Source organism: Macaca nemestrina, chromosome 9 (genome assembly GCF_043159975.1).
Source record: "Macaca nemestrina isolate mMacNem1 chromosome 9, mMacNem.hap1, whole genome shotgun sequence".
NCBI lineage: Eukaryota > Metazoa > Chordata > Mammalia > Primates > Cercopithecidae > Macaca > Macaca nemestrina.
The window spans coordinates 126,557,343-126,608,544 of record NC_092133.1 but is presented as its reverse complement, the minus strand read 5'-3'; the positions used below and the strand labels follow the sequence as shown (position 1 = coordinate 126,608,544).

The 51,202-nt window shown below is 43.0% G+C and overlaps 2 protein-coding genes across 2 annotated transcripts; both read left to right on the top strand.

Moving 5' to 3' along the window:
- Positions 1 to 1,240: 1,240 nt before the first annotated feature.
- On the top strand, positions 1,241 to 9,475 carry LOC105488219 (vimentin). Its single transcript, XM_011752092.3, has 9 exons — positions 1,241 to 1,951; positions 2,616 to 2,676; positions 5,584 to 5,679; positions 5,767 to 5,928; positions 6,681 to 6,806; positions 7,158 to 7,378; positions 7,836 to 7,879; positions 8,282 to 8,367; positions 9,116 to 9,475. The coding sequence occupies exons 1-9, from the start codon at positions 1,389 to 1,391 to the stop codon at positions 9,155 to 9,157; spliced, it is 1,401 nt and encodes a 466-aa protein (XP_011750394.1). The 5' UTR covers positions 1,241 to 1,388; the 3' UTR covers positions 9,158 to 9,475.
- Positions 9,476 to 15,448: 5,973 nt separating this feature from the next.
- On the top strand, positions 15,449 to 17,183 carry LOC105488220 (butyrophilin subfamily 2 member A2-like). The gene is given in 4 exon segments (XM_071068873.1): positions 15,449 to 15,660; positions 15,662 to 16,432; positions 16,488 to 16,574; positions 16,576 to 17,183. Coding segments are annotated over 4 exon segments (1,548 nt in total). The 5' UTR covers positions 15,449 to 15,475; the 3' UTR covers positions 17,081 to 17,183.
- Positions 17,184 to 51,202: the final 34,019 nt, after the last annotated feature.

Genomic DNA, 51,202 nt, shown 5'->3' with positions numbered 1-51,202 from the left:
TTTAATAACTTCCACCAGGGTGAAAACCACTGATCACTGAGTTCGATTTTGAAACTACGGACGTTGAGTTTCCTCTTTCACCCAGAATTTTCAGATCTTGTTTAAAAAGTTGGGTGTGGTTTCACGCGGGGAGGGGGAAGAGCGAGAGGAGACCGGAGGGACGGGGGCGGGGACTCTGCAAGAAAAACCTTCCCGGTGCAATCGTGATCCAGGAGGCCCACGTATGGCGCCTCTTCAAAGGCTGAAGAAGTTTCTTACTAACAAAAAGTCCACACATCGAGCAAAGTCAGGCTTTAGCGAGTTATAAGAACTTAGAGGCGCTCTTGTCCCCCAAAGGGCCCCACCGCACACATCAAAGCGATGGCCCAGCTCTAAGTTGGTAGGACTGGGAACCAGCAGCACGCGCGGAGCCGCGGAGACTCGAGTCAATCTGGTCTAACGGTTTCCCCTAAACCGCTTAGCAGCCCTCAATCGGCGGGACAGCAGGGCGCGGTGAGTCACCACCGGTGACTCAGCGACCCCACCCCTCTCCCTCGGGCTTTCCTCTGCCACCGCCGCCTGGCAACTCCCGCCGTCCGAAGCTGGACTGAGTCCGTTAGGTCCCTCGATAGAGCCTCCCCTCCCCCCAACATCTCCCAGCCAAGGCAAGTCGACTGACAGAGGCGCGGGCCGGAGCAGCCCCCCTTTCCAAGCGGGCGGTGAGCGAGGCTGCGCGGGGCCCTGAGCCCTGCGTTCCTGAGCTGTGCGCGCCCCCATCCCGCGTTCCAATCTCAGGCGCTCTTTGTTTCTTTCTCAGCGACTTCAGATCTGCCGGATCCCTTACTCTTCCCTCTTCCCGCTCCTTTGCTCGCGGGTCTCCCCACCTGACCGCAGCCCCGAGGCAGCCGCGCGCTTTCTCCCACGTCCCTCTGGCGCAGTGCCACCGGACCCCTCTGGTTCAGTCCCTGGCAGATCCCCCCTCACCGCGCGACCCCGCCTTTTTCAGCACCCCAGGGTGAGCCCAGCTCAGACTATCATCCGGAAAGCCCCAAAAGTCCCAGCCCAGCGCTGAAGTAACGGGACCATGCCCAGTCCCAGGCCCTGGAGGAGAAAGGCTCGAGGGCGCCCCCACCCCACCCGCCCACCCTCCCCGCTTCTCGCCAGGTCCCTATTGGCTGGCGCGCTCCGCGGCTGGGATGGCAGTGGGAGGGGACCCTCCTTCCTAATGCGGTTATAAAAACAGCGCCTTCGGCGGGGTCCAGTCCTCTGCCACTCTCGCTCCGAGGTCCCCGCGCCAGAGACTCAGCCGCGCTCCCACCACCCACACCCACCGCGCCCTCGTCCGCCTCTTCTCTAGGAGCCAGTCCGCGCCACCGCCGCAGCCCAGCCCATCGCCACCCTCCGCAGCCATGACCACCAGGTCCGTGTCCTCGTCCTCCTACCGCAGGATGTTCGGCGGCCCGGGCACCGCGAGCCGGCCGAGCTCCAGCCGGAGCTACGTGACTACGTCCACCCGCACCTACAGCCTGGGCAGCGCGCTGCGCCCCAGCACCAGCCGCAGCCTCTACGCCTCGTCCCCGGGCGGCGTGTATGCCACGCGCTCCTCTGCCGTGCGCCTGCGGAGCAGCGTGCCCGGGGTGCGGCTCCTCCAGGACTCGGTGGATTTCTCGCTGGCCGACGCCATCAACACCGAGTTCAAGAATACCCGCACCAATGAGAAGGTGGAGCTGCAGGAGCTGAATGACCGCTTCGCCAACTACATCGACAAGGTGCGCTTCCTGGAGCAGCAGAATAAGATCCTGCTGGCCGAGCTCGAGCAGCTCAAGGGCCAGGGCAAGTCGCGCCTGGGGGACCTCTACGAGGAGGAGATGCGGGAGCTGCGCCGGCAGGTGGACCAGCTAACCAACGACAAAGCCCGCGTCGAGGTGGAGCGCGACAACCTGACCGAGGACATCATGCGCCTCCGGGAGAAGTAAGGCTGCGCCCATTGCAAGTCGCTGGGCCTCGGGAGGGGGCTGGAGGGAGAGGGGAACGCCCCCCGCCCCCGCCAGGGCTGCCACGCCCTTGGGGATGAGGCCCGGGGGAGGCCTGCCGGGGGGACTGCGGAGAGCAGCGGCTGTGGCTGTGGCGGCGCAGCCCCGCCCAGAACGCAGACCTTGCAGTTCGCATTTCCCCCTCTGTCCCCACACATTGCCCAAGGACGCTCCGTTTCAAGTTACAGATTTCTTAAAACTACCACTTTGTGTGCAGTTGAAGGCCCTTGGGCACAATGAGAGCGAGTCCTCCAAACTTTTATAAAGTTTCCTGCCCCTTCTGGCGGGCGGCCAATCGCCGGGCTGGCGAAGGAAGGAGGGGAAGGCGGTGGAGGGAGCGAGACAAAGGGATGGTCTCTCGGGGGTGGGTATGGCGGCGCTGTCCTGCAGGTCTGTGCGGCGACCGTGATTGCCCCTCTGCGCGGTGCCCAAGGTCCCACTGAAACCTGCCGAGGGCCACAGGCCTGAAAGCTGCAAGCGCTAGCTGCGCCGAGGTGGCGCAGCGGCTCTGGAGGCGCAGCGCGGCTACGTGGTGGTTGGGTGTGGCCGCCCCGCCCCTGGCGGTTTCCCAGTTCCCCTTTGGTTAATGCGCAACTGTTTCAGATTGCAGGAGGAGATGCTTCAGAGAGAGGAAGCCGAGAACACCCTGCAATCTTTCAGACAGGTTTGTAGGCTCTCTTCCCACTCGCAGCTACCTGACCCCACCCAACACAACCCACGAGCAATTCTAAAAGTTGCTTAACCCACGTCTAAAAAGTGCAAAACTTCAGGGCTGCGCGTAAAGCCCTCTAGTGGCGGGAAGACCACAGATTGGAGCTTCTCATTATTAGAAAAAATATTAATAAAACCGCTTGGACGATTTTTTTGGGGGACGGAGTCTCACTCTGTCGCCCAGGCTGGAGTGCAGTGGCGAGATCTTGGCTCGCAGCAACCTCTGCCTCCCGGGTTCAAGCGATCCTTGAATGATTTCTAAGCCGTTCCTTGGGACATAAAGAAAAATCTTTTAACTTTTTACTTTGTTTCCAAAATGTTGCACAGTTTTGCAACACATTGACCTTCTGGTTTCGAACGGTCACAATTTTAGATTGTGGTTTGCCAAAGTCAAGTCGCTTAATTTTTACAAGGTCACAAAAAGCGCAGTTATGCCCTACAGTTTAAAATGGAAAACGTGTTGGAAGATAAGAAAACTTAGTTTCCAACTGGAATGGAGCCAGCAAGTTTCTTTTCTTCTTTGCAACTTCTATTGTGGCATTAAAGTTCGATGGAAGTATCACTATGCACAACTATTTTGTGATCTAATAAGGGTGAAAAGGAGCCATCTGTCCCCTCGGCTGAGGGGTATTAATGGTTTCTATGGGCTTCACTATGGAATGTAGATACAGACATTCTGGCAAATGTGGTGGCTGTGGACAGAAATAATAGGAGTCTTTGTGTTCCCGGGGAAGCTTTGCAGCAGGCTACATTCTTATTGAATATGTAGTGATGTAAGCACGGTTCTAATTGGACACAAGTATTTGCTAACATCCGTTATCTAATATCTGGCCCAGACTTGAGAAGTATATAATGTAAAAAGTTTTTAAAGCTACAAACATACCTCACATTTTGAAAGTCCTTTCTTGATTGGATTCTTGTATTCTTTAGCACTCTCGCCATAAAAAATAATAATAATAGTAATAAATCTAAGGCTGAAAAATTCAATTTTAACTAAAGGGTTTTTGTGCGTTTTTTTTTTTTTTTTTTTCCCACCAAAATTGGATGGACTTACAGAATTTTTGACTTAAAATTGGAATCCAGAAGCCAGAAGATCCCCATTATAGTCTATAGTTTTATTCCCTGGAATATTTACTGGGATTAACTACAAAGCACTCTCAGATGAATAGTGTAGTACAACATTTTGAAACTGAAATACATTTACCAAATTAATTTAACCACAGCAATGTGTGGTTCATTTTAGTCCTTGAGCATTTTTGATTATCATACCTGTAATGTTTTCTGCAGAGTAGTGAGTTAACGTAAAACAACATCAATACAAAAGATCCTCTGTTTCGAGATTAAGCAAAATTCCTCATTCTCTTTAAGCAAAATTCCTCATTCTCTTCAATGTAATAGTAATACCACATTGATCTTTCTTTGGAGATTAGTAAAATATCTTTTATGTATTTCTTAGGGCTTAGCAAGTAAAAATGAATGTTTTCATCAAGTCTGATCTTTTTATCACCCACTCTTCATTCATTTTTCCACTAAGGTGATAGAAAAGTCTCAACAGTTTAAGACCATAAGGCTATAAACTGAACTCCAAATATAATTGCTGACAAGATAAACAATCCTCACGCATCCTTTTGAGAGGAAATAAAATCTTAGTTGCAAGATTACATGTTCTGAATTGGAATGTTGAGCTGTACAAATGGAAACATAGAAGGACAGCTGAATCAGCAAAAATCCTTCATGTAGTTTCATTCTCTGCAAGTTTGACCAGTCATTCTGAAACAGGCCAACTGAACGGATACAGTGGCAAGCGAAAAAGACACGCCTTTGTAGGATGAGTCAAAGGAGTTTTAGAAGAAAAATCCATCAGAGAAAGCAGAGAAAATACAGTTCAGAGTTACATTTCTTTTCCAATTTTTCCTGAACTGAATCTTTGGCAGCATATCCTGAATTGGGTTATTATTGAATATAAATCTAGCCTTGTACAATGGATGCCACATGATTGCATATTTGCTTTGGAGCCTAAGGATAAGTTTCAAAAGATTTGAGTGGGGAAAAAAAGCTAAAACTCTTGAAGCACAAGTTTCTGTTCTCCATGTACTCAAGTGTACATGAAGTTATGAAAATTTGTCCACCTCTATCATCATGTTATTCCATGAAATTACAAAACAAATCTTAACAATGTTGTGGCATAGATTTTCTAGATTTAAAAAGTAATTAAATTAAAGGAATTACTTTCTTTTTTGAGACAGAGTGTCACTCTGTTGCCCAGGCTGGAGTGCAGTGGCGCTATGTCAGCTCACTACAACCTCTGCCTCCTAGGGTTGAAGAAATTATCCTGCCTCAACCTCTCAAGTAGCTGGGACTACAGATGTGTGCCACCCACCCAGCTAATTTTTGTATTTTCAGTAGAGATGGGGTTTCGCCATGTTGGCTAGGCTGGTCTCAAACTCCTGACCTCAAGTGATCCACCCGCCTCGGCCTCCCAAAGTGCTGGGATTACAAGCAAGAGCCACCATGACCAGCCTTAAAAAGTAATTTTAAAATGTCACCGGTAAAATGTGGATTCAGTCATGATTGAGTGCAGTTTACCATGTGTGTGGACGTTTATTTATTTTAAAATTGTCCGATCACCACCTTGAGTAAAACACAAGGGGTCACAATTAAAATATATTAGTGAGCAGGAGAAAGCACAGCATATTATAGCACTGAATGATTTATAAACCTATTCAAGGGTCATAAAATGTGTCAACACCTTTTCTATAGTAAGGAGACTAGGTTCAGATGGTTAATCTAAGACAAATAAATGAGATAAGCCATAGACTTTTACATCCTCCATGTCCTGTCTTTTCTCTGTTCAAAATAGGATGTTGACAATGCGTCTCTGGCACGTCTTGACCTTGAACGCAAAGTGGAATCTTTGCAAGAAGAGATTGCCTTTTTGAAGAAACTCCATGAAGAGGTTAGTGGAGTGACTTTTGGGGAATGAATGAGGGTAAGGCAGCCCCCACGGCTGGCACAGCTGACGGTCTGTCTGTTCTTTTTGCAGGAAATCCAGGAGCTGCAGGCTCAGATTCAGGAACAGCATGTCCAGATCGATGTGGATGTTTCCAAGCCTGACCTCACGGCTGCCCTGCGTGACGTACGTCAGCAATATGAAAGTGTGGCTGCCAAGAACCTGCAGGAGGCAGAAGAATGGTACAAGTCCAAGGTAGGAAACAAATCAGTGTGGCTTGAACAAAAGAAAAGCATTGTGTTCTCAATACCCCATACCTGTGTGCGATTCCTAAATATCCTCTAGCTCCAATGCAAAGCTGGCTTTGACTTCTTGCTCACATTGTGTTTGTCGCCACGGCCTTCCCACCACTCACATCACCTCCTTTATATATATATATGTATATTTATGAGACAGAGTCTTGCTCTACTGCCCAGGCTGAAGCGCAGTGGCATCATCTTGGCACACGGCAGCCTCCGCCTCCCAAGTTCAAGTGGTTCTCCTGTCTCAGCCTCCTAAGTAGCTGGGACCATAGGCAAGCACCACCATGTCTGGCTAATTTTTGTCTTTTTAGTAGAGATGGGGTTTCACCATGTTGATCAGGCTGCTCTCAAACTTCTGACCTCAGGTGATCCACCCGCCTTAGCCTCCCAAAATGTTGGGATTACAGGTGTGAGCCACCACACCTGGCCACATCACCTCGTTCAGAATAGCAGACTCCCTTTTCCCTAACCTTGCCTCCAAGTAAACCCCAATGCCATACCTTTGACGTCCACTGTGTTGAAATGAGCATAGTAGAGTGAACTTTGAAAATATTAATGTCAGTACTCCACTGCTCTTTCCCTGACTTTCAAAACAGAAATTTAAACCTATACTGGAAGACATTCAGTGAGAAATACGATTTTTTTTCTAAGAGAATCAAAAGACTTGAATGTGAGCAATCTACATTTCTGTTTTCTTCCTAACAGTTTGCTGACCTCTCCGAGGCTGCCAACCGGAACAATGACGCCCTACGCCAGGCAAAGCAGGAGTCCAATGAATACCGGAGACAGGTGCAATCCCTCACCTGTGAAGTGGATGCCCTTAAAGGAACCGTGAGTACCAACCCTGCAGTAAAAGAGGGAAAATAATGACTCATTCTGTTGACTAAGCTCATGGTGATAACCTGAACAAAATGCTGAGTGAGTAAAAATTTATACCTTAATGCAAAGAAAATGAATTATCAAGACAGACTCAAAATGGACTTGATGAAGCTCTTGAAGGTTTTAGCTTGCATATATCATTGCTTCTCATATGAAGGACTTGGTACTTGTATTCTCCACCAAAAATTATAGTGGTCGCCATTTGCCACTAATGGAAATTATTGCAGAAGGTCTGTAAATGTTTCTGGGAACAGCTGGGGTTTTCTGAGAAATAACACCAGAGATCTTTCTCACCTCCTACAGAATGAGTCCCTGGAACGCCAGATGCGTGAAATGGAAGAGAACTTTGCCGTTGAAGCTGCTAACTACCAAGACACTATTGGCCGTCTGCAAGATGAGATTCAGAATATGAAGGAGGAAATGGCTCGTCACCTTCGTGAATACCAAGACCTGCTCAATGTTAAGATGGCCCTTGACATTGAGATTGCCACCTACAGGAAGCTGCTGGAAGGCGAGGAGAGCAGGTAGGGAACTCAGACTTGGATGCGTGAACTAATGGTGACCATTTGTTAGGCCCTGTGCCACTGGCCTCTAAGCACAGTGTCACATTTAGTCTTTAGAAAGTTTCTTTGAGATAACTACTTTCCACTTTTTGTAGAGGAGGAATTTGAATTGAGAGAGAGTAAATAACTTGCTGAAGTAAGGGTTAACCAACAGCAGAGCTGGGATTTGAACCCACAAATCTGTCAAAACCTCCACTCTTCTAACTCCTGTTCATGCCTCTGTGGAGAAAATGTAGTAACATATTTTAAATGTACTAACAAGACCAGTCGTAGGAAAATGTTTCTGAGACAAATCCCTAGTTTATGACTTAAAACAGTACATTCTCTTACATGACGAAAACGAGAAGTGCATTAATTTGTTCCTAGTGGTTGAAGTTATGTGCCTACAATTTTACTGTTTCTCTTCATCTGTTTATAGGATTTCTCTGCCTCTTCCAAACTTTTCCTCCCTGAACCTGAGGGGTAAGCATTTTATTTCCCTTTAAGAAAAACATCAGCAGCTTGTAACCATGGTGTTTATGTCAAAGCATTCTTTTTTTTAGGATATCTGAAAAATGCCATATAAGAGAAAACTCTGTAAAACATCTACTTTTCAAACCCAAGTACACTCTTGCATTCTATGCTCTAAGTTAAATGCAAACTCCTTTTTCCTTCTTCCTGCTGCAAGTGCTGTCTCATCCTGATTCTCAAGTGTGTCAGGGCCTGGGCTTGCAAACAGAGACTACTCAAAAATTATTTGGAGAGTAGCACTTCACACAATTGTCTCTCCCCCACAAATCATAATTGTTTCACTAAAATGGTTACTTGGTTTTTCTAAGAAAAAAGTCATTTGTACTCATTTTTGGCCTCTTTTTGTTTATTTAGAAACTAATCTGGATTCACTCCCTCTGGTGGACACCCACTCAAAAAGGACACTTCTGATTAAGACGGTTGAAACTAGAGATGGACAGGTTGGTATCTTTTAAGTAAAATGTAGAGTAATCTCAGACAGGAGTTGATATGTTTTAAATCAATGGATCTGCATCTCAGATACAGCAGGCTAATTTGAGAGGTTCAGGTTTCATTCATGCCTACTAAAAAAAGAATAGGCTCCTTCTTCAGCAGTACACACAGCCAACTAATTATTTGGCTCCTGGATGTGAAGCTGAGATAGCAATCTTCCTACACTCCAAAATTAGTGATTTGCTTTGGTGCTTAATTTGAAGTGGGAGTAAGCTTCCTTAAACCACTTCCTAAAGCAGCTACAAGAAACAGCTTCACTAGACTACGTCAATATGGGGAATGCTTTGATCCTGGACATATGGCGTCTTCCTACCTCCATACTTTATAGATTCCTGAACCCATCTATATAATACAAGCATGTGCCATACGATCATTTAGTTTTAATATGTCTTCATTGCTTTTAAACTTGGCTGTGTTGTGTACAACTATTATACCATCCTTTATAAACACACTTTTTTTTTAAAAAAATTCTTTTTGTAAGTTACAACATTCCATTGGATTCTTATATTGCCTGTAGTGGAAGAGTCTTGTGTGTCTGCTGCTTCTAGCTTTCACTCGTGCAGAAGCAACATAACTGTCTGATTTGCACAATAAATTATATCTATTTAGCATGATTTTTATTTGCCATGATATATAGGATAATTTAATCTTTGGCATGTGGCATTACATTTATTTGGGTTTTTTTTTTTTAAACAGGTTATCAACGAAACTTCTCAGCATCACGATGACCTTGAATAAAAATTGCACACACTCGGTGCAGCAATATATTACCAGCAAGAATAAAAAAGAAATCCATATCTTAAAGAAACAGCTTTCAAGTGCCTTTCTGCAGTTTTTCAGGAGCGCAAGATAGATTTGGAATAGGAATAAGCTCTAGTTCTTAACAACCGACACTCCTAAAAGATTTAGAAAAAAGTTTACGACATAATCTAGTTTACAGAAAAATCTTGTGCTAGAATACTTTTTAAAAGGTATTTTGAATATCATTAAAACTGCTTTTTTTCCAGCAAGTATCTGACCAACTTTTTCTGCTTCAATAAATCTTTGGAAAAACTCTTTTGTTGTGTTATTTATTGGATAGTAGCTAAACAATTCTCTATTTGGTCCTATTAGTTAATTTGTCATTACAATCACGTAACTTGATAAATTCAGGTTATTTATGCTTGAGATGTAGTTCTTAATTTTGTCATTTTTGACAGACCTCACTTCTTTTTATTATTACTTAAAAACATTTACAAATAGGTGCTGTCGAATAAAATAACTTGTACCAAAATGAAGATAGGTCTCTATACAATGAGCTCAGCTCTGTGATTTTAATAATAACAAACAGACTTCCTAAAATTAAAAAATAAAAACTTTTTTAGTACATATAGCATATAGTAACACAAATTCCACTTTGAGAGTTAAAACATATAGGAAGTTGTCAAGATATAGGGACTTATCTTCCGCTAGCAAGATGCAGAGAAATGGAAAAAGTTCACCGAGGTTTTATTTAAGACAGGATCTCACTTTGTCACTCAAGCTGGAGTAAAGTGACTCAATCATAGCACTGCAGCCAACTCCTAGGCTCAGGCAATCCTCCCACCTCAACCTCCTCAGTAGCTAGGAGTATTCGAAACAAATGAACGTCTAACTTTAGCCTAAAATGTGAGTTGTCTTCCCACGACTAAACACACACCTGGCTAACTGCTTAAATTTTTTGTAGAGCTGGGGTCTTGATGTGTCGTCCAGCCTAGTCTGGAACTCCTGTGCTCAAGCAATCTTCCCTTGGCCTCCCAGGATGCTGGGATTACAGGCATGAGCGACCACACTCAGCCCAGTTCACCAAGTTTTAATACAGGAAACCACTCTGCTTTATTGCGTGTGTGTTTGTGATATCTATACCTATATCCATCTATCCATAGATACAGATTTTTCTTTCTTTTTCTTTTTTATTTATCAATTTTTTTATTATACTCTAAGTTCTAGGGTGCATGTGCACAACGTGCAGGTTTGTTACATATATATACTTGTGCCATGTTGGTGTGCTGCACCCATCAACTCGTCAGCACCCATCAACTCGTCACTTACATCAGGTATGACTCCCAATGCCATCCCTCCCCTCTACCCCCTCCCCATAATAGGCCCTGGTGTGTGATGTTCCCCTTCCCATGTCCAAATGATCTCATCATTCAATTCCCACCTATGACTGAGAACATGCAGTGTTTGGTTTTTCTGTTCTTGTGATAGTTTGCTGACAATGATGGTTTCCAGCTGCATCCATGTCCCTACAAAGGACATGAACTCATCCTTTTTCATGGCTGCATAGTATTCCATGGTGTATATGTGCCACATTTTCTTAATCCAGTCTGTCACTGATGGACATTTGGGTTGATTCCAAGTCTTTGCTATTGTGAATAGTGCCACAATAAACATGTGTGCATGTGTCTTTATAGCAGCATGATTTATAATCCTTTGGGTATATACCCAGTAATGCGATGGCTGGGTCATATGGTATTTCTAGTTCTAGATCCTTGAGGAATCGCCATACTGTCTTCCACAATGGTTGAACCAGTTTACAATCCCACCAACAGTGTAAAAGTGTTCCTATTTCTCCACATCCTCTCCAGCACCTGTTGTTTCCTGACTTTTTAATGATTGCCATTCTAACTGGTGTGAGATGGTATCTCATGGTGGTTTTGATTTGCATTTCTCTGATGGCCAGTGATGATGAGCATTTTTTCATGTGTCTGTTGGCTGTATGCATGTCTTCTTTTGAGAAATGTCTGTTCCTATCCTTTGCCCACTTTTTGTTTTTTTCTCATAAATTTGTTTGAGTTCTTTGTAGGTTCTGGATATTAGCCCTTTGACAGATGAGTAGATTGCAAACATTTTCTCCCATTCTGTAGGTTGCCTGTTCGCTCTGATGGTAGTTTCTTTTGCTGTGCAGAAGGTCTTTACTTTAATTAGATCCTGTTTGTCAATTATGGCTTTTGTTGCCATTGCTTTTGGTGTTTTAGACATGAAGTCCTTGCCCATGCCTATGTCCTGAATGGTATTACCTAGGTTTTCTTCTAGGGTTTTTATGGTATTAGGTCTAACATTTAAGTCTCTAATCCATCTTGAATTAATTTTCATATAAGGAGTAAGGAAAGGATCCAGTTTAGCTTTCTACTTATGGCTAGCCAATTTTCCCAGCACCATTTATTAAATAGGGAATCCTTTCCCCATTGCTTGTTTTTGTCAGGTTTGTCAAAGATCAGATGGCTGTAGATGTGTGGTATTATTTCTGAGGGCTCTGTTCTGTTCCATTGGTCTATATCTCTGTTTTGGTACCAGTACCATGCTGTTTTGGTTACTGTAGCCTTTTAGTATAGTTTGAAGTCAGGTAGCATGATGCCTCCAGCTTTGTTCTTTTGACCTAGGATTGTCTTGGCAATGCGGGGTCTTTTGTGGTTCCATATGAACTTTAAAGCAGTTTTTATTCCAATTCTGTGAAGAAAGTCATTGGTAGCTTGATGGGAATGGCATTGAATCTATAAATTACCTTGGGCAGTATGGCCATTTTCACAATATTGATTCTTCCTATCCATGAGCATGGTATGTTCTTCCATTTGTTTGTGTCCTCTTTTATTTCACTGAGCAGTGGTTTGTAGTTCTCCTTGAAGAAGTCCTTTACATCCCTTGTAAGTTGGATTCCTAGGTATTTTATTCTCTTTGAAGCAATTGTGAATGGGAGTTCATTCATGATTTGGCTCTCTGTTTGTCTGTTACTGGTGTATAAGAATGCTTGTGATTTTTGCACATTAATTTTGTATCCTGAGACTTTGCTGAAGTTGCTTATCAGCTTAAGGAGATTTTGGGCTGAGATGATGGGCTTTTCTAAACATACAATCATGTCATCTGCAAACAGGGACAATTTGACTTCTTCTTTTCCTAACTGAATACCCTTTATTTCTTTCTCTTGCCTGATTGCCCTAGCCAGAACTTCCAACACTATGTTGAATACGAGTGGTGAGAGAGGGCATCCCTGTCTTGTGCCAGTTTTCAAAGGGAATTTTTCCAGTTTTTGCCCATTCAGTATGATATTAGCTGTGGGTTTGTCATAAATAGCTCTTATTATTTTGAGATACATTCCATCAGTACCGAATTTATTGAGAGTTTTTAGCATGAAGGGCTGTTGAATTTTGTCAAAGGACTTTTCTGCATCCATTGAGAAAATCATGTGGGTTTTGTCTTTCGTTCTGTTTATATGCTGGATTACATTTATTGATTTGTGTACATTGAACCAGTCTTGCATCCTAGGGATGAAGCCTGATCATGGTGGATAAGCTTTTTGATGTGCTGCTGGATTCAGTTTGCCAGTATTTTATTGAGGATTTTTTCATCGATGTTCATCAGGGATATTGGTCTAAAATTCTCTTGTTTTGTTGTGTCTCTGCCTGGCTTTGGTATCAGGATGATGTTGGCCTCATAAAATGAGTTAGGGAGGATTCCCTCTTTTTCTGTTGATTGGAATACTTTCAGAAGTAATGGTACCAGCTCCTCCTTGTACCTCCAGTAGAATTCGGCTGTGAATCCATCTGGTCCTGGACTTTTTTTGGTTGGTAGGCTATTAATTATTGCCTCAATTTCAGAGCCTATTATTGGTCTATTCAGGGATTCAACTTCTTCCTGGTTTAGTCTTGGGAGAGTGTAAGTGTCCAGGAAATTATCCATTTCTTCTAGGTTTTCTAGTTTATTTGCATAGAGGTGTTTATAGTATTCTCTGATGGTAGTTTGTATTTCTTTGGGGTCGGTGGTGATATCCCCTTTATCATTTTTTATTGCGTCTATTTGATTCTTCTCTCTTTTCTTCTTTATTAGTCTTGCTAGCGGTCTATCAATTTTGTTGATCTTTTCAAAAAACCAGCTCCTGGATTCATTGATTTTTTGGAGGATTTTTTCTGTCTCTATCTCCTTCAGTTCTGCTCTGATCTTAGTTATTTCTTGCCTTCTGCTAGCTTTTGAATGTGTTTGCTCTTGCTTCTCTAGTTCTTTTAATTGTGATGTTAGGGTGTCAATTTTAGATCTTTCCAGTTTTCTCTTGTGGGCATTTAGTGCTATAAATTTCCCTCTACACACTGCTTTAAATGTGTCCCAGAGATTCTGGTATGTTGTATCTTTGTTCTCGGTTTCAAAGGACATCTTTATTTCTGCCTTCATTTCGTTATGTACCCAGTAGTTATTCAGGAGCAGGTTGTTCAGTTTCCATGTAGTTGAGCGGTTTTGATTGATTTTCTTAGTCCTAAGTTCTAGTTTGATTGCACTGTGGTCTGAGAGACAGTTTGTTATAATTTCTGTTCTTTTACATTTGCTGAGGAGTGCTTTACTTCCAACTATGTGGTCAATTTTGGAATAAGTGCGATGTGGTGCTGAGAAGAATGTATATCCTGTTGCTTTGGGGTGGAGAGTTCTGTAGATGTCTATTAGGTCCGCTTGGTGCAGAGTTGAGTTCAAGTCCTGGATATCCTTGTTAACTTTCTGTCTCATTGAGCCGTCTAATGTAGACATAGATACAGATATTTTTAAAGACCTTTGTGTTTGAAGAATGGCATTAGGCACTAAATAAAAACCCTTGCCTTTTCTTCCAGGGAGATGAGATTGTTACATGTGAATCACATGGTTTCAAAGTCCAGAGCAATAAAAATGAAGTGGCACAGTCATGGAAAACTCTCTAGAAACCACTCAGTGTGAGCATAGAACTTACATAAATAGATGAGAGAAGGTATTGCTGAGAGGCAATAGTGTAGTAATGGCCAATAATGTGTGTTCTGGAGTGAAAACTCCTTCGGGTACATTCTCAGACTTCTCTTAACTTTCAAATTCTGGAAATATTACTATCTTCTCTCCTCCAAGAATAATGTGGTAGACATTGCTGTAATTTTTCTGTGTTTGCATCTGCTTCTCTCTGGAGTTGCCTAGTGAGATGGTTCTCAGAAAGCCCTGCCTGTTTGCAGGAATATTCACTGTGACTTTCATCATTTCCATTACTGTGGGTACTGCATGATTAAAGAAAGGATTGGGGCTGGATGCAGTGGCTCATGCTCATAATCTCAGCACTTTCGGAAGCTGAGGCGGGTGGATCACTTGAAGTCAGGAGTTCCAGACTAGCCTGGCCAACATGGCGAAATCCTGTCTCCACAAAAAATACAAAACTTAGCCAGCCGTGGTGTGCATGCCTATAATCCCAGCTACTCAGAAGGCAGAGGCAGGAGAATTGCTTCAAACTGGAAGGTGGAGGTTGCAGTGAGCCGAGATTGTACCACTAAACTCCAACCTGGGTGACAGAGCAAGATCCTGTCTTACAAAAAAAGAAAAGGATTGGATTGGCTGCTGAAGTAAGTCCTAGCCAGAGTGACTTTACATTCTAGTTTACTTGGGACACTCTTGGTTTCTGACTGTTGTGTAAGCATAATTATTAATAATAACAGTTTGGACAATAGATTGTATGTGGTCAGGTCATGCTACTCTTAGCATAATCTTATAGGAAAGGGAATTCATCGTGGGGTTCCCTGAATGTGTCTGTCCCTTCAACCCCCATATTCAAACAACTGACATGGAAAATGGCATGATTAATTTTATCAGTGTATACGTCCAGGTCTTTGGGCGCTTACGAAACTTTCTATTTGATTTTTCATTCTGTTTTCCGTTCTTTAACCATTCTCGCCACTGTTCCCCACAGTCTCCTAACCCTATGATGCCTGTCTCCTCTTCCACTTCTATCCCACCTTTGGCTTATAAGGGTCATCCAGGGAAGACCCCAGACCCGTGTTGGTTTTCTTCACACACCAGACCCCTTATGATTAAAAAACAAAATTAAAAAGCAAGCCACAGTTTTCTTTTGCGGGAAAGGAACCAGGACAGCAAGTTCTGCTCATACCTGTTGAGATTAGTGGACTCCCACCCTTAAGAATCCCTTACAGAATCTTGGGACTTTTTGGACACCCAGGCAACAGGTCCCAGATCCCGGGTCCTGCAACCCCAAACATCGTGATTAAATGGGAGGCCTCTGGTCCCTGCCTGCCCTGGGTGCTCATGGACACGGCTGCTGCTCCGCACTTCTCCCTGCCAGGCTCCCTCCTCCTCCTCCTGCTCAGCCTGTGTGCACTGGTCTCAGCCCAGCTTACTGTCGTGGGACCAGCTAGTCCCATCCTGGCCATGGTGGGAGAAAACACTACATTACATTGCCATCTGTCACCCGAGAAAAATGCTGAGGACATGGAGGTGGTTCCGGTCTCAGTTCTCCGCTGCAGTGTTTGTGTATAAGGGTGGGAGAGAGAGAACAGAGGAGCAGATGGAGGAGTACCGAGGAAGAATCACCTTTGTGAACAAAGGCATCAGCAGGGGCAGCGTGGCCCTGGTCGGACACAATGTCACAGCCCAGGAGAATGACATCTACCGCTGTCACTTCCAAGAAGGCTGGTCCTATGACAAGGCCATCCTGCGCCTCGTGGTGGCAGGCCTTGGCTCTAAGCCCCTCATTGAAATCAAGGCCCAAGAGGATGGGAGCATTTGGCTGCAGTGCATATCTGGAGGGTGGTACCCAGAGCCCCTCACAGCGTGGAGGGACCTCTACAGTGAGATCGTGCCCACCCTGAAGGAGGTTTCCATTGCTGATGCAGACGGCTTCTTCGTGGTCACCACAGCTGTGATCATCAGAGACAAGTCTGTGAGGAATGTATTCTGCTCTATCGAAAACACCCTGCTCAGCCAGGAGAAGGAAACTGTCGTTTTTATTCCAGAATCCTTTATACCCAGCACATCTCCGTGGATGGTGGCCCTTGCTGTCATCCTGACCACAACTCCCTGGATGGTGTCCCTGGCTGTCATCCTGGCTGTTTTCCTCATCTTCATGGCTGTGAGCATCTGTTGCATCAAGAAACTTCAAAGGGAAAAAAAGATTCTGTCAGGGGAAAAGGAAGTTGAACAAGAGGAAAAAGAAATTGCACAGCAACTTCAGGAAGAATTGCGATGGAGAACATTCTTACATGCTGCACCAAAGAATCCAAGCTTTACCAGATACTCGGGTCCACGGACCTTTCCTCTTTGCTGATGTGGTCCTGGATCCAGACACCACCCATCCCGAGCTCTTCCTGTCAGAGGACCAGAGAAGTGTGAGACAGGGCCCCTACAGGCAGAGTGCCTGACAACCCAGAGAGGTTCGACAGTCAGCCTTGTGTCCTGGGATGGGAGAGCTTCGCCTCAGGGAAACATGACTGGGAGGTGGAGGTGGAAAACGTGATGGTGTGGACTGTGGGGGTCTGTGGAGACGGTATTGAGAGGAAAGGGGAGGTCCTGCTGATTCCTCAGAATGGCTTCTGGACCCTGGAGATGTTTGGAAACCAATACTGGGCCCTGTCCTCCCCTGATAGGATTCTCCCTTTGAAGGAGTCCCTTTGCTGGGTGCCCATCTTCCTGGACTACGAAGCTGGAGATGTCTCCTTCTACAACATGAGGGACAGATCGCACATCTACACATGTCCCCGTTCAGCATTTTCCGTGCCTGTGAGGCCCTTCTTCAGGATAGGGTCTGGTGACAGCCCCATCTTCATCTGCCCTGTACTCACAGGAGCCAGTGGGGTCACGGTGCCTGACGAGGGCCTGACACTTCACAGAGTGGGGACCCAGCAGAGCCTGTAGAATCAATTCCCTGGACTCACAGCCATGCAGATAAGTCCCGGCCATCTCAGCAGCCACCGCACAACACTCCTAATGGAAGACATGCCCTCCTCCCCTCTGCTCACATGAGAGAACATCTTCCCGCTGCCTTTTTCACACCCACTCCAGCCCTCAGCCCCAGTTTTCTCCTCCTCACTAGGCCGTGGCTTTAGTAGCTCCTTTGCTTGTAATTATGGGATGGAATCCAGGCATGGGAACTAGTTGTTTCATAGCTCCCAGCCAAGAGGAATGTGTGAGAAGCTGTTGGGCAGCGAACCTGCTGTTTACATCAGAATGACCACATTGAGCCCAATATGCCAGTTGGCACCAGATGCTACGGACTTGGAATGAGGCCAACAGGATTCGCCAGGATGAGAGAGGAGAGAGGAATCCACAGGACCACCAGAGGGTAGAGGGAACCAGATATGCAGGTCAGAGATAGAGGCAGTGGAACCAGAGAGCTGGGACGCACCAAGGTTGTAAGGATGGCTAAGTCCCACCATAGCAGCTAAAGGGTCCTGGGAGACGATGGCTCATTTCCACCCAGCCCCAGGATTTCCACAACACACACCCACAGGCCTGGACCTGGGACGAAGATGAATGAAGAACATGGACTCATGTGGATGTGGATGTGGATTGCCTCATGTGTCCCTGCAATAAGCAAGGAGTCAGTACTTAGTCCCTGAGTGTGGTTGAGGTTTGAGGTCCTGGTCGAGCAGGGCAGTACTGGACCTGGTCTACGTCAGCATTCAGGTTCAGTGGGGACACCAGTGGTTTCAAACTTCCTGATCTAATTATATCTTTAGACACTTAGAATTATTGAGGACCTTAAAGAGTTTTTGTTTATTTGGGTTAATATTTGTTAATATTTATGGCATTTGACATTGAAACAAAAATTTAAAATGCTATCTTTTAATTCATGTTAAAATAGCATGAATAAATCAATTATAGGTTAGTATAAATAGGGTGTTCTGTGAAAAAGCAATCTATTGTGTCCAAATAAAAGAACAAGAAGTGTGAGAAAAAAAAAATCCCTCACAGATGAAGGCCAGGCATGGTGACCAAGATGGGTGGATCACCTGAGGTCAGGAGTTCAAGACCAGCCTGGCCAATAAGGCAAAACCCTGTCTCTACTAAAAATACAAAAATTAGCCAGCTGTGGTAGTGCACACCTGTAATCTCAACTACTCAGGAGGCTGAGGCATGAGAATTGTTTGAATCCAGGAGACGGAGGTTGCAGTGAGCTGAGATTGTGCCACTGCACTCTCGCCTGGGCAACAGAGTGAGACTCTGTCTGGAAAAAAAAAAAAAATCCTTTACAGATGGAAACAACAGAAACTGGGGACTTCAAAAAGGAGGAGGTTGGGAGGAGGGCAAGTGTGGAAAACCACCTATTCAGTACTGTGTTCACTGTTTGGGTGACGGGTTCAATAGCAGCCCAAGCTCCAGCATTACACAATATATCTATGTAACAAACCTGCACATACACCCCTGAATCTCAATTTTAAAAAAACCTCTTACAGCTCTTTCTAAAGTCACACCCCAGAAATGGAAAAGAGGAGTGGGCCTCCCTTATCTGTGACTGTCAGAAATTAGACCGTAATGAAAAGCTTTGCAGGGGCCCCATCTCATAAGAATTCAAATCTATTTCAGTCTTCTTCTATTTTATCTTTAATTATACTGTTAGCATTTTTCCTTATCTTCCACTTTGAAAAATTTATAAAAAGCAACTATGTTCTCACCACCTATGGTGAAAGAGAGATTAATGCTCGGTTCTTTTATGTATAACGTTAATCCAAGATTAAAGGAGATGGAAAAAAGTAGGGGTGTGGGGAGAAGGAAATGGTGGCATAAAGTGTTTAAGTCTGAAAAAAAGTTACTAAGGGGATGGTGAAATCCATGGAACTCATGTGACTCTAAAGTCCCGCTAAGTTTTCTCACAGTGACAGATGGAACAGGCTGCTGGTGAATGAAACAAATGTCTACTTTTAGCCTAAAACGTAGTGAGTTGTCTTCCCATAACTAGCTGCTAACAAAGGCGCTAAGAAAACAAAACCTCTACCCAGGCTATGAGACTAAGGGAGTGAGTGTGTGTAGTGATGGGGGAGGGAGACAGATTTTCACTCCAAATATGGTCTGAATGTTTGCGTCCTCCCAGATTTTATGTTGAAACCTAACCTGCAACGTAATGGTATTCAGATATAATTCTCTTAGGAGGCGAAAGTCCTTATGAATGAGATTAATGGTCTCATAAAAGAAACTCCAGGCCGGGCGTGGTGGCTCACGCTTGTAATCTCAGCACGTTTGGAGGCTGAGGCAGGTGGATTATTTGAGTCCAGGAATTTCAGACCAGCGTGGGCAACATGGTGAAACTCTGTCTCTACCAAAAAAAAAAAAAAAGCCAGATGTGGTGGTGCACACCTGTAGTCCCAGCTACTCGGGAGGCTGAGGTCGGAGAATCACTTAAGCCCTGGAGGCAGAAGTTACATGAGCCAAGATCATGCCACTGTACTCTAATCTGGGTTACAGAGTGAGACCCTACCTCAAAAAAATAAATAAAATAAAATAAAATAAAATAAAATATACCCCATAATCCCAACACTTTGGGAGGCTGAGGCAGGAGGATTGCTTGAGACCAGAGTTCAAGACCAGCTTGGGCAACAATGTGAGGCCCCATATCTACAAAAAATAAAAAAATAAAAAAACAGGCATGGTGGTACGTGTCTATAGTCCCAGCTACTTGGGAGGCTGAGGTGGGAGGATCATGGGAACCCAGGAACTCAAGGCTGCAGTGAGCTAAGAAGGTGCCACTGTACTCCAGCCTAGGTGACACAGGAGACCCCATCTCAAAAAAAAGAGACCCTTAAAAACCCACTTGTCCCTTCCATCATGCGAGGACACAGCCAGAAGGCACCTTCTATGAACCAGGAGGAAGGGGCCCTCACCAGACGTGGAATCCGCTGGCGCTTTGATCATGAACTTCTCAGCCTCCAGAGCTGCGAGAAATGTTTCTGTTGTTTAAAAGCCACCCAGTGCACGTGATTTTTGTTACAGCAGCCCAAACAGCCTAAGACAGCTTGATCCTAAGGATTACTCATGAGCTTTTTGAAGGAAGCAAGGATAAAGCAGACACTACACCCACACAAAGGCTCCCTCTCCAACCTGCCAGACCAGCTACACGAAGAAGCGTCCGTACTACTCGGCTAGCGTTGCTGTAACAGAATACCACAGACTGGGTGGTTTAAACAACAGAATTTTATTGTCTCAGAGTGACAGAGGCTGGAAGTCCAAGACAGAGGTGCTGGCAGGGTTGGTTTATTCTGAGCCTCTCCCCTTGACTTGCAGATGACACATTCTCCCTGTGACCTCACATGGTCACCCCTCATTCTGTTTGGTCTGTGTCCTAGTGTCTTCTTCTAAAGATACTAGTCCTATTGGATTAGGGCCTAACCGTATGGCTCCATTTTATCTTAATCACATATTTAAAGGCCTTATCACCAAATACCATTGCAATTGCTTTTTGTTGTTGTTGTTGTTGTTGTTTTGAGATGGAGTCACTCTGTCACCCAGGCTGGAGTGCAGTGTCACAATCTTGGCTCACTACAACCTCTGCCTCCTGAGTTCAAGTGATTCTCCTACCTCAGCCTCCCAAGTAGCTAGGATTACAGGTACACACCACCATGCCCGGCTAATTTTTGTATTTTGAATAGAGACAGGGTTTTGTTATGTTTGCCAGGCTGGTCTCGAACTCCTGACCTCAAGTGATCTGCCCACCTGGGCCTCCCAAAATGCTGGGATTATAGGTATGAGCCACCACACCCGGCCCAAATACAGTCACATTTTGAAGTACTGGAGGTTAGGGCTTCAGCATATGAATTTTGGGGAAACACACTTCAGCTCATTCTAGGATCACCGTCAAACATTGGGAAACGCTCTCCTTGTTTGTACTCACAATAGGTCTGTGATATAGATTTTCAAAAGCTGTAAATTTGCAAAATCATTGATAGGGAATGCATGGCTTACAGATTTGTTGATCATTTGTGACTGCCCAGCTTCTCCATTTTTTTTTTTTTTTTTTTTTTTTAATCCCTTGTCTAGAGTCAGGGCAGTTTGAGGTCGGCTCCATGGAGTCTTTCTACAAAAGATCTTTCATGTCAAGCAAATACTTCATTTAGAGCACTGTAGGAGGTGAGCAGGCAACTGTTGAAGACCTTGGAACAGTCAATAAGTAGGGTACCCACCAATGACAATTTTTCTCATTCCACAGTACCAGAAGGCCGATTTCTTAGGAAGTTTCAGTTTCTTGTATGTATCAGGCACTGTGCTAGGTGCTGGCTGTACAATGATAAAGTTTCCTCCCTTACTGAGTTCACAGTCTATCAGCCTAGTGGGAAAAAACAGAGAACATAAGGAAAATGCATAAGGTGTACTATATATGTTTAACTGTGCATAGTACATACAAAAGCCGTACAGCACAAGTAAAGCCTACAGGACATGCTTACAAGCAAGCACTGTCTACTTCTTAAATCAACTGTAATACATTAATTCCAATCCCCACATAACAGCTATCTTCCCCAGGAGTATTGACTAGTACTGCCTACCCGTTTTACTTGGTAAATGTCACAAAGCAGACCACCAGGTCAGTTCAGTTCAATTCTCCTTGATGCAACGTAACCTGAAGGAGGGTCAAGTTCTGTCCTTGGAGTTCAGACAGTAGATGCCAGTCCCGATGCTGTTCATAACTCAGTATAGGCCTCTGTCTCTCCAGAATATGAGATATTTTTTCTGTTATCTTCTCCTTTATGTTCTTAATTATATAAATTTTAGTTATATTATTTTATTTATTTATTTTTCATATTGGCTTAAATGTCTTTGTCTGCTAACGTCAATACGTGAATAACATGTGGATTACATTTATCCATCTTCTGTTTTTGTTATGATCATTTGGTGTCTCTTTTTTTTTTTTTTTTTGTTAGCATGTCTCATAATTTCTCCTGAATGCTGGACATTTTAAATGGATACTGCTGGGCACGGTGGCTCAAGCCTGTAATCCCAGCACTTTGGGAGGCTGAGACGGGCGGATCACAAGGTCAGGAGATCGAGACCATCCTGACGGTGAAACCCCATCTCTACTAAAAAATACAAAAAACTAGCCGGGCGAGGTGGCAGGCGCCTGTAGTCCCAGCTACTCGGGAGGCTGAGGCAGGAGAATGGCGTAAACCTGGGAGGAGGAGCTTGCAGTGAGCTGAGATCCGGCCACTGCACTCCAGCCTGGGCGACAGAGCGAGACTCCATCTCAAAAAAAAAAAAAAAAAAAGGATACTTATTTAGGACCGGGATGATGTTTTCTTCCTCTAAAGAACAAGAAAAGTTTTCTTTTTTACAGGCAAAGGGAAAACCAGGCATTACCTCGATCCTGGCCAGAGTTAGTTCTAGCCTTTGTTAGGGCTGGTCTATTTTAACATTATCTTAGTACTGGTACTTACTTCCCAACTGTGTTCTTTAGCCCTAGTGTGGGGTATTTCTCGGTCTCAACTACAACCTGTGTGCATTTATCAAAGCCCTTCCACCTTGGCAGAGCTAAACTCTAACTTCTGTTTCTCCAACACCACTCAGGTGCTGAAATCTCTGCCCATCTTTCAGCTTTCTGGGTGCTGTTTTCTGTTGTGTTTCTTGGAGTCTCTTCCTGAACATGCAGTTTAGGAGACGGCCAATAATTGGAATGAATTTCTGTCCCCTCAGCCCAATAAGAATTCCATTTTATGTTTGAGCTCTCTCTCCTTCATTTGGAAATTACCCTCATGAGAAAAGCCAGGCAAATATGAATTTTACTCTGGATATTTTTCTTCTTTCAAGGAGTATAACTCTCCAGCTCAATTCATGACTGCATTGTTTGCTTTCATAGGCATTCAAACAGGTAGGGGTGTGTGTGTGGTGGGGTAGGGTGTGTGTGTGTGTGTGTGTGTGTGTGTGTGTGTGTGGTGGGGTAGGGTGTGTGTGTTCCAAATATTATAGTTGTTTTTATGGAGGGGAGAGGTACAGACGTCCCCAGCTTACGATGGTTTGATGATTTTTCTACTTTACAATGGTGTGAAAGAGATATGCATTGAGTATGCTCCTTGACTTAAGATTTGTTTACTGGCAGGTAACCTTATCGTAAGTTGAAGAGCATTCGCATTCCAGTTATCTATTGCCCGTCTGAAACATCCAACTGCAAAACTCAGCAGCTTAAAACAACAATTTATGGTTCTATGAGTTGGCTCAGTTGGAGAGTTTACTTGGGAACGTTCATGCAACTACAATGAGATGGCAGCTGAGCTGTGGTTATGTGAAGCAGACTGTACTGGACTTGTAAGATGTCTTCTTCATTCTTCTCTTTCTTCAGTGCTCCTTGACTTCTTTTACTTTCTACTAATTTTCTCAGAATCCAGGGCCTAGGCATCTCACAGCAAGATCTCAGGTTACTTATGCTTCTGGCATTGTGACTCACTGCTAAGAGGCAGAAAGCAGAAATGTCCAGGTTTGATAAGGTCTGCATCTGTAAATGGCACAAGATAATTATCATTATATTTTACCAGCCAAATAAGTCACAAGGACCACCTAAATTCAATGGTAGAGAAACAGATTCTACTTCTTCATGGGGGAGTGGCAAGGTCACACTACAGAAGTGCACGTTAGATGAGATAAGATTGTGTGCAATTTTGGTAAATACAAGCTACCATAGACACAACCTATTCTTTCATTGTTTGATTTATGATTTTTCCACCTTACGATGGTGCAAAAGTAATATGCATTTGGTGTGCTCCTTGACTAAAGATGAGCTTATTGTGGGATAGCTCAACTAGGTTAATGAAACACCACAAATCTTTTAAATGGGAAGTCCTAATCAAAACTGACTGAAGAATATACGAAAAATCTGAATAGGCTGGGAGCAGTGGCTCACACCTATAATCCGAGCACTTTGGGAGGCCGAGGAGGGTGGATCACCTGGGGTCAGGAGTTCAATACCAGCCTGGCCAACATGGTGAAACCCCGTCTCTACTAAAGGTACAAAAATTAGCTGGGCCTAATGGCACATACCTGTAATCCCAGCTACACTGGAAGCTGGGGCAGGAGAATTGCTTGTGGAGGTTGCAGTGAGCAGAGATGGCGCCATTGTACTCCAGCCTGGGCAACAAGAGTGAAACTGTCTCAAAAAAAAAAAAAAAAAATCTAAATAGTCTCATTACCATCGAGTCAAGTCAATAGTTAAAAGTCTTTCTTAAAAGAAAATACCAAGATGACCTAACAGTTAAGTTCTGCCAAGCATTTAATATACAAAGTCAAGTCATCATAAATGCTTCCAGATCAGAAAACGAGGAAACATTATCAAACTTACTATATTTGTGAATCTATTTGTGCTACTATCACGAAATATCAGAGAATGGGTAATTTACAAAGAATAGAAATTTATTTTTCACAGTTCTGGAGGTGGGAAGTTCAAGATCAAGGTGCGAGCAGGTTCCGAGTCTGGTCAGGTCAGCTCTTCATTTCCAAGATGGCGCCTTGTTGCTGTAATGTTCCCTCTGGAGGAACATTGTGTCTTTGATGGCAAAAGAGATGGAAGGGGTGAAAAGGGTTTTACTCCCTCTGTCAAGACCTTTTGTAAGAAACCTAATCCCATTCATGTGAGTGTAAAACTCATGACTCAATCACCCCCTCAAGCCCATGCCTCTCAATATTGTTGCATTGGGGATTAGGTTTCAACATGAATTTTGAAGGGGACAAAAACAGTAGCATAACCTTAATTCCAAAACTACACAGAGACACAACAGGAGATGAAAATTGCCTGCTAACTTTATTCAGGGATACTGAGGCAAATATCCTAATGAAGTATCAGTAAAACAATTGTGTTGACTAAGGTTCTTTGAGAAGCAAAAAGTGGGCTTAGATGTACAAGATACTTATAGAGAAGGATAAATGGGAAGAAGTAGGAGTAGACAGGTGAGACTTCAGGTTTTAATTTAAGTCTGACACCAGTGAAAGGAGAGAGGGAAGGATGGAGGAATAGGAGTACCTCAGATTGCAGGGCAGACTCAAGAAAATTTTGGTCAAGGCAATGAGGGGGTCCTTAAGTCAGTCACAGCTTAGAGTAACTTTATGTCCCATAGGAATGGGTCAATACTCTGATCTTTACCACATGCAGTCATTGTTGAGAGGAGCCTGGGGGAAGCATGCTTTTGACCCAGGTGTAGTGATAAATCCAGAAGGGTGGCAGGTGGAGCTGTCACTTAATGATGCTCCCTGAAACAAGAGATGTTCATGATCTATTTTCCTTGCCACTACACAAATCTAGCAATATATTTTTAAATGTTTATATGTATTATCAATGTATAAAAATAATATGCATGTTGGATACAGCTCAGAAATGTAATAATATTCAAAATTGATTTACACAATTTAATACATTAAGAAATTAAAGGAGAAAAATGGTGAGATGCAACAGCTCACACCTGTAATCCTAGTGCTTTGGGAGGCTGAGGTGGGTGGATCACTTGAGCCCAGGAGTTTGAGGCCAGCCTAAGCAATACAGTGAAACCTCATCTGTGCAAAAAATTTAAAAAAGTGAAAAGAAAATAATTTAAAAAACAATTAGATGGGCATGGTGGTTCATGCCTGTAGTCTCAGCTACTTAGGAGGCTGAGGTGGGAGCACTACTTGAGCCCCAGGGCTTTAGGCTGCAGTGAGCTGTGATTGCACCACTGGACTCCAGCCTGGGCAACAGAGTGAGACCCTCAATCAAAAAAAAAAAAAAAAAAAATAGAGGAAGAAAAAAAAATTAAAGCAGAAAATCATGTGATGGAGAGAGGAGAAAGGAAAAAACCTGTCAGGCAGGCAGTTACGGTGGGTCCTCAGTTAAATTCTTTCAAACAAAAGAACAGCCTGAAAACTCAAGCTGCAGGCACAGATAAGGGAACTTGCATAAGAGGGCTTGCTTGAGACATGCCTACAACCATACAGATAAGAAACACTACACAGGTGACTTGTCCAGACATGCCTGCAGTGGAAAATTCTGCCCCCTAACATGTGCACACTAAAGGGAACAAAGCAATAAGGAGTAACTCAACCTAATGGCCTGCATGCACATTAGGAGGACAGGGTGGAGCTACCAGAAATTCACACCTTATGCAAATGAGATGCCTAGCCCTCATCAGTTTTTTATAAAAGCTTTTGCATTCATTTGTAAAAATGGCAATCCTTTTCCAGGCCCCCTCTCCGTGGCAGAGAGTTTTCTTCTTTTGCTTATTAAACTTTTGCTCCAACCTCACCCTTTGTGTCCACACTCCTTAATTCTCTTGGTCTTGAGACAAAGAACGCCAGGTGATACCTCACAATGAGAGACTGCTACATTGTGGTGTATTGGCGGGGCTGTAACATGATCAGCTTGAGATATAGAAAAAAATATTCCATAAAATTCAACATCTAATCATTATAAAAACTTTTGAAAAAATAGGAATATAAAGACTTTTCTTAACTTGGTAAAAAGATCTATAAGAAACCAAACTTTGGGAGGCCGAGGTGGGGGTTCACTTGAAGCCAGGAGTTCAAGACCAGCATGGCCAGCATGGTGAAACTTCATCTCTACCAACAACACACAAAAAAATTTAGCTGGGCATGATTGTGCATGCCTGTAATCTCAGCTACTCAGGAGGCTGAGGCAGGAGAAACACTTGAACCCAGGAGACAGATATTACCGTGAGCAGAGATTGTGCTACCATACTCTAGCCTGGGTGAGGGAGTGATACCCTGTCTCAAAAATTAAAAAAGAAAGAAACCAAGAGTAAATATAAAAAACAATAGTGAAATAATATAACTAGTCCCTATAAGATCAAAAAAACAAGAATACCCACTATCCATCCCCACTCCTATCCAATATTGTACCACAGGAAAAAAAAAAAAAAGGGTCAGGCACAGTGGCTCATCCCTGCAATCCCAGCACTTTGGTAGGCCAAGGTGGGAGGATTGCTCAAGCCCAGGAGTTTGAGATTAACCTGAGCAACACAGTTAAATCTTATCTCTACAAAAAAATTAAAAATTTAACTGGACATGGTAGTCCATGCCTGTAGTCCCAGCTATTCAGTGCAGGCAGGGCTGAGGTGGGAGGATGGCTTGAGCCTGGGAAGTTGAGGTTGCAGTGCATTATGATCATATCACTGCATTTCTGCTTGGGTGAAAGAATGAGACCCTGTCTCAAAAAAATAAAGAGGTAAAAGGCATAGTAATAGAAGAGATTAAAATGTCATGAATTACAAATGATACTACTATTCCTTATTTGGAAAATCCAAAACTATTTACAGATAAATTATGTATAAAGAAAAGCAAAAGGCCAAGAGGAGATAAGACACTGTAGATAGGATAAGATAAGATAAGTAAGATAAGATAAGAATGGGATAAGATAGGATAAGGAGAATATCAAGATAGAAAAACACATTCTACCTGATAGGGCTGTAGTAACATGTAATAGTGTAGACTGGTACGGAAACAGGCACCAAGGAAACGTAATAAAGTACTCAACAATGAACCCACGTGTATGAAATTTTATTTTTGATAGAGCGAGCATTGCTCTAACGTGCATTAATTAGAAAATTACCTTGAGGAGGACCCTTAAAAGGGAGATGCCAGCATTATATACCCAAAAGTTTTTTTGACAATTTTCTGTAACACGTACCCAACATTCTTTTTCTCTCCTCTGTCTTCTGACCTGAAGAAAAGCGTTCCTTCTTTAAGGAAAAGGGATGATGAATGGATGGTTTTAATGTCCCTTTATGACTTTTCAAAGATTTCTTTGACAATACACAAATTTCATACCTAATGGTCCACCAACTACAAACAAAATTAATTTTAGATAAATATATAGTCTGAAGTTAATTCTGGAAAGCCTGTGTTATGCTTGACAATCTTAAAAATGTTTCTGTTCCTATTTGTTGCCAATTTCACCCCACAAATCTTATCTTTGAATTCCAATTAGATATGGATAATATAAATTACCATTGTAGAATCCAGGGTATGTAGGGTTATGAGTATAGTCAGATAACTGAATGTTCTCCTTACCACCTCCAGATAAATTCTCTTCTCCTCTGTGATTCACTGATCATAAATCGGTTTACTATGAGAAAAAAAGAAATGGATAGGTTGAAGTTGTCCCCAGGTGGCAGGTAGGATGAACTGCCTGTAAAACAATGCAATCTGCTCCAAGCAGTACACATTTCAAAATGTTTCTCCCTATGGGGTTTGACAGATACAGACAATTTTTGTTCCAATTGCCATGTGCTTTAGCAAATCATTCTGCCTATTCTGACTAGTCACCTTTCAAGCCATGAGTTACCGTGGAGCAAAATTTAAACAGAATGTCACCCGTGCAGTTCCAGTCTGTTGTATTCAAGAATTTGATGTATTCAGACCTGTGCCTGGCTTTCAGTACCATGAGCTAATGACATTTGTTGGCTTGACTATAAAGTTCTCTTGACAATATTGTGTGGATGAGATTTTATTGTTTGTGCTAAAGTCAACAACAAAAGCAGGACTTGGTAGCCAACAACTATCCAAAGAAGGTCAATCAGAAAAAGGACAAAGCGGCCTATTCCAAAGCAGTTCTGCGTTCTTATAATTTTGTTAATGGATCTTCTTTTTAATAGGTTTCTAAAATAAAGTTTGAGGTTATAAAATGTGAGCCTACTAGAATGACGCAAAGTTAAATTTCAAATATTGTTTTTTTGGATGTTCTAAAAATATGTTGTAAATGGATTTCTGCTAGGGATGGACTACTGTCTTCAGATCAAAGCTAGAGAAGGTAAATTATGTAATCAAGCCAGCTGCTCAGAGAATATCGAGAGATTTGGGGTCTCTGGTTATGCATACTAAGTGCAAAGCTATCACATGGCCCAGGGGCGGGTGGGCTTGCTTGACTTTAATAATCAGTGTCTGCAGTAGGTAGCGTATCCTTGGGAAATGGGGGTCCATAGCACTGGGCCCATGGGTAGCCTCTTGTCAGCTACCATGTCCACTCCACTTTTATGCACATTTTCCCAGTTTCAGGGAGATCAATGCTGAGACTGGCTAATATTAATTGGCAGTGTCATTTTGTCCACTGGGCTGTTCAGTGTGACTTCCGTGGTGGGATGCTCTCTGGTGGCCATTCACATGTGATACAAAAACCTTGTGTATAAAATTTTTTGGATCACATGTTAATGTTTTTATCACTGTGCATCTCCATTTTGTCCGTCTACCTGCCTCTACCCCAGCCGTCCTTGCGTCTAATGGTCCGGTCCTTTTCTTTCTAGGCCTTTGACCAGCTAGCCATGCTATTGGTCTGAACCTAGTAATATCTATATAATCTTACCTTGGATTCCTTCCCCTTCTATGCCAGAAGCACCACCTGCATCCTGCTCATTGGGAAACTTTTTTCACCTCCCACTGTCTTTTACTTATTTATTTATTTATTTTGAGATGGAGTCTTGCTCTGTCGCCCAGGCTGGATCGCAGTGGTGCAGTCTCGGCTCACTGAAACCTCTGCCTCCTAGGTTCAAGTGATTCTCCTGTCTCAGCCTCCTGAGTAGCTGTGATTACAGGCAGGTGCCACCACACCCGGCGAATTTTTGTACTTTTAGCACAGGCAGTGTTTCGCCATGTTGGCCGGGGTGGTCTCTAACTCCTGATCTCAGGTGATTCGCCCACCTTGGCCTCCCAAAGTGCTGGGATTACAGGCATGAGCCACCATCCCCGGCCGCCACTATCTTGGCTGTGTCCTTTTGTCCATAGTGGCCCCCACTATCGGCCCCCACTGGCCCCTGAATATGACAGCAATGGAACCCCCAGGCATTTTCGTCATATACCCACAAACTAAGCCAACCCATATGTGAACCAAACTCAAGTTGTTCCTCATTCATCTGGTTGTGTGGCATCTCTCCCCACAGGGCCATGGGTGTGAGCTGGGGAAAGGGGACTAATGCAACCACGGATGGTGACTTGGGGACCCGGGCTGCCTGCTCCTGCAGTTTACCTGCACTCTCTGGCCCTGCTCAGGCTTAACTTGGGATGTAGCATTTTCATCTTTACTAAGATGCAGTAACGGTAACTATTCCTCAATGCAGGGGGTTTTCTGTAGATGGCATGACCTTCCTTCGGAATCCAGGGGTCTGCACAGTATTTTTCCTGTTTGGGCTTTCTGTAAATGACACACTGCTTCTTTTCCCACTGAGGACCCCTCCAACACCAAAACGTCGGCTGGATGTTATGGCCAATGAATCAAGGCTGCTCATTCCATGGGCTGGACCTGCTGCAGAGCCCTTCCTTGCTCTGGACTCACAAAGCAGACAGCCCTCTGTGTTACCTGGTGTATGGACCAGAGCAGCATTCCATAAACGAAGAAGGTTCCAAAGAGGTTTAACAGTCTTCGTGCTGTTCTTTGGGGAAAGGCATGCAAGATGCAGCAATTGCTTTTCACTTTGGAGGGAATAGCCAGGCATTTCCCTAATCTCTGACCCCTAAGACTTTATAAAGTGGCAGGTCCCTGACTTTTCACGGGGTTTATCCTCTGCCCTCTGCTGTGCATGTTTCTTACCAAGGCCTTCAGTGTCCTGGCCGCTTCTTCCTTGTCCTGCTCAATCAGTATGGTGGCATTGATATAGGGAACGGATATGATATTCTGTGAGATGTCTATACCTCCTTGGATTACACCATGAATGAGAGTGGGGAATTAACAGAAGCCTGGAGCAAAACTGTAAATGAATGTTCCTGTCCATTCTATGTGAATGCAAACTGTTTCTGATAAGAATAGAGGCTGGGGGCAGTGGCTCATGCCTGTAATCCCAGCACTTTGGGAGGCTGAGGTGGGTGAATCACCTGAGGTCAATGGTTCAAGACCAGCCTGGCTAACATGCAAAACTCGTCTCTACTAAAAATATAAAAGTTAGACAGGCATGGTGGCACACACGCCTGTAGTCCCAGCTACTTGGGAGGCTGAGGCAGGAGAATCACTTGAACCTGGGAGGGGGAGTTTGCACTGAGCCGTGTTTACACCACTGTACTCCAGCTTGGGTGACTAAACGAGACTCTGTCTAAAAAAAAAAAAAAAAACCACAAACCCACATTTGCCAAATCAATAGCAGCACGCTCTTTACTGGAGACATTATTAATCTGTTCTAGCAATGCCACTTTCAGCACCACAGACAAAATAGAGACTACTACTTGGTTGAGTGTGCATTAGTCTACAGTCATTTTCATGGATCCAGTCAGTTTCTGCAAAGCTCAGGCTGGTGGTGAATTGAACAGAGATAGGATAGAGCCCACCACTCCTGCATTCCTTTGGTTTTTAACGGTGGTATTTATGTTTGCCATCCCCCTGGTATGTAATATTGTTTGTGATTTACTATCTTGACCGGGGAGGGGGCAAGATTCAGATTTCTACTTGACCTTTTCTACTACGATAGCTCTTACCTCGTAAGCTAATGTCTCAAGGTGGGGATACTCCTGTTGTCAAGTACATTCATTTCAACTGTACAGTTGCCCACTAGAAAAATGAGTGGACTTGTCTATGCACCCAGTGGGCCCCCTCTGAATTAGACTTTACCCAGCACCCTGTTTGTTTCCTTGTCCCCAAATCCTCCACTCTAGCAGAGGGGCCATAGTGTTGCTTCACATCTCTGGGTACTATAATCAGTTGAGAGCCTGTGTCCTATAATCAGTTGAGAGCCTGTGTCCAAAAGTACCCAAAAGGTCTAGACATTCCACTTACCCTGGTGTACAGTTGCTCAGGTAACCAGCTGCAGATTTCTCTGGAGAAAAGACTTGGGAATCATTACAGGGATTGTTGCTGCAACATTGCAGAGTTCTTTCTCTTAGGGCTCCAGCTACCTCTTGAGCCAATAGCTTCTAGATCTGAAAATTGACTAAAGTCTGAGAACTGAGCAAGGTATGAAAACTTTTTATTGGGTGATCACCATTAGTTTTCTGCTCCTCCATTCCTGCGTGTTTTCTTGTTGTAGAAATTAAGAAGCCCCCTTGCTGGTTGACTGTCTATTTTTCCCCTAAACGAGCCAGGTTCTATTAACCATCTTCACAACTTTCTGTGGGCCAGCTGCTCTTACAAGCTTCCTGGTCACTGTGGTCATCGTGAATCGTGACTCCCCGGCTTCTAATGGTTAAGTGACACCCCATCCTCACACTCGTACTCAGCCCAGCTCTGTCGTCCTCATCCACTATCAGTCCAGGCCTGCAGACCTTATATTACCAGCTGTTTTCTCTGATCACTCCTGGTTCCAACGGTGTCTGTTCAGGTCTTTTAAGAAGTAGAAGCCAAGACAACATTATATGCACAAAAGATTTATTGAATGAAATGTCTGTGATATGGTTTGACTGTGTCCTCACCCAAATCTCATCTTGAATTCCCACGTGTTGTGGGAGAGACCAATTATCTCAAGGGAGATAATTGAATCGTGGAGGCAGGTCTTTCCTGTGTGTTCTTGTGATCGTGAATAAATCTCACGAGATCTGATGGTCTTAAAAATGAGTTTCCCTGCACAAGCTCTCTTTTGCCTGCTGCCATCCATGTAAGACATGACTTGCTCCTCCTTGCCTTCCACCATGATTGTGAGGCCTCCCCAGCCATGTGGAACTGTAAGTCCCTTCAACCACTATCTTTTGTAAATTGCCCAGTCTTGGGTATGTTTTTATTAGCAGCGTGAGAACAGACTAATACAGTCTGTGACAGATAAAGGAAGCTGGAGAAGAAGTAGGCAGGACAAGCTTTCAGATCACAGTGTAAGTTGTACATCTGTAAAAGGAGAGGAAAAAGGAAGAATTGATCTGGAAGAGTCTGAGCTTACAGAGCTTCTCTAAGAAAAGTCTTGGCTAGGGCAATGGGGAGTCCTGAACAAAAGTTGCTCATTAGAGGAATCTTTCATCAGGCAAATGGTCCTATGCCAGTGTACATGCCAGGCTATGTCATTGGGTGGGAACAGCCTAGTGGTATAATTAGTTTAGAAAGAAAGCAGAGGTATGACATCTTGAGACTGTCAATCAGCTGTATTCCATTTCTCAAAGGGAGCTCTGAACCTCCATAGTCATCTGTTTGGTCATCAGGGCCACATACTAATTCTTATTAAAGAAGAGTATTTCTGTAAATGCAGCAGAATCTGCAAAGATTCCTCTGAGCCTCCATTGAGGAGAAAATATTACATATTGAGACAGAACAGTGTCTGTGTTCATTCTCATTTTTCAGACTGTGCCTTGGCTCTCTCTGCATTTGAGAGAAGAATTCATTACATATCCAGCCACCTTTTGATGGCCTCCTTAGCCACATGAAGGCCCAGCTAAAGTTTTAAAATTATCATTTTCCTTTAATGTTATTGATATGGTTTGGCTCTGTGTCCCCAGCTAAATCTCATGTCAAATTGTAATCCCCATGTGTTGGAGGAGGGGCATGGTGGGAGGCAATTTACTCATATGGGCAGACTTCCCCCTTGCTGTTCTTGTGATAGCAATGAGTTCTCAGAAGATCTGGTTGTTTAAAAGTGTATGGCACTTCCCTCTTCATGTTCTCTCTCTCTCCTGCTGCTGCGTGAAGACGTGCTTGCTTCCCCTTCCCCTTTCCACTCTGATTGTAAGTTTCCTGAGGCCTCGCCAGGCGCCCTTCCTGTACTTCCTGCAGAACTGTTAGTCAATTAAACCTCTTTTCTTTATAAATTTATACTGGGTAATTTATATAATTACGCAGTCTCAGGTAGTGCTTTATAGCAATGTGAGAAGGGACTAACATAGTCATTTACTCAAAGTGACTTTCTTCGATCTTCTTCTTTACTTTGTTTCCTTATCCTACCTTACTTTTCTTCAACACACTCATTACTATCTATGTTATTACATATTTATGTGTTTGTTTACTTTATAATTTTCTGTGTCTTCCATTAGAATGTAAGTTTCATACAAGTAGAAGCCTCTTCTGTCTTGTTCACCGGTGTTCAGGTCATACTGCTTGGCACAGAGTATGTGCATAATTCACACAGAGTATGTGTGATTATTTTGAAAGAGTAGATCAAATCTGTGGTAGGCCAGTCTCCCCCAGCCCTCAGAGTGGAGGATGGGGATAGAGAACTAATAGCACTATAGACACTTCACAATCATCCTACAAATAAAGCATTATCACCCCCATTTTGCAGATAAGGAAACTGTGGTTTATAGAAGTTAAGAAATATTGACAAGGTCATTCGGTTAGTAAATTACAAAGCCAGGCTCTGAATGCAGTTACACACTATGTGTCCTCAACCACTATAGAATATTAATAGCAAAAAAAAAAAAAAAAAACCCTCTAGCTTGTAAATAGATGATGTTCTGGGAAACACTGAACTAGTTCAATTTCCAAACTTCTTGAACATAATGACTCTCACCATCAAGCTACATAATTGCTAAATTATAAAACAGGCTTTGTGAATAATCCTAAAGCACTTCTGAATTGTCCACCTAACAGCTGATTACATCCTCTTCTGCAAAGGGAAATAAAACTGTTTGGTAATCAGGCCTCAGAAGGGCTTAAGTGTTCCACACTGAATATCAGAAATCGAGAAAACCATTAAGTCATTACCTTGTGCCAAATTGAATGCTACAGTGTACTTTTCTGGTATTTTAACCTGTCTAGCATCTAATGACTCAGAAAGTATTTCTCTTATTTAATCCCTCTCAGGGTATTTTTTTTTTCCTCACTGAGAAGCTACTAATAACCTCCCTTGTCAGGGAAGGGAGTCTCTTCAGATACCTGTCAAATAATTTTATGTGGTTAACCTAAAGCAAAGGTTTTTCTTAAAAAAAAAAAAAAAGCAGGATCATTCTGAAAAGGAAACAAGAAAAAGCAGTCCAATGGGAGGAACATAATTGTCTTAGCATACCCGCTGCTGGCGGATGCATAAGAAAGCCACACAAATGATACACCAGCATCTAAAATCAAATGCCTGTCAGCTTAAATTCTAGTCTTCGGTTAACCTGATCAATTATTCAGCCTTCTTACACACTTAATAAAGCTCCAGAACAGAGCCCAGAAAACATTTGCATATAAAATATTCTTTGAGAAACAAATTACGCCTTAGTGGAAAGCTACAGTCTTTACCTAAGCTAACTCTGATGATACTTCAAGTGAGCTATCCGTCCGGCTGACTTGTGACTTTTTTCCTTCAAAGGGCAATCCTTTTTGAATTGGCATTCAGCATGGTAGTACTAGGTTGAGGAAAAAAAAAAAAAACTACACTTTTTTGCCATTAAAAGTAATAGCAATAACTTTAGCCCCAATGTAATAGTTGCTTTATTCCTGGAGAGTGGGATCTGCTTGGTTTACCAGCCGGAGGGCTTGACAAAATCTGGCTTTAGTGTCTTCAAATGTCCTTTTCCAACATCTGCACAGAAATATCTTCATGGGAGAAAATAATCTTTTTCATAAAAAAAAAAAGTCAATGTGGGGATATGGGGAGAGGAAATAGGGAGAGAAAGAGAAGAGACACACACATACAGAGACAGAGACAGGGAGAGAGAGAGGGCAAGAGAGTACTGCCGTGGGGTCACTAACACCCTTGAAGATGTCTGCCTCAGAAGATTGTTCCAACCAAGTAAAAACGTAGAAAAAAAGTCACTGCTCCTTCTTCAGACACAATGGATCGTATGAAGAGCCTGGTAGGGCAAAAACTTGAGACCATCGTGGTGTCCAAAGAAATACTGACATCTACTGGTGGGTTCGGAAGTCACAGGCCTTTTCCAGGGGCCACATTTAGTTGCATGGAATTGAAATAATTAAAATCCAATGGATACAATTAGGCATTCCTGAGGATCCCTTCTAAATAAATTTTAAAAATTAACTTATGACCATCAAGACTATTTCTGAATTGTCTGTTCTTTAATCCACCGGATAGACAATCATTGACTTAGTCTGTATACTTGAAATATTTCACACAGTCCAGGGAAGAGTAAAATGAACAAAATTCCTTTCTCTTTATGACCCCAGGACCTACCTCATCAAAAATGGTGCTTTGAAAAACAGCAAGAAGAATGGGAAGTAATATTGCTTAGTCGGAAGATAAACCTGTGTTTACATCCAGGAACTTTCATTTATTGGCTGTGTAATTTCTACTAAGTTATTTAGTCTCCCAAATCTCATTCTTTCTCAGCTGGAAGTGAGAATTGAGGATATGTGCCCTAAATGACTCTATCAGAAATTAGAGACCACGAACTCAAAGTGCCTATGGTTCACATTACACACTCAGTAAAGGCTGGGCGCGGTGGCTCACACCTGTAATCCCAGCCCTTTGGGAGACTGAGGTGGGTGGATCACCCGAGGTCAGGTGATCAAGACCAGCCTGACCAATATGGTGAAACCCCATCTCTATTAAAAATACAAAAATTACCCAGGCATGGTGGCATGTGCCTGTAGTCCCAGCTACTCAGGAGGCTCAGGTGGGAGGATCGCCTGAGTCCAGAAGTTCCTGGTTGCTCCAGCCAGGGTGACAGAATTAAATCCCAGTAGTAATTTGTTCTGTTTCAGCTTTAGGTTTTCTGTAGAATCTGGCAATGGCAAGCAATTAAGCTAATGGGATTTGGAGTCACAGGTGAATTTGCATCCTGACTTGGCAACTTGCCATCTGCCAGGTCATAGACAACTTCCTTAACTTTTCTAGCCCTCAGATTTCTCAGAGCATATTGTGAATATTGTGAACAGTTAAATGAGATAATACAGATAAGACATTAGCACATATACTACTCAATACATGATTGTATTATAATTGTTTTTAGACAAAATAATGCAGCTGTTATTTCTCCCAGCCCACTTTTTTTTTTGAGAATGGAGTCTCTCTGTGTTGCCAAGACTGGTCTTGAACTCCTGGGCACAAGCGATCAGTCTCCAAAGTAGCTAGTACTACAGGCACGAGTCATCCCTTAATTTTTAAGTATAGCACTATAGCTTTGGGGAAGAGTGTGGTAGAGCAAGCAGTGGAACATCACAGAATGCTGTTTTGCAGGAAGTATGATGCAGGCTTAACCTAGTTCCACCACCAGAATGGTGGATGACTTTGGGCTAGGTCATATGGCATCTCTGGGCTGCAGGATTCATCTGCACAATAGGGAGATTACGATGTAGGCAATGTGAGGATTTAGAAAACTCAGTCGAGTCCTGCCATACAATTGGCCCTCAAAATTAGTTGCTATTAACGACAGTGGGTTTTTTTGTTTATGTTTTTGTTTTTGTTTTGAGATGGAGTTTTGTTCTTGTTGCCCAGGCTGTAAGTGCAGTTGCACGATCTCAGCTCACTGCAACCTCTGCCTCCCAAATTCAAGTGATTCTCCTGCCTCAGCCTCCCAAGTAGCTTGGATTACAGGTGCCCACCACCGTGCCTGGCTAGTTTTTTGTATTTTTAGTAGAGATGGGGTTTCACCATGTTGGCCAGGCTGGTCTTGAACTCCTAACCTCAGGTTATCCAAAAGATCCAAAGTGCTGGGATTACAGGCATGAGACACCATGCCCAGCCATACAGTGGGATATTAATATATTAATATTGATACAGTGTTTTCTGACTTAGGTTCGGTAGCTCCTTAGACTCCCCTGACTCCTCTACCTAGATCCCAGCTTTTTCTTTTCTTTTCTTTTTCTTTTTTTTTTTTTTTTTTTTTTTTGAGACGGAGTTTTGCTCTTTTCATCTAGGCTGGAGTGCAGTGAAGTGATCTTAGTTCACTGCCACCTCCATCTCCCAGGTTCAAGCGATTCTCCTGGCTCAGCCTTCTGAGTAGCTGAGGGAGGCTGAGGGACTGCAGGTGTGTGCCACTACGTCCAGCTAATTTGTGTATTTTTTTCAGTAGAGACAGGGTTTCACCATATTGGCCAGGTTGGTCTTGAACTCCCGACCTCAACTGATCTGCCTGCTTTGGTCTCCCAAAGTGCTGGGATTATAGGCGTAAGCCACCGTGCCCACCTCAAAGTCATGTTTTAATTATTGTTAAGTAGTTAAATGATATTTTAAAGTATTTTTACACATGGATAATTTTTGAAGGTATCCAAATGTTTTCCTTACATATTATCACCATCATTTGTAAAACAATGGTATAAGGTAGGAAGGGTGAGTATGTCTTTATTTATGTATGCATTTTATAGGCAAAGAAACAGGAATTCAGAGAAATTAAGCAACTTGTTTAAGACCATGGAGTTGGCAAATGAAAGATCTTCTCACTCCCACAGAACTTATGGTAGAGCCTCATGGAGCAGAAAGTACTATTTAATTGGGTTTGTGAAAATGCTCCTTGTTTTTACCACTATTGGATGATTGAGACTTGAGCATGACTGATGGAAAAAGTCACTGTTTATGGACCCCGAAGAAATGAGTTCAAGGCCAAGCACTGTTACTTTTCACTGGTGATGTTGAGCAAAACCATGGTTTTCTCAGAATCTTGCTTTACTTGTAAAAGGAGGACTTTGAACTAGATCATAGCCAAGAGCCTTCTTTGCTTTTAAATTGGTTGTAGGGATGGTGGGGTTAAAAGAAAAACTGTAGCCAAGTTAAATTTAAAATAATTTAATTGAGCAAAGAATGACTCATGACTTGGGCAGCCTCTTGAGCCAGAGTGGGCTCACAGACTCCAGGACAGCCATGTGGTGGAAGAGGATCTATGGACAGAAAAAGGAAAGTGACATACGGAAAACGGAAGTGAGGGACAGAAACAGCTGGATTGGTTGTTGCTTGGCATTTGCCTTATCTGAACATGGTTTGAACAGTTGGCCAGTGTGATTGGCCACAACTTGGTGACTGGTGCAAGAGTAGGCTACACTCTGTTTACAATTCCATTTAGGTTATGGTTCACTGTGTACAGAGAAACCTTTAGGCTGAACTTAAAATAAGTAGGGAGGTAGCTTTAGGCTAAACTTGATTTAACAGTGTTCATTGCCAGAGGAAGAGAGATGTAGAAAGTAAAAAATTCCTCTTCAAATTATTCCTTCTTGTTAAAGAATAAATCATAAGTGTTAGAAATCATAGTTTCTTTAAAGACTAGCATCCTTCAAGCCTCCTTGCTTTGTACTAATAACACTTTGTTAATCCCTATATTATGTAGCTGTTAGATATAAAGGAATGAGTACATTCTATGTCCTTGTACTTTAACCAAATATCTGTGCTGGACGTGCTCACAGGCACGTCCCAGCTCGCAGCCTATTCCCCTTCCTTATTTAGAAATGTTACTACTTTTCTAAGTCTTTTCATAAACATCTTCCTCTTTTCCTTTGTTCTCAATTGCTTTCACCTATTTAGAAAAGTTTTAAGTGTTAGTTAATCAGGTTCAGTTTAAATTGTGCAGTCTGGCTCCAGCCAATGGAGACAGGACACAGTAGAAAGGACAAGCTGTGTAAGGAATAAAAATTGCTTCCCTCCTTTATTCAGGCTCTTGCCATTATTCCATCTGTGAGGAGCACCCTTTCTGCAGAAAGTAAAATTACCTTGCTGAGAAGAATTGTACCTGAATGGTGATTTTTCCTTGCAGTACCTAGGAACAAGCATTCTGTTTCTGAATAAACATTTTACTTATAACAAGAGATAAGATAAAATATAAGAATACATTATATTCTCTATTTCAGATAAGCTTGTCCTTGAATGTTGAGGATATAATGTCATCCAAAGCATCGTCCAACAGCCACACTACTCTTCTGTTAGTACCCTATTCTCCCTTTTAGGAAATCTCCCATAGTGTGGAAGTCTTTCTACTGAAATCTAAGTAACAGACACTTCCTCTTTCTACCAAAAAGCAGTCAGGGATGGAGGACTCTTTCATTGGACTTCAAATCTTCAATGAGTGTTAGGAAGGTAGAGGGATGGCTGAGGTTCATGTTCATGGCCACATTGTTGATGATTTGTGGACTAGACACAGCGTGCTCTTTTGTGTGGTTCCAGCTCTCTAGTTTCCCCAGGTTTGTTGGCTGTTTTTTCCAAGCCTGGTCCTCCAACTCCCATCTCATTCCAATAAATTGGAAATGCAGTTCAAGATAGCCAGAGTTGGAGCCTGTGATATCAGGGGAACTCACTCCCAATATTTCGACATAGGTTTTTTCTATTTTCCCTAAGTGTCAGCCAGTCACATCACATATGTGACATCACATGTCAGTGGGACCGTGATGCCCACCTAAGCCTTAAAGCCAGCAAGTTTTATTAGGGATTTTAAAAGGGGAGGGGATGCAAGAACAGGGAGTAGGTCACAAAGATCACATGCTTCAAAGAGCAAAATGGAGAACAAAGATCACATGCTTCTGAGGAAACAGGGCAAGGACAAAATCAGGAACTCCTGAGAAGGGTCTATGTTCAGCTGTGCACATATTGTCTTGATAAACATCTTAAACAAGAGAAAACAGGGTTCGAGAGAAGAGAACCAGTCTGACCTTAAATTTACCAGGGCAGGGTTTCCCAATCCTAGTGAGTCTGAGGGTACTGCAGGAGACCAGGGCATATGTCAGTCCTTATCTCAACCGCATAGGACAGACACTCCCAGAGCGGCCCTTTATAGACCTCCCCACAGGAATGCAATTCTTTTCCTAGGGTCTTAATATTAATATTCCTTTCTAGGAAAAGAATTTAGCAATCTCTCTTCTACTTGCATGTCTGTTTATAGACTCTCTGCAAGAAGAAAAATGTGACTCTTTTTGCCTGACCCCACAGGCAGTCAGACCTTACGGTTGTCTTCCCTTGTTCCCTAAAATCGCTGTTATTCTGTTCATTTTCAAGGTGCACTGATTTCATATTGTTCAAACACACATGTTTTACAACCAATTTGTACAGTTAATGCAATCATCGCAATGGACCTGAGGTGACATACATCCTCCACTTATGAAGATAACAGGATTAAGAGATTAAAGTGAGACAGGAGTAAGAAATTATGAGTATTATTAGGGAAGTGATAAATATCCATGAAATCTTCACAATTTATGTTCCTCTGCCATGGCTCCAGCCGGTCCCTCCATTCGGGGTTCCTGACTTCCCACAACATCTGGCTTGCCACTAAGACCCTGATGAACCAAGCCTGCATTTTTTTTTCTAAAGCTACTGCCAACCTTCTTGTGATGATCTGAGAGAATACAATTTAAACTGTGATTCATAATTGTGCAAGGTACATGAGGCACTAAGAAAGGCAGGGTAAGGAATTACAAGGTAGTTATCTTTCTTTCCAAAGTTTTAAATTGAATATCACTTTATTCTCTGTTTACAGACAGAAAGATTACAGGCAGTAATCTCCCTTTCTAAAGCTGACAGTAACTCCCACACTAATAAACAAAAGCCTGTTTGATAAGAAATATTTACGTATGTGACTGTGAGCACAGCTGAAAATGCGGTGTGCTTCTTAAATTTAGAACTGCATTTTCTAAATGTCAAGTGTTTATTACCTGGAAAAAAGAAAGGAAAAACAACTCTACATTTTAAATGTGTTCCACAGCTTCCTTGATGAGGCATTTTAAAGACCATTAGTTGTCTAAATAGAGATTGTATTTTAGAGTGGAGAATATGAAAGAGTGTTCTCTAGTTTAAGGTTATATCCTTTACCTCGTGATAGAGTCAAGCTGTAAACTCAAGCAAGCATTTGGTATTCTGGTTATTCTAAGTCATCTTTCTTTGCTCTCCCTTTTAAACCTCTTTCTTCATTTTAAAAACAAACACAAATAAAAACACCTAGCACAGAGAGGGCCTCAAATGAGGGCTTAATAGGTGTTGCTCCACTTCCTCTTCTCTTTTCTTTAGTAGGCAGACTAAATTGTATGACTCTGATCTGAGGGTTAACAATGGTCCATCTATGGATTCATGGACTTGATGTATCTTATACTGTGGTTCCTGGAAATGCATTTTTTCAGGAGTGAATGATCATTTCAGAAAACCTGCTCAAGCTTGAGCCCAGGAGGTGGAGGTTGCAGTGAGCTGAGATCATGCCACTGCACTCCAGCCTGGGCTACAGAGTAAGACCCCATCTCAAAAGAAAAAAAAAAACAAAAAACCTGCTCCAGATTTTCAGAAAGGAAAATAAGATTTTATACACACACACACACACACACACACACACACAAACACACACACACACACGGTTTTTATGTCTGGCAAACTAGCAAACTTTCTCATCTGATTTCTTTTCCATCATTTCTGCTTTAAATTAGAACTCTAGAGAATGTAAATATCTAATTATCTAGAGGTCAGCTTCAGAGCTTTCAGGCTTCAAAGAAGTTCAGTGTGGTTTTTGTGTGATGGTTTATGATACGGATTATTCAAGGAATTCTTTCCCCGCTGCCTCCTTTATTTTTGCTTTTGTTTTGCTCTGCAGAATCTGGGGTGTAGACAGGTTCAGAGCTGATATTGCCTAGAAATTCGTGTCAAGACATGAGTTCCATGAGATGTACCTTCATGAGTTAGAAATACTAAGGAGAGTCATTTCTCATGGAGGTATGCGTTGTAGAAAGAATTTTCATGGATAAGTAAACAAACCATTGTTTTGGAAGAAGAAAGCAGCCTGAGTTGGCTTCTCTTGACCTTACTTGTGTAGACTGCTGCAGCATTGATTCCATAGTGGGTATCTCCCACTATCGTGGTTTTTTTTTTTTTTTTTTTTTTTTGAGACAGAGTATCAGCTTAAGAAAAGCATTAGCAATTAAGATAGTGGGAGAGGCTGGGCTTGGTAGCTCACACCTGTACCTGTAATCCCAGCACTTTGGGAGACCAGGGCAGGTGGATCACTTGAGGTTGAGAGTTCAAGACTAGCCTGGCCAAAATGGTGAAACCTCGCCTCTACTAAAAATACAAAAAAAAAATTGGCTGGGTGTGGTTGTGCGCATCTGTAGTCCCAGCTACTCAGGAGGCTGCAGCAGGAGGATCGCTTGAACCCTGGAGGCAGAGGCTGCAGTGAGTCCAGATCGTGCCACTGCACTCCAGCTTGGGCAACAGAGAGAGACTCTGTATCAAAAAAGATAGCGGGATATAGGGCTGGGCACAGTGGCTCACGCCTGTAATCTCAGTACTTTGGCACCAATCCTACATTTCCCTTCTGCACTGCCCTAGCAGAATTTCTCTATGAAGGCTTTGACCCTGCAGCAAATTTTTGCCTGGACATCCAGGAGTTTCCATACATCCTCTGAAATCTAGGTGGAGTTTCCCAAACCTCAATTCTTGACTTCTGTGCACCCACAGGCTGAAAACCACATGGGAACTGCCAAGATTTGGGGCTCACACCTTGGTTGCCAGGCTGGAGTGCAGTGGTGCAACCTCGGCTCACTGCAACCTCCGCCTCCCGGCTTCAAGCAACTCTCCTACCTCAGCCTTCTGAGTAGCTGGGACTACAGGTGCACACCACCACACCCAGCTAATTTTTGCATTTTTAGTAGAGATGGGGTTTCACCATGTTGGCCAGGATGGTCTCAATCTCTTGACCTGTGATCCACTGGCCTTGGCCTCCCAAAGCCTTGGGACTTCGTGCCCTAGATCCAAGGCACTATGCCAGTTCCAGCTGTGGCTAAAAGTGGTCAAAGTACAGCTCAGGCTGTTGCTTCAGAGGGTGTGAGCCCCAAAACTTGGCAGCTCCCATGTGGTTTTCAGCCTGTGGGTGCACAGAAGTGAAGAACTGAGGTTTGGGAACCTCCACCTAGATTTCAGAGGATGTATGGAAACTCCTGGATGTCCAGGCAAAAATTTGCGGCAGGGTCTGAGCCTTCATAGAGAAACTCTGCCAGGGCAGTGCAGAAGGGAAATGTGGGATTGGTGCCAAAGTTCTGAGATTACAGGCGTGAGCCACTGTGCCTGGCCCTATCTCCCACTATCTTTTTTGATACAGAGTCTCTCTCTGTTGCCCAGGCTGGAGTGCAGTGGCACGATCTGGACTCAGTGCAGCCTCCACCTCCCAGGTTCAAGTGATCCTCCCACTTCAGCCTCCCGAGTAGCTGGGACTACAGATGCGCACCACCACACCCAGCTAATTTTTTTGTATTTTTAGTAGAGGCGGGGTTTCACCATTTTGGCCAGGCTAGTCTTGAACTCCCGACCTCAAGTGATCCACCTGCCCCTGTCTCCCAAAGTGCTGGGATTACAGGACTGAGCCACCACGCCCAGCCTCTCCCACTATCTTAATTGCCAACGCTTTTCTTAAGCTGGTGGTTGCCAGCTTCTTTGCTCTCCCCTTTAAGCCTCCTTATTCTCTTTTAAAACAAACACACATAAAAACACCTAGCACAGGTGCTTGCCAGCTTAAGAAAAGGAGCTGGAAAGTCTTAGAAGAATCACCACTCCATCAGCTGACATTTATTATACATCCTGCGTGTGATGAACAACAGAGTAGGACAGGGCCCTTTATAATAGTGATACACATTTGCAAAAATGCACAGTTCACATAGGCAAAGTGTGCACGTCTCACAACAATCCAAGTGTTAGGTACGCTTCAGTGGCAGGAGACAAGGACTCCGTTTTATGGGATAATAAGCACAAAAGGGTGCAGCATGAAAGTCAATGGTGGGCAGCCCCCTGCTTTCCCAGAGAAGAAACTGTTTACCTCTTCATTGGGAGAAACGCAGGCTCTCAAAGCAGGAGAATGGAAATGAGGTAACTGGTTGAGGACTTCAGCTTTCAGTGGCACAACATGGGGCTGGAGGCTTAATTAGCTTAGCAACTGGCTTGCTAATGCGGTGGTTTAAAACTCGGCAAATTGTTCCATTATCCTTCTACATTAAACTAATCTTTCAAGTGGTTCCTTCACTCTTCTCATGGCAGCTTTTCAGTGGTTTAAATAATTCAGCATCTTCTGGAGAATCTCTAGTGTGAAAACTTCTAGTTCCTGAAGTACACCGAAAGAAGAAATAGAACCCTTTTGTATGATACACTAGAGCTTCCTTAGAGGCAGTGGTTCTAGAAGATTGAAGCTTCAATCTAACATCTATGATGATTACCATAGATTATTGTTGCTGGCATTTTATGATGGACATCTTAAAAACTCATGCCATGTGGAATGAGACAGCTCTACCAATCCTCAAGGCCGGAGATACAACACGGCTTTTGGCTCTGTCATTCATCCACTGTGGGTCTACATGGAGCCATTTGATCTTGCTGAGCTGTGGCCTTCCCTTCTGCAAAATGAAGAAGAATGCCCCCTTGGGCCAAATGGGGCAATGTATATGAAAAATCACTAAAAATTACCAAGTTCCACCCATCTATAAATGTCATGATTATTGATGACTAATACATTGGAACAAATAGACTCTGGTTTATAATCAATGGAAGAGCAAAAACTCACAGAAGGAAATTAACATGTAATAATGGTTCAAAAAAATCAAAGAAGGTGAGATTTGCCAGCACAGGCAAGCTTTCATGTCCCTTTCAAGTTCCATGTGATTATGGTATATAAAACATCTCAGAAATGAGATAAAATCCATTTAGCTAGGTGACATGCAGGGAGGGCAATTATTTTCCATCAAATACACACAACAAAGCTGGCCAGTCTCATTTTGAATCAGAAGACACTGCTGTTCTATTAGCTGGAAAATTAACGGAATTTTATATCAAAACACTACTAATATAAAAAATGAAGCCAGTTTGTTTTATTTTGATATTGCAGAGCTTATAACATGAGTAAAGAAGAATCGATATGCTGAATTTTTCTTTCAAGAATAAGAGTTTCATTAAAACCTGAGAAATAAAACCATGTTAGCATGTTATAATCTATAGTTAGCAATCAAGAACTCCATGAAAGTATTCAATATTTTGATAAAGTCTTAAAGTAGACTGCATAATAAACCATACGGCCAGAAGATTAAATCCAAATTATAGCATTATTCAGAAACTGGCTCAGTCAAATAGCTATTTCCTGCCTCTCCTCCAAACCCTCTAATTGCTTTCTTAACCTTGAGCTCAATTTGTGGTGATTTTTTAAAAATTTAAAGTTTATGTGAAATAACTTCAACGTGTGGAATGACATGAACTTTATGATTCTTTCTAACTCTTCATTTTTTTCAAATAGAGAAGCCCAGCAACTTGGTAGGACCCTGCTCCCACCTTATTTTGATACTCCAGAAATAAGTGAGTTGAAGATCGTCAAACAGAAAAACTCAAAATAATAGTGTAACCTTCTTTTATTTAGAAATATAAACATCGTACAACTTTTTTATTAAAGAAAATGGTAATTTTTATTCAGTTCCTTAAAATTCACCCTATAGTCTCCAATTCAATGTTAAAATAAAAGTCTTGAGGCTGAGGTGGGAGGATCACTTGAGGTCAGGAGTTTGAGACCAGCCTGGTCAACATGGTAAAACCCTATCTCTACCAAAAATACAAAAACTAGCTGGGCATCGTGGTGTGCACCTGTAGTCCCAGCTACTTGTGAGGCGGAGGCAGGAGAATCACTTGAATCTAGGAGGCAGAAGTTGCAGTGAGCCGAGATCCCATCACTGCACTCCAGCCTGGGTGACAGAGTGAGACTCCCTCTCAAATAATAATAATAATAAAGTCTTACTTTTGGTTATTTTCTAATCTGAAGTCTTCCCCACTCACTAGTCTAAGAATACGACACAACTGTCTCCTATTAAATTATCACCTTTTGTTGATTCTTGCTCTTTCCAGCTATCTTGAAACATAAATATAGAAATCTCAGGTTAATGGATATCTCAAATTTGAAGGCAAATGTACACTAAGTATAGCTATAAAAGAATGATGTACACCGGGCTCAGCTATGGTGCACACCATCCCTCCTACAGAAACCTAACATATCTATGACTTGTACTAGATCAAAGTTATGAACCCATATTCCTTCTTGTACTTACTTCAAATCTTCTTGAAAGAACTTCAAAATGTGAAGGTTATACTATTTCTCTCTTACCAAACAGATGGGATCATGGTACTTCTAAAATACTAACCTCATTCTAGATTTCACTTTTATTCATTTATTGTTAAAGAGAAAATATGGGGCATAGTGAAGGGTTTTGGAAGCCTGAGGAAGTTATTTTTATATTTACCTCAAACTTACGTAAATGCCCTCTTTTTACACAAAGTCCTTGCTGTGTAAAGTAAAGAGTACATTGTTATCGCCACTTCTTCTTCTTTTTTTTTCTTTGAGACTGAATCTCGCCCTGTCACCCAGGCTGAAGTGCAGTGGTATCATCTCAGCTCACTGCAAACTCCACCTCCCAGGTTCAAGTGATTCTCCTTCTTCAGCCTCCCAAGTAGCTGGGATTACAGGTGCCCGCCAGCACATCCAGCTATTTTTTTTGTATTTTTAGTAGAGATGGCGTTTCACCATGTTGGTCAGGCTGGTCTCGAACTCCTGACATCAAGTGATCCACTCACCTCACCCTCCTAAAGTGCTGGGATAACAGGCGTGAGCTACCATGCCCAGCCCACTGCTTCTTTTTCCCTAAAGAAACAGTAGCTCCCCCAATCTCACAGGCTCCTCTGTGAAAATAAACACGGAGATGATATCTTTGAATTGATACAGCAAAATAAATAAGATGCGACAGAATAAAGTAAGGGAAGTAAAGGAACACTTTCTTGAGAAGTCGAATATATATAAAGTCTACTTCTGTATTATTGTTTATTCACATCTTAAATTTGATCTGCATAATATCTGGTAAAGTGCTCTCTGTGGTTGCAGAAAGACATTCAGAAATCAGAATATTTGACTTAAGGAATTAAAACTACAGCAACACAAGAAAAAAAGTCTGTTAAGAGTACAATTCTAAAAGTAGTTAGCTTTGGCCAGGTGCAATGACTCATGCCTGAAATCCCAGGGCTTTGGGAGGTTGAGACACGAAGATCACTTGAGCCCAGGGGTTTGAGACCAGCCTGGGCAACATAGTGAAACGCTGTTTTGACAAAAACCACAAAAATCAGCTGAGCATGGTGGTGTGCACCTGTGCTTTCAGCTACTCAGGAGGCTGAGGTAGGAGGATCGCTTGACCTTGGGAGGTTGAGGCTGCAGTGAGCTATGATTGTACCACTGCACTCCAGCCTGCCAACAGAGAGAGACCCTGTCTCAAAAACAAATAAATAGACCAGGCGTGGTGGCTCACACCTGTAATCCCAGCACTGTGGGAGGCCGAGGCAGGTAGGTCCAAGGCCAAGGCCGAGGTGGGCGACAGAGCAAAGCTGCATCTAAAAAAAACAAAACAAAAAAAAAAAAAAGAAAAAACTTGTTCTCTTCTGTGTGTCAGATAACATTTTAAGTGCTGGGAATACACAGTGAACAAGATAAAGACTGCCCTCCAGGAGCTTAGATCATATACTATGTATGTGTATAGAGATATACACACACATATATATGTATAGATACATATATGGTGCATATATGTGTGTATATATATGTATCTATACATATATATGGTGAATTTTTCCCATTTTCTATTTCTATTGTATATATACAATATATACACATTCTATTGTGTGTATATATACACACATATATGTATATATACATATATGGTATATATATGTATGTATATGTACATATGTATATACACACACACATACATATATAGTGAATTTTTCCCATTTTCTATTTCCTTTTGGAGACCATGAGTGTAAGGGGGAATTTGGAACAATACGTTTATGGTGGTAGATATCAAAAAACGTTTCAGATCTCACAAATGAAGCACTAGCTTCTTCCCCCACCTCCAGGAATGAAATCACTCCTCCATATTAAACACCTGGATAAGCACTGCTCAACTTTGTTAAATGACCGTTTGTGGAGTGTCTGTGATTAATTGCAATCAGCTCATTTATTGAGTGCTACCCAGAACTAGAACAGATGCATTTAACATGAGATACGATAAAGTCCCAACCTTTAAAGCATATGGAATTTACATATATGATTTTTTAAAAAACAAGACTAAAGTAATCAAGACAAACTCAAGTATCTCTCTATGTAATCTAAAGCAGGGGGTCTGCTTTATAAAAAAATGACGTATTTTGACATAAAACTTCTGTTTTTCCTGGTCGCATTGAAGGTAAATAGCTCAGCATTTCATAAAATTATGAGCTTCAAAATTTCTCCCCCCAGATCCGGTCTCTGCCTTCAATACCTTCCCAGGTCTGCCTTGGGAAAAGTTTGTGACATTCTACTTTTTAGGAAACCATTTTACCGTTATTCTTTCCACCTCCTTCTATTCCCCAAACCGGAAGAATCTGGTATCAGTTAAGTAAGCAGGAATTAACAGAAAATGATTGTCAGGTGTGAGCCCCAGCTGAGGTTCGAGGGGAGTGGGTGGATGGGCAGATAGCTGAAAGAACACTCAGGCGGCCGTAGGCAGGTGAATATGGTTTTATGCAGCAGCTGTCTCATCAGCAGCTTACTCACACTGTCCACCTGTATCTTGGCTGTTTGCTCCAGCTCTGTGGCTCTTGCCGACCCTACACCTGCAGCTGCACTCTCTGGTCTACAAGGCCAGCTCTGCCTTACAGGGAGAGCAGCTTAAGTCTTTCCCTCTGGGCACAAGCCGGTTCCTGGCTCCCCACTGCCCGCCTTCAAGGTGACCCACTCTCCCTTACAGGGGTCAGTAGCCTTACTCGCTCTGGGCACCAGAGCCTGAGCCATGTCGAGCCATTCCGTTCTGTGCTGGGCCGAGCCAAGCCATATGCACAGTGTCAGCAGGGCAGTTATACCTTTTCAAACAATAATGGCTCAAAGACAGGTATGAGCTTACACAAACAGGTTATGTAACAAGTGGAGTGTTGTGCCTGTGCCCTAAACTCACTAAGTCATGCAGCCCTGGATGTCCGCCTCAGCCTAATTCTTGACCAAAGCACATCCGTGTACCTTACAGATTCACTCTTAGGTATCTGCTCAATCAGACATTGCATTTTCTCTAAACCTCTCATCCTATGTCCCCAACTCCATACCCATCTCCCCGCCACCCTCACCACCCTAAACTTCCAATGGAGAGGGTAGAACATTTTTGGGATACAAGGAACAGCTGAAATCACCTTTAGGCCTTTTCAGTGGATCGAAAGGAAAACCTGATGTTGACCTTTGGATGGATGACCAGGAGCAGGGGCTGTCAAACAGGCATCCCTGGAATGACCCCTGAATCAGAGCTGAAGGACTCAGGGTGAGCCTCGTAGAGCCCAGGCTGTGTTACTGAATAAGAAATGTTCCCTGGGTGTCCTCATCACTGACACCTTTCTCTCACACACGTGCACACATATACACACACACACACACACACACACACACTTCCCCAAACCCTTAATTCAGGCTTCTCTAGGGAAGCAGTTTTCAGCTTGTTTTTTCTCAGCAGATATTCACGATAGATATGAGTCATGTCTACTATGTGACTCACTCAAAAGGAGTGCTGGGATTAACCTGAGAGTGAGTCACGTGATAAGAGTCTCATTCTCATTTCATGTCCAGAGAATAGAAGATTCTGCTTAGTAGCTGTAACTCGCTCCTTCTTTCCTTCCTTCCTTCCTTCCTTCCATCCTTCCTTCCTCCCTCCCTCCCTCCCTCTCTCTCTCTCTCTCTTTCTTTCTTCCCTCTCTCTTTCTTTCTATATAAAATTCTGCTTGGTAGCTGTAACCCAGCCTGCCTGCCTGCCTGCCTGCCTGCCTTCCTTTCGTGAAATGTAAAATTCTTGGTAGCTGTAACTCCCCCCTCCCTCCCTCTTACCCCTCTCCTTTCCCCTCCCCCTCCCCCTTTCTTCTTCCTCCTCCTCCTCCTCCTTCTTCTTCCTCCTCTTCCTCTCCTTCTTCTCCTTCTCCTTCTTCCGCTTCTTCTTCTCTCTTGCTTTTGTTTTTTGAGACAGGATCTAACTCTGTCACCCAGGCTGGAGTGCTGTGGTACAATCACAGCTCACTGCAGCCTTGATTTCCTGGGTTCAACCAATCCCCCCGCCTAAGCCTCCCAAGTAGCTGACATTACAGGTGTGCACCACCTTGCCCAGCTCATTTTTGCATTCTTTTTTAGAGATGGGGGTCCCACTATGTTGTCTAGTTGGTCTTGAACTCCAGTCTTAAGCAATCCACCCGTCTTGGCCTCCCAAAATGCTGGGATTACAGGCATGAGCCACCTGGCCTACTATCTCTTTCTTTCCCAGGGAGAGTATATGAGAGCTGTTCATGG

What these genes read in the sequence shown, in the direction of transcription:
- LOC105488219 (XM_011752092.3), top strand. Translation starts at nt 1,389, where the DNA reads ATGACCACCAGGTCCGTGTCCTCGTCCTCCTACCGCAGGATGTTCGGC. An exon ending in CCCTGCAATCTTTCAGACAG is followed by an intron (nt 2,677 to 5,583) that starts GTTTGTAGGCTC and finishes TGTTCAAAATAG; the next exon opens with GATGTTGACAATGCGTCTCT. An exon ending in TGAAGAAACTCCATGAAGAG is followed by an intron (nt 5,680 to 5,766) that starts GTTAGTGGAGTG and finishes TTCTTTTTGCAG; the next exon opens with GAAATCCAGGAGCTGCAGGC.